Here is a 72,089-nt window from a genome sequence, read left to right as displayed (position 1 = left end):
TTCTCAAGTAGGTGCAATAGGGACAAGGCCTTATCTTCCTTTATCAATGTCTTCATTCTTTGTCCTTTAAGTTTGGTGAATTGCAGAGTGCAATTGAGGTATTGGGGGTTATAACTGAGCACAAGAATGCGAGGAAGGTGCTACACTTATTGTAAAATAGGTTGGATGATGGTGATTTTTCATTTTGGTGTGAGCCACTCGCTCAAATCAGGGGTTTGGTGCCAGTGAGCTTGGATAGAAATAAAGGTCAAGTATGAGCTCTGACTAATGAAATGATGGGGCAAGTTTGAGGCAAGCTAGAGTCTATTTATTAGGTGCAATAAGAAGCTAGAAAGATTGTTTCCTTTAAGAGACAGACAAGGGCAGAGTCAAGCCTTTGCTCTAGTAGGTCTGCATCATGCCTGCTGCAGGATGTGAAGGAATGGACCTCCACAGCAGTGCGCTGTGCCGGGCTGGGCTGCGCTGGGCTGGGCTGGGCCTGCCCTGGAACTGTGAATTAATCACCCACCTCCTTCCTTTGAGGAACGCTCACGAACGCCCTTGTTCTGTATACAGGCTGACAGCAGGCAATTTAGGACCCAGCTAAATGGGGGTGATGTCCCCATGTGCTTCCTTCGAGTGGCAAAATCCTTCGTCTAAGGCAGGTGGGCTTTTTTAAAATTTGGTTGAAGACCATATGTTGGAGGCGGTATCACGGCACAAGCCGCCGACCGTCTCAGAAGAAAGTATGCATGGGAGGATATTATTTGCATAGGACAGCCCTCTTCTCAGTCCCATTCTTATGCTGCAGTTGCCATGAAGTGTTACTAGAGGGCAGAAGTATGAACAAAAGAGCACACTGAGGCTTTTCTTCTGCTTGCTGACATGATTCTTGTTCATGATGGTCTTGCAGGGCCTAAGGAGTGAAGGACTGCTTTGACTGAGGGGATGAGGAATAGCAGGCCTTTATTTGTGGTGAAGGGGGAATATTTGGAAGGTAAACAGCAAGATGAAAACGTCAAAGCATATATGTTTGCTGAGTGATTGAGTCTGTGTGTCACTTGTCTCTTTGAAGGGACATGTGAGAAAGGAACAGCAGCACCATAGACTTCAGATGGGAGAGAGCAAGCAAGGATGAATATTTCCCTCAAATCCAAATACTTACAGTACCTCAAAGATGACAAGTGCGATATGATGTTCTGCAATTGTAAGGATTTGCCATGTGTGGTAGATAGATATGCATAGTTAGTGAGGTTTTTCCCAGAATGTGAGTATCGTTAGGCTGGCAAATGTCAGGCACTCCTTTGGGAGTATGAGGCCAAGAAAAAATTTGGGAAGCTTGCTACAGTCATCTGTAGGATCGAAAGACACTGGGGAATCGTTACAGAGGGAGCCAGGCTGCACAAAATGTGGTAACAGTTGGACAGAAATCTTTAGCAGGGACTTTTGTCTACCCCCAATGTGGGACCAGGACCGCAGTACCTCTGTGTCTCTGAAACATATTTTGACCTCTGGACACCACCATCTCAATACCCCTCAAATGTTCCCCCCTGGTACCCCAGCTTTGGTAGTGCATCAACCAGGTTTCAATCATTTGAGTGACCACAAACACCCTTCCTATGTGCCTTCCATTTACATTCAGTCAGTAACCCAGCTGCTTCGTTCGCTGTTCAATCTCAAGTGACAGTTGGATGCACATTGCAGGGGTATACAGGCATGTACCGTACTGTACAGGCCCTCTCAGTACAGCCAGACTACACTTCTTAAAATCATAAATACATGTTTTGCCAAACAGTAAGGCCAGGCCTTTCCTCTGTAGTTCATGGCCAACGTAAGGAGGAAAACATCAGCTGAAGAGCATGCCAAAATTCTCTACAGACACTGCCAATCCTCACACTTCTGCCTATTTGCATGTCGAGGTTATTCACTATGACCCACCAAACCAATTGCAACAGTAGCCTCTCCCTGCCTCATTCGTATGCTCTGATGCCACCTTTATTTAGCAAGTGTTAGTGCTCTCGGATTTTGTAGCGCGATTCGCTATAGCCTCTGTTTTCAACAGAAATGTCCAGAAGGTACCTATACCAATCTGCAGGGTGGCGAGGAAGGGGGATGCTGCTGCTGCTGGCAGTAACATTTTGGGGCACCCCACCTGCAAAAATACAGCCAAATGCTCCTTGTTTTACCTTTCAATACCATAACTGCAGCAGAATCGTATGGTGACCCCTGTTGTTAATAGAAACTGTCAAACAGCTTCTTGCCCCCCCCGTGGCCCCTAACCATTTGGGGTGCACCCCATGAGGGAGGATCAGAGCAATAAAAACTAATGGTAGCCCCCCAAAACGTACCTGGAAGCCAAGCCATTGTGTGCACCTCATCGCCTTCACGTTGCGCCTAAGCACCTTTTAATACTGCTCCCCCAAATTTTGACTGCCCCCTCCCAACAGAAATCAGAGAGTATAGGGGGGTGCAGTAAAAAAGTATTTGCAGTACCCCACAATAAGTCAGGATCCTCCTCCCCTTCCTCTGCTCTCTGAACCCACCCATTCTGCCCAGGCTCCGCCTATACCCCTCCTCTCTGACCCCAACCACTCTGACTAGGCTCCTCCTGAACCCCTCCTCTCTAACCCCACCCACTCTGACTAGGCTCCTCCTATACCCCTCCCACTCTGACTAGGCTCCACCTACACCCCTCCTCTCTGACCTGGCTCCTCCTATACTCCTCCTCTCTGACCCCTCCCACTCTGACTAGGCTCCTCCTATACCCCTCCTCTCTGACCCAGCTCCTCCTATACTCCTACTCTCTAACCCCACCCACTCTGACTAGGCTCCACCTATACCCCTCCTCTCTGACCTGGCTCCTCCTGAACCCCTCCTCTCTGACCCCACCCACTCTGACTAGGCTCCTCCTCCTCCTGCACACAATACCTGTTACCTTTCTTTCACCTATCTCTGTTCAGGCCACACCTATTTTACTTACCAACCAATCTGCAATCCATCATTCACTAGGCCTGATTCCACTCGTACACAACACACAGACACATTTTACTTACCATTTGGCCATTTAGGCCCACCTCCAACTTACCTCTGCCACCATCAGTCACCTGGTGCTGAACCCGGGATTTGAACCCTGATTACATGCATGGAAGGCAGGCACTTACCCACTGGACCACACTGGTTTCCATGTATGTAGCCTATCAAATTGTCCTTATGTCATGGTCATCCTTTTCATGTGCAATGGAAGCCGCCGGGAAGGACACCAAGGCCTGTATGTTGCTTATAGTTACTACTGCAATCCTCTAGACCACTAAGGAGCTATAGCTCAAAGGTAAGTCTTGTACCTTTGGTGCAGACAGCCCTCACAGGCCAGGGTTCGAATCCTGCCAATGCTGTAGAGGTATCCCAAGGTGGACATTTTCAAAAAGTGAATGTTTCTTTTTTTGCTAAGGTTTTTTTTTACTTGGTAACAGAGGAGAAAAGTGGACACTCTTTTTGGCATGTGTGTCCCAAAATTTCAAATGTTTTCCCTCATGACCTTCTACCAACCTCCCTATTTCTCAAGTAGGTGCAATAGGGACAAGGCCTTGTCTTCCTTTATCAATGTCTTCATTCTTTTTCCTTTAAGTTTGGTGAATTGCAGAGTGCAATTGTGGTATTGGGGGTTATAACTGAGCACAAGAATGCGAGGAAGGTGCTACACTTATTGTAAAATAGGTTGGATGATGGTGATTTTTCATTTTGATGTGAGCAACTCGCTCAAATCAGGGGTTTGGTGCCAGTGAGCTTGGATAGAAATAAAGGTCAAGTATGAGCTCTGGCTAATGAAATGATGGGTCAAGTTTGAGGCAAGATAGAGTCCATTTATCAGGTGCAATAAGAAGCTAGAAAGATTGTTTTCTTTAAGAGACAGACAAGGGCAAAGTCAAGCCTTTGCTCTAGTAGGTCTGCATCATGCCTGCTGCAGGATGTGAAGGAATGGACCTCCACAGCAGTGCGCTGTGCCGGGCGGGGCTGCGCTGGGCTGGGCTGGGCTGGGCCTGCCCTGGCACTGTGAATTAATCACCCACCTCCTTCCTTTGAGGAACGCTCACGAACGCCCTTGTTCTGTATACAGGCTGACAGCAGGCAATTTAGGACCCTGCTAAATGAGGGTGATGTCCCCATGTGCTTCCTTCGAGTGGCAAAATCCTTCGTCTAAGGCAGGTGGGCTTTTTTAAAATTTGGTTGAAGACCAGTTGTTGGAGGCGGTATCACGGCACAAGCCGCCGACCGTCTCAGAAGAAAGTATGCATGGGAGGATATTATTTGCATAGGACAGCCCTCTTCTCAATCCCATTCTTATGCTGCAGTTGCCATGAAGTGTTACTAGAGGGCAGCAGTATGAATAAAAGAGCAAACTGAGGCTTTTCTTCTGCTTGCTGATATGATTCTTGTTCATGGTGGTCTTGCAGGGCCTAAGGAGCGAAGGACTGCTTTGACTGAGGGGATGAGGAATGGCAGGCCTTTATTTGTGGTTCAGGGGGAATATTTGGAAGGTAAACAGCAAGATGAAAACGTCAAAGCATATATGTTTGCTGAGTGATTGAGTCTGTGTGTCACTTGTCTCTTTGAAGGGACATGTGAGAAAGGAACAGCAGCACCATAGACTTCAGATGGGAGAGAGCAAGCAAGGATGAATATTTCCCTCAAATCCAAATACTTACAGTACCTCAAAGATGACAAGTGCGATATGATGTTCTGCAATTGTAAGGATTTGCCATGTGTGGTAGATAAATATGCATAGTTAGTGAGGTTTTTCCCAGAATGTGAGTATCGTTAGGCTGGCAAATGTCAGGCACTCCTTTGGGAGTATGAGGCCAAGAAAAAATTTGGGAAGTTTGCTACAGTCATCTGTAGGATCGAAAGACACTGGGGAATCGTTACAGAGGGAGCCAGGCTGCACAAAATGTGGTAACAGTTGGACAGAAATCTTTAGCAGGGACTTTTGTATACCCCCAATGTGGGACCAGGACCGCAGTACCTCTGTGTCTCTGAAACATATTTTGACCTCTGGACACCACCATCTCAATACCCCTCAAATGTTCCCCCCTGGTACCCCAGCTTTGATAGTGCATCAACCAGGTTTCAATCATTTGAGTGACCACAAACACCCTTCCTATGTGCCTTCCATTTACATTCAGTCAGTAACCCAGCTGCTTCGTTCGCTTTTCAATCTCAAGTGACAGTTGGATGCACATTGCAGGGGTATACAGGCATTTACCGTACTGTACAGGCCCTCTCAGTACATCCAGACTACACTTCTTAAAATCATAAATACATGTTTTGCCCAACAGTAAGGCCAGGCCTTTCCTCTGTAGTTCAAGGAGGAAAACATCAACTGAAGAGCATGCCAAAATTCTCTACAGACACTGCCAATCCTCACACTTCTGCCTATTTGCATGCCGAGGTTATTCACTATGACCCACCAAACCAATTGCAACAGTAGCCTCTCCCTGCCTCATTCGTATGCTCCGATGCCACCTTTATTTAGCAAGTGTTAGTGCTCTCGGATTTTGTAGCGCGATTCGCTATAGCCTCTGTTTTCAACAGAAATGTCCAGAAGGTACCTATACCAATCTGCAGTGTGGCGAGGAAGGGGGCTGCTGCTGCTGCTGGCAGTAACATTTTGGGGCACCCCACCTGCAAAAATACAGCCAAATGCTCCTTGTTTTACCTTTCAATACCATAACTGCAGCAGAATCGTATGGTGACCCCTGTTGTTAATAGAAACTGTCAAACAGCTTCTTGCCCCCCCCGTGGCCCCTAACCATTTGGGGTACACCCCATGAGGGAGGATCAGAGCAATAAAAACTAATGGTAGCCCCCAAAAAGTACCTGGAAGCCAAGCCATTGTGTGCACCTCATCGCCTTCACGTTGCGCCTAAACACCTTTTAATACTGCTCCCCCAAATTTTGACTGCCCCCTCCCAACAGAAATCAGAGAGTATAGGGGGGTGCAGTAAAAAAGTATTTGCAGTACCCCACAATAAGTCAGGATCCTCCTCCCCTTCCTCTGCTCTCTAAACCCACCCATTCTGCCCAGGCTCCGCCTATACCCCTCCTCTCTGACCCCACCCACTCTGACTAGGCTCCTCCTGAACCCTCCTCTCTAACCCCACCCACTCTGACTAGGCTCCTCCTCTACTCCTCCTCTCTGACCCCTCCCACTCTGACTAGGCTCCACCTACACCCCTCCTCTCTGACCTGGCTCCTCCTATACTCCTCCTCTCTGCCCCCTCCCACTAGGCTCCTCCTATACCCGTCCTCTCTGACCCCACCCACTCTGACTAGGCTCCTCCTATACCCCTCCCACTCTGACTAGGCTCCACCTGCACCCCTCCTCTCTGACCTGGATCCTCCTATACTCCTCCTCTCTGACCCCTCCCACTCTGTCTAGGCTCCTCCTATACCCCTCCTCTCTGACCCAGCTCCTCCTATACTCCAACCCCACCCACTCTGACTAGGCTCCACCTATACCCCTCCTCTCTGACCTGGCTCCTCCTGAACCACTCCTCTCTGACCCCACCCACTCTGACTAGGCTCCTCCTCCTCCTGCACACAACACCTGTTACCTTTCTTTCACCTGTCTCTGTTCAGGCCACACCTATTTTACTTACCAACCAATCTGCAATCCATCATTCACTAGGCATGATTCCACTCGTACACAACACACAGACACATTTTACTTACCATTTGGCCATTTAGGCCCACCTCCAACTTACCTCTGCCACCATCAGTCACCTGGTGCTGAACCCAGGATTTGAACCCTGGTTGCCTGCATGGAAGGCAGGCACTTACCCACTGGACCACACTGGTTTCCATGTATGTAGCCTATCAAATTGTCCTTATGTCATGGTCATCCTTTTCATGTGCAATGGAAGCCCCCGGGAAGGACACCAAGGCCTGTATGTTGCTTATAGTTACTACTGCAATCCTCTAGACCACTAAGGAGCTATAGCTCAAAGGTAAGTCTTGTACCTTTGGTGCAGACAGCCCTCACAGGCCAGGGTTCGAATCCTGCCAATGCTATAGAGGTATCCCAAGGTGGAAATTTTCAAAAAGTGAATGTTTTTTTTTTTGCTAAGATTTTTTTTTACTTGGTAACAGAGGAGAAAAGTGGACACTCTTTTTGGCATCTGTGTCCCAAAATGTCAAATGTTTTCCCTCATGACCTTCTACCAACCTCCCTATTTCTCAAGTAGGTGCAATAGGGACAAGGCCTTGTCTTCCTTTATCAATGTCTTCATTCTTTTTCCTTTAAGTTTGGTGAATTGCAGAGTGCAATTGTGGTATTGGGGGTTATAACTGAGCACAAGAATGCGAGGAAGGTGCTACACTTATTGTAAAATAGGTTGGATGATGGTGATTTTTCATTTTGGTGTGAGTAACTCGCTCAAATCAGGGGTTTGGTGCCAGTGAGCTTGGATAGAAATAAAGGTCAAGTATGAGCTCTGGCTAATGAAATGATGGGTCAAGTTTGAGGCAAGCTAGAGTCCATTTATCAGGTGCAATAAGAAGCTAGAAAGATTGTTTTCTTTAAGAGACAGACAAGGGCAGAGTCAAGCCTTTGCTCTAGTAGGTCTGCATCATGCCTGCTGCAGGATGTGAAGGAATGGACCTCCACAGCAGTGCGCTGTGCCGGGCTGGGCTGCGCTGGGCTGGGCTGCGCTGGGCTGGGCCTGCCCTGGCACTGTGAATTAATCACCCACCTCCTTCCTTTGAGGAACGCTCACGAACGCCCACGAACGCCCTTGTTCTGTATACAGGCTGACAGCAGGCAATTTAGGACCCTGCTTAATGAGGGTGATGTCCCCATGTGCTTCCTTCGAGTGGCAAAATCCTTCGTCTAAGGCAGGTGGGCTTTTTTAAAATTTGGTTGAAGACCAGTTGTTGGAGGCGGTATCACGGCACAAGCCGCCGACCGTCTCAGAAGAAAGTATGCATGGGAGGATATTATTTGCATAGGACAGCCCTCTTCTCAGTCCCATTCTTATGCTGCAGTTGCCATGAAGTGTTACTAGAGGGCAGCAGTATGAACAAAAGAGCACACTGAGGCTTTTCTTCTGCTTGCTGACATGATTCTTGTTCATGGTGGTCTTGCAGGGCCTAAGGAGCGAAGGACTGCTTTGACTGAGGGGATGAGGAATGGCAAGCCTTTATTTGTGGTTCAGGGGGAATATTTGGAAGGTAAACAGCAAGATGAAAACGTCAAAGCATATATGTTTGCTGAGTGATTGAGTCTGTGTGTCACTTGTCTCTTTGAAGGGACATGTGAGAAAGGAACAGCAGCACCATAGACTTCAGATGGGAGAGAGCAAGCAAGGATGAATATTTCCCTCAAATCCAAATACTTACAGTACCTCAAAGATGACAAGTGCGATATGATGTTCTGCAATTGTAAGGATTTGCCATGTGTGGTAGATAAATATGCATAGTTAGTGAGGTTTTTCCCAGAATGTGAGTATCGTTAGGCTGGCAAATGTCAGGCACTCCTTTGGGAGTATGAGGCCAAGAAAAAATTTGGGAAGTTTGCTACAGTCATCTGTAGGATCGAAAGACACTGGGGAATCGTTACAGAGGGAGCCAGGCTGCACAAAATGTGGTAACAGTTGGACAGAAATCTTTAGCAGGGACTTTTGTCTTTCCCCAATGTGGGACCAGGACCGCAGTACCTCTGTGTCTCTGAAACATATTTTGACCTCTGGACACCACCATCTCAATACCCCTCAAATGTTCCCCCCTGGTACCCCAGCTTTGGTAGTGCATCAACCAGGTTTCAATCATTTGAGTGACCACAAACACCCTTCCTATGTGCCTTCCATTTACATTCAGTCAGTAACCCAGCTGCTTCGTTCGCTGTTCAATCTCAAGTGACAGTTGGATGCACATTGCAGGGGTATACAGGCATTTACCGTACTGTACAGGCCCTCTCAGTACATCCAGACTACACTTCTTAAAATCATAAATACATGTTTTGCCCAACAGTAAGGCCAGGCCTTTCCTCTGTAGTTCAAGGAGGAAAACATCAACTGAAGAGCATGCCAAAATTCTCTACAGACACTGCCAATCCTCACACTTCTGCCTATTTGCATGCCGAGGTTATTCACTATGACCCACCAAACCAATTGCAACAATAGCCTCTCCCTGCCTCATTCGTATGCTCCGATGCCACCTTTATTTAGCAAGTGTTAGTGCTCTCGGATTTTGTAGCGCGATTCGCTATAGCCTCTGTTTTCAACAGAAATGTCCAGAAGGTACCTATACCAATCTGCAGGGTGGCGAGGAAGGGGGCTGCTGCTGCTGCTGGCAGTAACATTTTGGGGCACCCCACCTGCAAAAATACAGCCAAATGCTCCTTGTTTTACCTTTCAATACCATAACTGCAGCAGAATCGTATGGTGACCCCTGTTGTTAATAGAAACTGTCAAACTGCTTTTTGCCCCCCCGTGGCCCCTAACCATTTGGGGTACACCCCATGAGGGAGGATCAGAGCAATAAAAACTAATGGTAGCCCCCCAAAAAGTACCTGGAAGCCAAGCCATTGTGTGCACCTCATCGCCTTCACGTTGCGCCTAAGCACCTTTTAATACTGCTCCCCCAAATTTTGACTGCCCCCTCCCAACATAAATCAGAGAGTATAGGGGGGTGCAGTAAAAAAGTATTTGCAGTACCCCACAATAAGTCAGGATCCTCCTCCCCTTCCTCTGCTCTCTGAACCCACCCATTCTGCCCAGGCTCCGCCTATACCCCTCCTCTCTGACCCCACCCGTCCTGACTAGGCTCCTCCTATACCCCTCCCACTCTGACTAGGCTCCACCTACACCCCTCCTCTCTGACCTGGCTCCTCCTATACTCCTCCTCTCTGACCCCTCCCACTCTGACTAGGCTCCTTCTATACCCCTCCTCTCTGACCCAGCTCCTCCTATACTCCTACTCTCTAACCCCACCCACTCTGACTAGGCTCCACTTATACTCCTCCTCTCTGACCCCTCCCACTCTGACTAGGCTCCTCCTATACTCCTCCTCTCTGACCCCTCCCACTAGGCTCCTCCTATACCCGTCCTCTCTGACCCAGCTCCTCCTATAATCCTCCTCTCTAACCCCACCCACTCTGACTAGGCTCCACCTATATCCCTCCTCTCTGACCTGGCTCCTCCTGAACCCCTCCTCTCTGACCCCACCCACTCTGACTAGGCTCCTCCTCCTCCTGCACACAACACCTGTTACCTTTCTTTCACCTGTCTCTGTTCAGGCCACACCTATTTTACTTACCAACCAATCTGCAATCCCTCATTCACTAGGCATGATTCCACTCGTACACAACACACAGACACATTTTACTTACCAATTGGCCATTTAGGCCCACCTCCAACTTACCTCTGCTCTGCCACCATCAGTCACCTGGTGCCGAACCCGGGATTTGAACCCTGGTTGCCTGCATGGAAGGCAGGCACTTACCCACTGGACCACACTGGTTTCCATGTATGTAGCCTATCAAATTGTCCTTATGTCATGGTCATCCTTTTCATGTGCAATGGAAGCCGCCGGTAAGGACACCAAGGCCTGTATGTTGCTTATAGTTACTACTGCAATCCTCTAGACCACTAAGGAGCTATAGCTCAAAGGTAAGTCTTGTACCTTTGGTGCAGAGATCCCTCACAGGCCAGGGTTTGAATCCTGCCAATGCTATAGAGGTATCCCAAGGTGGAAATTTTCAAAAAGTGAATGTTTTTTTTTTTGCTAAGATTTTTTTTACTTGGTAACAGAGGAGAAAAGTGGACACTCTTTTTGGCATCTGTGTCCCAAAATTTCAAATGTTTTCCCTCATGACCTTCTACCAACCTCCCTATTTCTCAAGTAGGTGCAACAGGGACAAGGCCTTGTCTTCCTTCATCAATGTCTTCATTCTTTTTCCTTTAGGTTTGGTGAATTGCAGAGTGCAATTGTGGTATTGGGGGTTATAACTGAGCACAAGAATGCGAGGAAGGTGCTACACTTATTGTAAAATAGGTTGGATGATGGTGATTTTTCATTTTGGTGTGAGTAACTCGCTCAAATCAGGGGTTTGGTGCCAGTGAGCTTGGATAGAAATAAAGGTCAAGTATGAGCTCTGGCTAATGAAATGATGGGTCAAGTTTGAGGCAAGCTAGAGTCCATTTATCAGGTGCAATAAGAAGCTAGAAAGATTGTTTTCTTTAAAAGACAGACAAGGGCAGAGTCAAGCCTTTGCTCTAGTAGGTCTGCATCATGCCTGCTGCAGGATGTGAAGGAATGGACCTCCACAGCAGTGCGCTGTGCCGGGCTGTGCCGGGCTGGGCTGCGCTGGGCTGGGCTGGGCCTGCCCTGGCACTGTGAATTAATCACCCACCTCCTTCCTTTGAGGAACGCTCACGAACGCCCACGAACGCCCTTGTTCTGTATACAGGCTGACAGCAGGCAATTTAGGACCCTGCTAAATGAGGGTGATGTCCCCATGTGCTTCCTTCGAGTGGCAAAATCCTTCGTCTAAGGCAGGTGGGCTTTTTTAAAATTTGGTTGAAGACCATTTGTTGGAGGCGGTATCACGGCACAAGCCGCCGACCGTCTCAGAAGAAAGTATGCATGGGAGGATATTATTTGCATAGGACAGCCCTCTTCTCAGTCCCATTCTTATGCTGCAGTTGCCATGAAGTGTTACTAGAGAGCAGCAGTATGAACAAAAGAGCACACTGAGGCTTTTCTTCTGCTTGCTGACATGATTCTTGTTCATGGTGGTCTTGCAGGGCCTAAGGAGCGAAGGACTGCTTTGACTGAGGGGATGAGGAATGGCAGGCCTTTATTTGTGGGTCAGGGGGAATATTTGGAAGGTAAACAGCAAGATGAAAACGTCAAAGCATATATGTTTGCTGAGTGATTGAGTCTGTGTGTCACTTGTCTCTTTGAAGGGACATGTGAGAAAGGAACAGCAGCACCATAGACTTCAGATGGGAGAGAGCAAGCAAGGATGAATATTTCCCTCAAATCCAAATACTTACAGTACCTCAAAGATGACAAGTGCGATATGATGTTCTGCAATTGTAAGGATTTGCCATGTGTGGTAGATAAATATGCATAGTTAGTGAGGTTTTTCCCAGAATGTGAGTATCGTTAGGCTGGCAAATGTCAGGCACTCCTTTGGGAGTATGAGGCCAAGAAAAAATTTGGGAAGTTTGCTACAGTCATCTGTAGGATCGAAAGACACTGGGGAATCGTTACAGAGGGAGCCAGGCTGCACAAAATGTGGTAACAGTTGGACAGAAATCTTTAGCAGGGACTTTTGTCTACCCCCAATGTGGGACCAGGACCGCAGTACCTCTGTGTCTCTGAAACATATTTTGACCTCTGGACACCACCATCTCAATACCCCTCAAATGTTCCCCCCTGGTACCCCAGCTTTGGTACTGCATCAACCAGGTTTCAATCATTTGAGTGACCACAAACACCCTTCCTATGTGCCTTCCATTTACATTCAGTCAGTAACCCAGCTGCTTCGTTCGCTGTTCAATCTCAAGTGACAGTTGGATGCACATTGCAGGGGTATACAGGCATGTACCGTACTGTACAGGCCCTCTCAGTACATCCAGACTACACTTCTTAAAATCATAAATACATGTTTTGCCCAACAGTAAGGCCAGGCCTTTCCTCTGTAGTTCAAGGAGGAAAACATCAACTGAAGAGCATGCCAAAATTCTCTACAGACACTGCCAATCCTCACACTTCTGCCTATTTGCATGCCGAGGTTATTCACTATGACCCACCAAACCAATTGCAACAGTAGCCTCTCCCTGCCTCATTCGTATGCTCCGATGCCACCTTTATTTAGCAAGTGTTAGTGCTCTCGGATTTTGTAGCGCGATTCGCTATAGCCTCTGTTTTCAACAGAAATGTCCTAAAGGTACCTATACCAATCTGCAGGGTGGCGAGGAAGGGGGCTGCTGCTGCTGCTGGCAGTAACATTTTGGGGCACCCCACCTGCAAAAATACAGCCAAATGCTCCTTGTTTTACCTTTCAATACCATAACTGCAGCAGAATCGTATGGTGACCCCTGTTGGTAATAGAAACTGTCAAACAGCTTCTTGCCCCCCCCCCGTGGCCCCTAACCATTTGGGGTACACCCCATGAGGGAGGATCAGAGCAATAAAAACTAATGGTAGCCCCCCAAAAAGTACCTGGAAGCCAAGCCATTGTGTGCACCTCATCGCCTTCACGTTGCGCCTAAGCACCTTTTAATACTGCTCCCCCAAATTTTGACTGCCCCCTCCCAACAGAAATCAGAGAGTATAGGGGGGTGCAGTAAAAAAGTATTTGCAGTACCCCACAATAAGTCAGGATCCTCCTCCCCTTCCTCTGAACCCACCCATTTTGCCCAGGCTCCGCCTATTCCACTCCTCTCTGACCCCACCCACTCTGACTAGGCTCCACTTATACTCCTCCTCTCTGACCCCTCCCACTCTGACTAGGCTCCTCCTATACTCCTCCTCTCTGACCCCTCCCACTAGGCTCCTCCTATACCCGTCCTCTCTGACCCAGCTCCTCCTATACTCCTCCTCTCTAACCCCACCCACTCTGACTAGGCTCCACCTATATCCCTCCTCTCTGACCTGGCTCCTCCTATACTCCTCCTCTCTAACCCCACCCACTCTGACTAGGCTCCTCCTCCTCCTGCACACAACACCTGTTACCTTTCTTTCACCTGTCTCTGTTCAGGCCACACCTATTTTACTTACCAACCAATCTGCAATCCCTCATTCACTAGGCATGATTCCACTCGTACACAACACACAGACACATTTTACTTACCAATTGGCCATTTAGGCCCACCTCCAACTTACCTCTGCTCTGCCACCATCAGTCACCTGGTGCCGAACCCAGGATTTGAACCCTGGTTGCCTGCATGGAAGGCAGGCACTTACCCACTGGACCACACTGGTTTCCATGTATGTAGCCTATCAAATTGTCCTTATGTCATGGTCATCCTTTTCATGTGCAATGGAAGCCGCCGGTAAGGACACCAAGGCCTGTATGTTGCTTATAGTTACTACTGCAATCCACTAGACCACTAAGGAGCTATAGCTCAAAGGTAAGTCTTGTACCTTTGGTGCAGACAGCCCTCACAGGCCAGGGTTCGAATCCTGCCAATGCTATAGAGGTATCCCAAGGTGGAAATTTTCAAAAAGTGAATGTTTTTTTTTTTGCTAAGATTTTTTTTTACTTGGTAACAGAGGAGAAAAGTGGACACTCTTTTTGGCATCTGTGTCCCAAAATTTCAAATGTTTTCCCTCATGACCTTCTACCAACCTCCCTATTTCTCAAGTAGGTGCAACAGGGACAAGGCCTTGTCTTCCTTTATCAATGTCTTCATTCTTTTTCCTTTAAGTTTGGTGAATTGCAGAGTGCAATTGTGGTATTGGGGGTTATAACTGAGCACAAGAATGCGAGGAAGGTGCTACACTTATTGTAAAATAGGTTGGATGATGGTGATTTTTCATTTTGGTGTGAGTAACTCGCTCAAATCAGGGGTTTGGTGCCAGTGAGCTTGGATAGAAATAAAGGTCAAGTATGAGCTCTGGCTAATGAAATGATGGGTCAAGTTTGAGGCAAGCTAGAGTCCATTTATCAGGTGCAATAAGAAGCTAGAAAGATTGTTTTCTTTAAGAGACAGACAAGGGCAGAGTCAAGCCTTTGCTCTAGTAGGTCTGCATCATGCCTGCTGCAGGATGTGAAGGAATGGACCTCCACAGCAGTGCGCTGTGCCGGGCTGGGCTGGGCTGCGCTGGGCTGGGCTGGGCTGGGCCTGCCCTGGCACTGTGAATTAATCACCCACCTCCTTCCTTTGAGGAACGCTCACGAACGCCCACGAACGCCCTTGTTCTGTATACAGGCTGACAGCAGGCAATTTAGGACCCTGCTAAATGAGGGTGATGTCCCCATGTGCTTCCTTCGAGTGGCAAAATCCTTCGTCTAAGGCAGGTGGGCTTTTTTAAAATTTGGTTGAAGACCATTTGTTGGAGGCGGTATCACGGCACAAGCCGCCGACCGTCTCAGAAGAAAGTATGCATGGGAGGATATTATTTGCATAGGACAGCCCTCTTCTCAGTCCCATTCTTATGCTGCAGTTGCCATGAAGTGTTACTAGAGGGCAGCAGTATGAACAAAAGAGCACACTGAGGCTTTTCTTCTGCTTGCTGACATGATTCTTGTTCATGGTGGTCTTGCAGGGCCTAAGGAGCGAAGGACTGCTTTGACTGAGGGGATGAGGAATGGCAGGCCTTTATTTGTGGTTCAGGGGGAATATTTGGAAGGTAAACAGCAAGATGAAAACGTCAAAGCATATATGTTTGCTGAGTGATTGAGTCTGTGTGTCACTTGTCTCTTTGAAGGGACATGTGAGAAAGGAACAGCAGCACCATAGACTTCAGATGGGAGAGAGCAAGCAAGGATGAATATTTCCCTCAAATCCAAATACTTACAGTACCTCAAAGATGACAAGTGTGATATGATGTTCTGCAATTGTAAGGATTTGCCATGTGTGGTAGATAAATATGCATAGTTAGTGAGGTTTTTCCCAGAATGTGAGTATCGTTAGGCTGGCAAATGTCAGGCACTCCTTTGGGAGTATGAGGCCAAGAAAAAATTTGGGAAGTTTGCTACAGTCATCTGTAGGATCGAAAGACACTGGGGAATCGTTACAGAGGGAGCCAGGCTGCACAAAATGTGGTAACAGTTGGACAGAAATCTTTAGCAGGGACTTTTGTCTACCCCCAATGTGGGACCAGGACCGCAGTACCTCTGTTTCTCTGAAACATATTTTGACCTCTGGACACCACCATCTCAATACCCCTCAAATGTTCCCCCCTGGTACCCCAGCTTTGGTACTGCATCAACCAGGTTTCAATCATTTGAGTGACCACAAACACCCTTCCTATGTGCCTTCCATTTACATTCAGTCAGTAACCCAGCTGCTTCGTTCGCTGTTCAATCTCAAGTGACAGTTGGATGCACATTGCAGGGGTATACAGGCATTTACCGTACTGTACAGGCCCTCTCAGTACATCCAGACTACACTTCTTAAAATCATAAATACATGTTTTGCCCAACAGTAAGGCCAGGCCTTTCCTCTGTAGTTCAAGGAGGAAAACATCAACTGAAGAGCATGCCAAAATTCTCTACAGACACTGCCAATCCTCACACTTCTGCCTATTTGCATGCCGAGGTTATTCACTATGACCCGCCAAACCAATTGCAACAGTAGCCTCTCCCTGCCTCATTCGTATGCTCCGATGCCACCTTTATTTAGCAAGTGTTAGTGCTCTCGGATTTTGTAGCGCGATTCGCTATAGCCTCTGTTTTCAACAGAAATGTCCTAAAGGTACCTATACCAATCTGCAGGGTGGCGAGGAAGGGGGCTGCTGCTGCTGCTGGCAGTAACATTTTGGGGCACCCCACCTGCAAAAATACAGCCAAATGCTCCTTGTTTTACCTTTCAATACCATAACTGCAGCAGAATCGTATGGTGACCCCTGTTGGTAATATAAACTGTCAAACAGCTTCTTGCCCCCACCGTGGCCCCTAACCATTTGGGGTACACCCCATGAGGGAGGATCAGAGCAATAAAAACTAATGGTAGCCCCCCAAAAAGTACCTGGAAGCCAAGCCATTGTGTGCACCTCATCGCCTTCACGTTGCGCCTAAGCACCTTTTAATACTGCTCCCCCAAATTTTGACTGCCCCCTCCCAACAGAAATCAGAGAGTATAGGGGGGTGCAGTAAAAAAGTATTTGCAGTACCCCACAATAAGTCAGGATCCTCCTCCCCTTCCTCTGAACCCACCCATTTTGCCCAGGCTCCGCCTATTCCACTCCTCTCTGACCCCACCCACTCTGACTAGGCTCCACTTATACTCCTCCTCTCTGACCCCTCCCACTCTGACTAGGCTCCTCCTATACTCCTCCTCTCTGACCCCTCCCACTAGGCTCCTCCTATACCCGTCCTCTCTGACCCAGCTCCTCCTATACTCCTCCTCTCTAACCCCACCCACTCTGACTAGGCTCCACCTATATCCCTCCTCTCTGACCTGGCTCCTCCTATACTCCTCCTCTCTAACCCCACCCACTCTGACTAGGCTCCTCCTCCTCCTGCACACAACACCTGTTACCTTTCTTTCACCTGTCTCTGTTCAGGCCACACCTATTTTACTTACCAACCAATCTGCAATCCCTCATTCACTAGGCATGATTCCACTCGTACACAACACACAGACACATTTTACTTACCAATTGGCCATTTAGGCCCACCTCCAACTTACCTCTGCTCTGCCACCATCAGTCACCTGGTGCCGAACCCAGGATTTGAACCCTGGTTGCCTGCATGGAAGGCAGGCACTTACCCACTGGACCACACTGGTTTCCATGTATGTAGCCTATCAAATTGTCCTTATGTCATGGTCATCCTTTTCATGTGCAATGGAAGCCGCCGGTAAGGACACCAAGGCCTGTATGTTGCTTATAGTTACTACTGCAATCCACTAGACCACTAAGGAGCTATAGCTCAAAGGTAAGTCTTGTACCTTTGGTGCAGACAGCCCTCACAGGCCAGGGTTCGAATCCTGCCAATGCTATAGAGGTATCCCAAGGTGGAAATTTTCAAAAAGTGAATGTTTTTTTTTTTTGCTAAGATTTTTTTTTACTTGGTAACAGAGGAGAAAAGTGGACACTCTTTTTGGCATCTGTGTCCCAAAATTTCAAATGTTTTCCCTCATGACCTTCTACCAACCTCCCTATTTCTCAAGTAGGTGCAACAGGGACAAGGCCTTGTCTTCCTTTATCAATGTCTTCATTCTTTTTCCTTTAAGTTTGGTGAATTGCAGAGTGCAATTGTGGTATTGGGGGTTATAACTGAGCACAAGAATGCGAGGAAGGTGCTACACTTATTGTAAAATAGGTTGGATGATGGTGATTTTTCATTTTGGTGTGAGTAACTCGCTCAAATCAGGGGTTTGGTGCCAGTGAGCTTGGATAGAAATAAAGGTCAAGTATGAGCTCTGGCTAATGAAATGATGGGTCAAGTTTGAGGCAAGCTAGAGTCCATTTATCAGGTGCAATAAGAAGCTAGAAAGATTGTTTTCTTTAAGAGACAGACAAGGGCAGAGTCAAGCCTTTGCTCTAGTAGGTCTGCATCATGCCTGCTGCAGGATGTGAAGGAATGGACCTCCACAGCAGTGCGCTGTGCCGGGCTGGGCTGGGCTGCGCTGGGCTGGGCTGGGCTGGGCCTGCCCTGGCACTGTGAATTAATCACCCACCTCCTTCCTTTGAGGAACGCTCACGAACGCCCACGAACGCCCTTGTTCTGTATACAGGCTGACAGCAGGCAATTTAGGACCCTGCTAAATGAGGGTGATGTCCCCATGTGCTTCCTTCGAGTGGCAAAATCCTTCGTCTAAGGCAGGTGGGCTTTTTTAAAATTTGGTTGAAGACCATTTGTTGGAGGCGGTATCACGGCACAAGCCGCCGACCGTCTCAGAAGAAAGTATGCATGGGAGGATATTATTTGCATAGGACAGCCCTCTTCTCAGTCCCATTCTTATGCTGCAGTTGCCATGAAGTGTTACTAGAGGGCAGCAGTATGAACAAAAGAGCACACTGAGGCTTTTCTTCTGCTTGCTGACATGATTCTTGTTCATGGTGGTCTTGCAGGGCCTAAGGAGCGAAGGACTGCTTTGACTGAGGGGATGAGGAATGGCAGGCCTTTATTTGTGGTTCAGGGGGAATATTTGGAAGGTAAACAGCAAGATGAAAACGTCAAAGCATATATGTTTGCTGAGTGATTGAGTCTGTGTGTCACTTGTCTCTTTGAAGGGACATGTGAGAAAGGAACAGCAGCACCATAGACTTCAGATGGGAGAGAGCAAGCAAGGATGAATATTTCCCTCAAATCCAAATACTTACAGTACCTCAAAGATGACAAGTGTGATATGATGTTCTGCAATTGTAAGGATTTGCCATGTGTGGTAGATAAATATGCATAGTTAGTGAGGTTTTTCCCAGAATGTGAGTATCGTTAGGCTGGCAAATGTCAGGCACTCCTTTGGGAGTATGAGGCCAAGAAAAAATTTGGGAAGTTTGCTACAGTCATCTGTAGGATCGAAAGACACTGGGGAATCGTTACAGAGGGAGCCAGGCTGCACAAAATGTGGTAACAGTTGGACAGAAATCTTTAGCAGGGACTTTTGTCTACCCCCAATGTGGGACCAGGACTGCAGTACCTCTGTTTCTCTGAAACATATTTTGACCTCTGGACACCACCATCTCAATACCCCTCAAATGTTCCCCCCTGGTACCCCAGCTTTGGTACTGCATCAACCAGGTTTCAATCATTTGAGTGACCACAAACACCCTTCCTATGTGCCTTCCATTTACATTCAGTCAGTAACCCAGCTGCTTCGTTCGCTGTTCAATCTCAAGTGACAGTTGGATGCACATTGCAGGGGTATACAGGCATTTACCGTACTGTACAGGCCCTCTCAGTACATCCAGACTACACTTCTTAAAATCATAAATACATGTTTTGCCCAACAGTAAGGCCAGGCCTTTCCTATGTAGTTCAAGGAGGAAAACATCAACTGAAGAGCATGCCAAAATTCTCTACAGACACTGCCAATCCTCACACTTCTGCCTATTTGCATGCCGAGGTTATTCACTATGACCCGCCAAACCAATTGCAACAGTAGCCTCTCCCTGCCTCATTCGTATGCTCCGATGCCACCTTTATTTAGCAAGTGTTAGTGCTCTCGGATTTTGTAGCGCGATTCGCTATAGCCTCTGTTTTCAACAGAAATGTCCTAAAGGTACCTATACCAATCTGCAGGGTGGCGAGGAAGGGGGCTGCTGCTGCTGCTGGCAGTAACATTTTGGGGCACCCCACCTGCAAAAATACAGCCAAATGCTCCTTGTTTTACCTTTCAATACCATAACTGCAGCAGAATCGTATGGTGACCCCTGTTGGTAATAGAAACTGTCAAACAGCTTCTTGCCCCCCCGTGGCCCCTAACCATTTGGGGTACACCCCATGAGGGAGGATCAGAGCAATAAAAACTAATGGTAGCCCCCCAAAAAGTACCTGGAAGCCAAGCCATTGTGTGCACCTCATCGCCTTCACGTTGCGCCTAAGCACCTTTTAATACTGCTCCCCCAAATTTTGACTGCCCCCTCCCAACAGAAATCAGAGAGTATAGGGGGGTGCAGTAAAAAAGTATTTGCAGTACCCCACAATAAGTCAGGATCCTCCTCCCCTTCCTCTGCTCTCTGAACCCACCCATTCTGCCCAGGCTCCGCCTATTCCACTTCTCTCTGACCCCACCCACTCTGACTAGGCTCCTCCTGAACCCCTCCTCTCTAACCCCACCCACTCTGACTAGGCTCCACTTATACTCCTCCTCTCTGACCCCTCCCACTCTGACTAGGCTCCTCCTATACTCCTCCTCTCTGACCCCTCCCACTAGGCTCCTCCTATTGAGGAAATATACATTTTATGGTCAAGTTGTGTTCCCTAGCGTGTACCCCACCGTCTCCATGTACCAGCTTAAAGTGCATGTAACTTCCCTCCTGTGCCAGCTATGAAGACGCAAATACATTTGCGTCCAACGTTAACATGTCCTCTTTCAGACCCACCCTGAATGGGTTGAATAGTCCGTTCCTAAGTATGCTATGCCAACGTCTTTTTGTAGTGTACTTTACACGTTTTTCAGCTCTGGCAAAGTAGGCCCTGAATTTCTGCCATCGAGCCTTTTTCTGGCTTCTGACTCTGAAAGCCTCAGCCCAGGCTGTCTCTGCACTCGTGAACTCTGACTTACTCCCAGCGCGGCCCACCGCGCTTAACTCAGCCTGCTGCCTGCCAAGACTGACTACAACCTTCGAATTATCTTTTCCGCTCCTCGAAAATACATTCCTGCCTACTAGTTTAAGTAAACATCCCTCCAGCTGCAGAGCAGAAGGGCCGGCCTCACTGTCTCCGTGCAAGTAATTCATAGCTTCTGTTACCATGCTCCCATGGAAGGCCCATGCCCCCACGCTTCTCATGCAGACACTTAGGCGCTTATACACGCACTCTCAGTCAGTATAGAATAGCTTCTGCCCCAGAGACCTTTCCGCCCAAATAGCTTAGTTCCTAAAACATCAGATATCAGATATGATAGAAGTACGAGTTGATCTGACATGCCAGACTTCTGTCTCTTTCCGCCAGTGTAAATGTCAAGTCCCCTGCACATTCCAGTTTCACGTCAATCACACGTCATGCAGCTGCGCGCGCATCCAAGCCTCCGATTTCTGCTGACATTGCAACATTTCTGTTTTGTGCCACCCACTTATGACACCTACCTGTGACGTTTTCTAGCACACACCTCTAGTTCACGCCTAGTTCACGCCTTCTGATTACGTACTACTAACACGTGGATGCTGTTATCTTGTCCTCTCTCAGCTGTTACGCCTACTATATCGGTTTCTATGATGTGATATAAGTATATAAGCTATGTATTGTCAATAAAATATTGCTCTATCCCTTCCTGAACCCCTTGTGGTTGCAGGAACATGATATCCAGTTCCGGAACGATTCCTTTTTAAGGAATAAAACCCCTAAGAACTCTAACACCACGGACTCTGTTTTTTTCTGTCCGATTGAGTTATTATTGATTAAGTACTTACCTGCATAGAAATTAAGACGGTAAATTAAATATTTACGACATTTTGGCGCCCGAACAGGGACCCCTCCCCCACCCCACGCGCCGGTTGGTGCGTTGCAAGCTCTGTCCCCTGCCATCAGTTAGACGGAACCTACGCGTACCGGCAGGATTTCCTGTATCTCCCTCTGGCCCACGGAGGTGACGAAGACTGCAATCAGTACCCAGACGAGGCGGTGAGGAGTGCGGAGGATCCCGACCAGAGCCTAGCCGAAAGAAGCAAGGTCCGAGGTGTCAAGAGGCCCACCAGTTTTCCGAAGTATCCACGTGTCGAGTCGAGTCGAGTCCGGTCCAGTCCAGTCGAGTTTTCCGAGGCCTTCTGTTTTCCGTGCTTCCCGGTGAGTACCATTGCTGGGACGTATCTAGACGGGTTTGGGTACACAAGTCCGGTCTGCACTGTTTTAGACAGTGTATCTGTACTGTTTAGCAGTACATCAGTTATTTCAAGTTCTTGCACTGTTCTTAGCAGTGTATCTGTGCTGTTTAGCAGTACATCCGGTATAGGGGGTAGTCATATATGTCTCAAATGTCTTTTCATGTGATTAATGTCGTGGTATGAGTGTGACTGTTTTTAATGTGCATTATTGTGTTCTTGTATAACTAGCTGTATTCAGTATTAAGTAGCAAGGATTGAGCATTCAGTACTCAGTAAACAAGATGCCGTTTTTCAACAAGCTAAAGCAGATAGGAACTAGGAAAGGGATACTAGAGGAAGAAATTCCTATCCCCCCTAGGGACACTCCTGGAAATTTTATGTACCATAAGCATGGCTTAGATGCCATATTATATCTAGATTTATGGGCCGATTATACTAAGCATCTAGACGAGAGACACAGATGGCCTGTTACCGGAACATGGGATGCCGAGTGCATCATGAAGGTAGAGGAAGCACTATGGAAAAAGAAAGCCAGACAATCTCAGAAAGACGCCATAGAGTTTTGGCGTAAGGAATCACACAAGCGTGCTGAAAAAGCACTACGTAGAGAAGACAGACTTAAAGAATCAGATCAAGCCCAAGAAAATGAATTAGTTACTGAAGGGATCCGAGTAAAATCAGAACAAATAGACCGCGCCCGAAACAATCTCGTAAATGGCATGTATCTCGCGGCCGAGGGTTCGCCCGAGGCCACTTCAGAAATACCGAAAAATCTGCCGCCACCATTGATTCCAACTAAAGTAACTCACAGGACTACTAAAGACATATTCCTGAATTCCTATCTAGAGGATGTAGCACCCGCTTACACCAATCTGCCTGTTCGCGTCCCGCCTACTGACGGTGACGGGGGTGTCAACCCGCCTCCAGACCAAAATCCGCCACAACTGCAACCAGGTTTCCCCGTTCGACCGCCCACCATTCCTCCACCTCCACCACTTCCCGCACCTAAAGTAGATCTACCGAAACCGCTTCTACCTGACCCTACTAAAAGACAAATTCAAGTACAGATACAGACTCCACAGAGAGATAATGTCCAAGCTTCCGCCTCAGGAGGTGCGATGGGGGGTCTTCGGACCCCGCCATTAACACACAGAGTACACCTTAGGGATATGCAGAGTCCTTTCACGTTCAAATCACCCCGTCTTGACCTACTCAAAGAGCCACTTGCAGTTTGCAGATATGATCCAGTACCCGGCAAAGACGATAGAATGATGATGGCATCACTACGGTTACGATATGCTACCGATTACCTGCTGTTATTTGCAGGAATGAAAGAGCGCCTAGATAGAATATATCACTTTGTTCAGACTGGGAAAGACCCTGAAAGTATTAAGGATGCCATGGAGCATCAGAAAGTTGACACTCAAGCATATATACTACGTTTTTTTATAAATTGCCTAATAAGAGAACGAGACAGGCCTGAAACAGAACAGGATGAATTAGATGCACTCAACAAGTGGGGCCAAAATATATCTGAAGGAAAACATGATAAGGGGACTTGCATAGCCAGTATGTACAAGAGAATCAGTAAAGCAGTGATAGACATACATGAAAAAGAGAAAGAAAAGGCTTCCTCCGAGGAGGAAGAAGAACTTGAAGAACCAGAAAAGACTACAGATACGATAGCGTATGTAGGTAAGGGAACTTACCTTAGGAAAGGCATTCGTCCAGAAAGCAAGAGAGTTTTTCTCTCTGGCTTAACCAATCCGAATTCTCCTGAACATCAGTTCCAAGAGACTGATAAAAGGCTTCGAGACCGAATAGGGTACCACGTGCTCAATTCTATGGATGAACAAGAACTAGCTCGGTCAGCAGTATTATGGGCTGACAATCCGGATATATACAATGATGACACCGTAGCGCAGACATTCCTGAACCTTTCCCCAGACGAGCAGAAATTAGCAGGTGTATACATGATCCAGCACCTCCTCACGTTATACAGAAACCAACATTCTGATCCAGGTCCCTTACACGATACATTAGAAGCGCTACTCATGGATAGATGGAAAGGTCTAAGTACAAAGTTAATACAAATAATTCTAGAACAACGACATAGATATAACACTTTCGTAAGCTCCGAATATGTTCCCGCCCCGCCCCCAGAAAGAAAAATGTATCATATGGAACGTCTGCACGGCATTGAAAGTCAGAACCCCTTACGAGAAGTGCATCCAGTTATGGGTGCCGATCATAACTTGAAACGTGTGTATGTACACACGCCTCTGACCAAGTTAGAACTGTTAGAAATGAAGAAACTAGTACCGTGTCATGATAAAGACCCTGCAGGTTTTCACAGAGAACTTAAAGACATGTTACTGATGGGGGACTACACATATGAAGATATCATGAAAATGTTAAAGGTACTGCTGCCCACGGGCATCTACGAGAAGCTCAAGGAAAAAGAATGGGAGGTGGGAGAGAAAAAGATTGTATGGGCAGAAATAGAAGACGAAGAGAACAAACGTGTCCCAGGGGTAGGCCTTGGGGAGAAAACTAAAGCATTACTAGGTTTGATAGTACAGGTTCTGCCAAGATTATTGGCAACTAGAAAGGAAGACTGGGACGCAATCTCAGCATGTAAACAGAAACCAGATGAAGATACTAGTGACTTCTATTCAAGATTCGAGAAATGTTTCATTATTAATAGTGGTCTTAAACCAAGTAGCGAGTCGTACCCGCATCTTTTTGTATCAAAGTTAGTCGAGAATTCCCTGTTAGCAGTTAAAAATCGTGTATACAAGGTTGAGAGTACATGGCAAGCAAATACGCCATCACAGATGTTGCAGATGTTACAATACCATCAGAACCGAATTAGAGAAGAACAGGATCAGGAACAGAAACGTATGAAAGACACGAAAATGAAAATGTTAGTAGCCCAGTCGGTTCCAACTGACGGCCACAGAAAGGGTACGACCCAGACAAGTCACACCGCAGCTCCCGTTAAAGGGACAGGCAACTATTGCAAGCAGCCAGGTCACTACGTACATGAATGTCCAGTTCTGAAACATAACATAGCAACAGGTAAAACTAAAGAAAGACCGCATCCACCAAGACAAGATCAGGCCCAGCATCAGACCTCACAGAACGTACAGCCCATGCAGAATACGCAGCCTATGCATGCTTCATCTCATACAGCACAGACAGTAGCGGTACCACAGCCACAGCCTATTGCCGCGACTCAGCAAGTTTCACAACAAATGTACCAGTATGCCCAATCTGCTTACCCTGATTACCAACGATACGCATGAAACAGCCTAGAGAGGGAGTTGGCCTTGCCTCTTATTGAAATTCCTGTAGATCAAGAAGGTCCTTATGTACACAGTCAAGTATTGGGAAAAGACAGAAAGTTTTTAATTGACACAGGGGCAAGCCGCACCACAATAAGCCATGACGAAGTCCCAGGGGCACCCCTCTCAGGCTCACAGAATGTTTCCCTTGGTTTTTCAGGACAGCCCATTGTAAATGAGGTATCAGAACCAGTCCCCCTGGCTGTGGGTCCGTTATCACGTGTTACAGACTTGTTACTTACGAAATCATGTCCAGAAAATCTGTTAGGAATAAAGAAATTGAAGGCTCTAGGAGCCATAATATGCTGTTCCCCGGAGGGAGTTAGACTCTTTCTGCGGGATTTCAAGGGTCATTATGTATTACGAGAGTTTGATGTCAGATTGAAAAATGTACCAGATCACTTGTGGGCAAAAGGCCCAACTGATGTAGGTTGTATGCATATCACACCATACCGTGTTACACTCAAGACAGGAGTTGTTTTACCCCGAATCAGACAATGCAAGTTACCACCCGATGCTGTAGTGGCTTTACTGGAAATCATTGAAGAGCTCATTGCCCAAGGAGTGGTCGTAGAGACCGACTCCAATATCTGTAATTCACCCATCATTCCAATTCTTAAACGTACTGATCCCAATGCACCGCCAGTATATCGGCTGGTGATTGATCTGCGAGAACTGAATAAATGCATTGTACCACAGTACCCTGTGGTCCCCGATATCTCTTCCCTATTGACTGCTATTGATTCTGAAGCAACGTTCTTTACTGTAATTGACCTCAAGAACGCTTTCTTTAGTGTACCCATTGATCCAGAGAGCCAATACCTCTTCGGATTCAGTTTAAATGGACGAAGTTTCAAATTTTCCCGCGCACCTCAAGGATTCACAGAAAGCCCCAGCATCTATAGTCAAGCACTGAAAAGACAACTAGATTGTATTCAAATGCCAGTTAACACCGCTTTACTGCAATACGTCGATGATCTGCTGATCACCGCACGAAGTGAGCCCGAATGTGAACAAGCATCACTGACAGTATTACATTTTCTGGCCGACAAGGGACACAAGGTGTCTCCTTCGAAGCTACAATTCTGTGTTCAGCAAGTTGTGTACTTGGGTCACTTGCTGTCCAAAGTGGGGAGACAGCTCACTCCCGATCGCATTCAGTTAATTGTAAATATGCCACAACCCCAGACACAAAAGGAAGTGCGGGCCTTCATAGGCCTCACCTCGTACTGCAGACAATGGATCCCCCAGTATGCATTTCTAGCTAAACCACTCATTCAGTTAACGACACAGGAGGCAGCGACTTCGACTGTCCTCCCTTGGACTCAGGAACACACACAAGCCTTTGAAGAATTAAAGAAAGCCTTATGCCAAGCACCAGTTTTAGCGACACCATGTTACAGCAAACCGTTTACACTTTTTGTTACAGAACGTGATGGTACAGCATTGTCTGTCCTCACTCAAGATCAAGCAGGTTCACATAAGCCTTGTGCTTATTTTTCAAGTACATTGGATTCAGTAGCCCAGGCACTCCCTGCGTGCTTAAAGTCAGTAGCAGCAACAGCATAAGCAATCAGACAGAGTGACTCAATTGTTTTAGGCCATCAATTAACAGTACAAGTTCCACATTTTGTAGAGGTTCTTTTAAACAGAACCCAGACTCAGCACTTGACTATAGCACGACTGACAGGCTACGAATTGACGCTATTCCAGCCACACATAGAAATCAGACGCTGCAGCATTCTGAACCCCGCAACACTGTTACCTACAGTTATGACAGATCCAGCCCCGCATGATTGTATAGAGATCATTAATGCAGTAACAAAACCTCGACGAGACTTAACAGATGTCCCATTGACAAATCCAGACCTGACACTTTATGTGGATGGTTCATGTATGAGAACAAGTACAGGAGAATTAGTGGCCGCGTATGCAGTGACCACTGAAACCGAAGTTAAAGAAACACATCGTATTGACACACTGTCCGCTCAAGCGGCCGAGCTTATTGCTCTGACCCGAGCCTGTATACTAGCCAAGAACAGAAATGTTAACATATACACAGATTCCCGTTATGCCTTCGGAGTTGTACACGACTTTGGCATGTTATGGCAAGAACCAGGTTTTTTGACCTCTCATGGTGCCAAGATCCAACACGGTTCCCTCATTCAAGCACTGTTAGAAGCAATACATCTGCCTTCAGGCATATCCGTCATGAAGTGTAAAGCACATACTAAAGTTACAGATTCTGTTTCCCAGGGTAACGACCTGGCAGACCAGACAGCAAAGCATACAGCACTGACTCACATCCAGATGACTGACGTGACAAAGACAATAGTACAGACAAATTGTATGACAGTCAGGGATCCCACACTAGATGTAATCGATATTCAGACACATGCCACCCCAGATGAAATAAAGAAATGGACTGAACTAGGAGGGATCCAGACAGATCAAGGTTGGATGACGAAGGGAAAATCTACATGGTTTCTCCCTGATTCTGTGGTTCAAATCATGATCAATACAGCACATAGTCCAGCACATCTAGGAGAGAAAGCGATGTTAGACAGTTTACAAAATCTTTGGAGCAATAAACACTTACGAGCAGCAGCAAAACAGAAAGTGCGTACTTGCATGATCTGTTGTCAGTTCAATCCAGGTAAAAGGGTCCCTGTAGAGCAAGGTGGATTTCATCCTCCCGATCACCCTTTTGAAGTCCTCCAGATGGATTATATCCAGATGGACCGTTGTCGAGGATTCAAATATGTCCTCGTAATTGTTTGTGCACTTTCCCGTTGGACCGAAGCATATCCAGTCCCAGATTACACTGCTCCGACCACTGCCAAGCAGCTGGTTCGAGAATTCTTCCCACGGTACGGCTTGCCTCGTGTCGTGTACTCAGATAACGGACAGCCATTCTCATCCGAGTTAATGAAACAAGTTTCCTTGCTGCTAGGATATCAGTGGAAATTCCATTGTGTCCGACATCCCGAAGCCGCAGGCCTTGTAGAGAGGCATAATCAGACACTAAAGACACGCCTTGCTAAAATATGTCAAGAGAAAGGGGTCGACTGGATAGTCGCCCTGCCAGTTGCACTGTTCTACATGAGAATGGTTGCCCACTCGAGATCAGGACTATCCCCGTACGAAGTGGTCTTTGGCAGACCACCGAATATGTGGGGGACGCCCATTCCTAAGAAAATTACTGATGTTGATTGTAACATGTTGACAGATTACCTTGCCTCCTTGATGTCTGCACTCCAATCATGTCGTTCGCAGGTTGCCGCAGCCTTCCCTGACAACACTGATGTAAAGCCACATGATGTCCGTCCTGGGGACCTGGTCTTAATTAGGAACTTCGACAGGAAAAGTCCGCTGGAGCCCCGCTGGAAAGCGCCGAAGACCGTCCTTCTTACTACGAGGACCGCAGTAAAGGTGGAGGGCAGAAAGGGGTGGATCCACACGAGTCATATTAAACAATGCAACGAACTGAAACCAGACCCAGACTCGTCCACCCCCTCCAAAGACTGTATTGAGCCTAGTGACTTTAAAGTTTCCGAACGAGAGAAAACTCCCCAAGAGGAGTATAAATTAAAACTCCGATCTAGCAAGTCAGACAGTTTAATTGTTTAAGTCCTCCCCTAGGTGAATCGGTTAAATAGTTTCTGACATGTATCCCCTAGATCGAGATAGAGAGAGAGAGAGACAACTCAAGAAACGTACATATTGCAAATCACTGCGTAGTCACTGTATAGTGACATTATTAATTATGTTTTTTCTAAGTCTTCTGATTATTGTTGCAAGTATACTGCTTCCTATCTATTACCCTATTTTCAAGCGTGAACAATCTGCTTACAATGTTTCTGCTGAACATTCTTTTAGTGAGTTACCTCCACATGAACTTTCTTACAGACTCGCGCTGCGCAACAACACATTCATTAGTATGTTCCATCATTCCCATCAGACTAATAATGCTACAAACTGCTGGATATGTGGCCGACTCCCTCCCTACCAGAAATACAAAGGAGCTCTGCCCCTCTTTCCGTACCCGTTCACTCACAATGGCTCCTGTGGTGCATGGTTTAAACTAATTAATTCCTTAGATCCTGACATTGCTGTTTTCAAAGGGAGCTGGGTTTGGGGAAACTTGAACTTAGTTCTGCTCGATGTCTGTTACCCTGATAAGAAGGGACTCCCCACTAGAATAGGAACTGATCTAGAAAATGAAGTATATGGATTAGGTAATTACACAATTAACCTTATGATTCTTACTGTTGAATCCGAAGCTGCACCAGTTCTGCCCGCTATGTCAGTATTACCAGTCACTGGTGAATTATGTGTCAGTAAGAAAGGTTCAGTACACTTAGGTCATAGTAAATGTACTACTGTGGTCGAATTCAGTGATCAAGGTAAATCGTCCTTTAGAGCTACCCGTCATTCCTATTTTGTTTGTGGTCATACCGCATACATACGTTTACCTCCAGATTGGGATGGTACCTGTTATATTGCATTCCTTCTGCCACCTGTTTTTCTAGCCCCTCCTGATTATCACAGAAATACAAATCTGGTAAAGAATAGATTCCGAAGAGATCTCCCGCTTGTCGACTACACAGAAACGGCATGGGAACAATACACAGATTTTAATAAAGGATTCTTTTTCTTCTTAGGCCCCGTCCAAAATAGTAAACTCATACGCAGATTAACTAGAACACTTGAAGCAGTAGTGAAAGAAACTGCCTCCGCCTTAGGTAACTTAACCGAAGAGCAGTCCGCCATGCGGGTTGTTGTCCTTCAGAATCGTCTTGTTATTGACGTCATCTTGGCAGATAGAGGTGGAGCCTGTAAGGTCATCGGGTCAAGTTGCTGTGTTTTCATTCCAGAAAACGCGCCATCCGTATACAAAGCTATTACACGTCTTCATAAAATTGCCAATCTGATACATCAGAATCCAGGCACCTGGACTTGGTCCGGTTGGTTCTGGACAACGTTAACTGCTTGGGGATGGAAGATCCTATCCTTCCTAGGTATTGGCCTAGTCATAGTATTCAGTTGTTGCCTGTGCCTACAGTGTGGGCCAGCGATTTGTGGACTGTGCGCCACATCATGCATTGAACATTCCAGTTTTCTCTCACGACGTCAAAGAAAGAAAGATGAACAAATGATGTTACAAGAACAAACTGATCGATTCATGAGGATCGATATATCATGAAGGGTCCATAGGGAACAAGGAGGGAATGAGGAAATATAAATTTTATGGTCAAGTTGTGTTCCCTAGCGTGTACCCCACCGTCTCCATGTACCAGCTTAAAGTGCATGTAACTTCCCTCCTGTGCCAGCTATGAAGACGCAAATACATTTGCGTCCAACGTTAACATGTCCTCTTTCAGACCCACCCTGAATGGGTTGAATAGTCCGTTCCTAAGTATGCTATGCCAACGTCTTTTTGTAGTGTACTTTACACGTTTTTCAGCTCTGGCAAAGTAGGCCCTGAATTTCTGCCATCGAGCCTTTTTCTGGCTTCTGACTCTGAAAGCCTCAGCCCAGGCTGTCTCTGCACCCGTGAACTCTGACTTACTTCCAGCGCGGCCCACCGCGCTTAGCTCAGCCTGCTGCCTGCCAAGACTGACTACAACCTTCGAATTATCTGTTCCGCTCCTCGAAAATACATTCCTGCCTACTAGTTTAAGTAAACATCCCTCCAGCTGCAGAGCAGAAGGGCCGGCCTCACTGTCTCCGTGCAAGTAATTCATAGCTTCTGTTACCATGCTCCCATGGAAGGCCCATGCCCCCACGCTTCTCATGCAGACACTTAGGCGCTTATACACGCACTCTCAGTCAGTATAGAATAGCTTCTGCCCCAGAGACCTTTCCGCCCAGATAGCTTAGTTCCTAAAACATCAGATATCAGATATGATAGAAGTACGAGTTGATCTGACATGCCAGACTTCTGTCTCTTTCCGCCAGTGTAAATGTCAAGTCCCCTGCACCCTCCAGTTTCACGTCAATCACACGTCATGCAGCTGCGCGCGCATCCAAGCCTCCGATTTCTGCTGACATTGCAACATTTCTGTTTTGTGCCACCCACTTATGACACCTACCTGTGACGTTTTCTAGCACACACCTCTAGTTCACGCCTAGTTCACGCCTTCTGATTACGTACTACTAACACGTGGATGCTGTTATCTTGTCTTCTCTCAGCTGTTACGCCTACTATATCGGTTTCTATGATGTGATATAAGTATATAAGCTATGTATTGTCAATAAAATATTGCTCTATCCCTTCCTGAACCCCTTGTGGTTGCAGGAACATGATATCCAGTTCCGGAACGATTCCTTTTTAAGGAATAAAACCCCTAAGAACTCTAACACCACGGACTCTGTTTTTTTCTTTCCGATTGAGTTATTATTGATTAAGTACTTACCTGCATAGAAATTAAGACGGTAAATTAAATATTTACGACACTATACCCGTCCTCTCTGACCCAGCTCCTCCTATACTCCTCCTCTCTGACCCCACCCACTCTGACTAGGCTCCTCCTCCTCCTGCACACAACACCTGTTACCTTTCTTTCACCTGTCTCTGTTCAGGCCACACCTATTTTACTTACCAACCAATCTGCAATCCCTCATTCACTAGGCATGATTCCACTCGTACACAACACACAGACACATTTTACTTACCAATTGGCCATTTAGGCCCACCTCCAACTTACCTCTGCTCTGCCACCATCAGTCACCTGGTGCCGAACCCAGGATTTGAACCCTGGTTGCCTGCATGGAAGGCAGGCACTTACCCACTGGACCACACTGGTTTCCATGTATGTAGCCTATCAAATTGTCCTTATGTCATGGTCATCCTTTTCATGTGCAATGGAAGCCGCCGGTAAGGACACCAAGGCCTGTATGTTGCTTATAGTTACTACTGCAATCCTCTAGACCACTAAGGAGCTATAGCTCAAAGGTAAGTCTTGTACCTTTGGTGCAGACAGCCCTCACAGGCCAGGGTTCGAATCCTGCCAATGCTATAGAGGTATCCCAAGGTGGAAATTTTCAAAAAGTGAATGTTTTTTTTTTTGCTAAGATTTTTTTTTACTTGGTAACAGAGGAGAAAAGTGGACAGTCTTTTTGGCATCTGTGTCCCAAAATTTCAAATGTTTTCCCTCATGACCTTCTACCAACCTCCCTATTTCTCAAGTAGGTGCAACAGGGACAAGGCCTTGTCTTCCTTTATCAATGTCTTCATTCTTTTTCCTTTAAGTTTGGTGAATTGCAGAGTGCAATTGTGGTATTGGGGGTTATAACTGAGCACAAGAATGCGAGGAAGGTGTTACACTTATTGTAAAATAGGTTGGATGATGGTGATTTTTCATTTTGGTGTGAGTAACTCGCTCAAATCAGGGGTTTGGTGCCAGTGAGCTTGGATAGAAATAAAGGTCAAGTATGAGCTCTGGCTAATGAAATGATGGGTCAAGTTTGAGGCAAGCTAGAGTCCATTTATCAGGTGCAATAAGAAGCTAGAAAGATTGTTTTCTTTAAGAGACAGACAAGGGCAGAGTCAAGCCTTTGCTCTAGTAGGTCTGCATCATGCCTGCTGCAGGATGTGAAGGAATGGACCTCCACAGCAGTGCGCTGTGCCGGGCTGGGCTGCGCTGGGCTGGGCTGGGCTGGGCTGGGCCTGCCCTGGCACTGTGAATTAATCACCCACCTCCTTCCTTTGAGGAACGCTCACGAACGCCCACGAACGCCCTTGTTCTGTATACAGGCTGACAGCAGGCAATTTAGGACCCTGCTAAATGAGGGTGATGTCCCCATGTGCTTCCTTCGAGTGGCAAAATCCTTCGTCTAAGGCAGGTGGGCTTTTTTAAAATTTGGTTGAAGACCATTTGTTGGAGGCGGTATCACGGCACAAGCCGCCGACCGTCTCAGAAGAAAGTATGCATGGGAGGATATTATTTGCATAGGACAGCCCTCTTCTCAGTCCCATTCTTATGCTGCAGTTGCCATGAAGTGTTACTAGAGGGCAGCAGTATGAACAAAAGAGCACACTGAGGCTTTTCTTCTGCTTGCTGACATGATTCTTGTTCATGGTGGTCTTGCAGGGCCTAAGGAGCGAAGGACTGCTTTGACTGAGGGGATGAGGAATGCCAGGCCTTTATTTGTGGTTCAGGGGGAATATTTGGAAGGTAAACAGCAAGATGAAAACGTCAAAGCATATATGTTTGCTGAGTGATTGAGTCTGTGTGTCACTTGTCTCTTTGAAGGGACATGTGAGAAAGGAACAGCAGCACCATAGACTTCAGATGGGAGATAGCAAGCAAGGATGAATATTTCCCTCAAATCCAAATACTTACAGTACCTCAAAGATGACAAGTGCGATATGATGTTCTGCAATTGTAAGGATTTGCCATGTGTGGTAGATAAATATGCATAGTTAGTGAGGTTTTTCCCAGAATGTGAGTATCGTTAGGCTGGCAAATGTCAGGCACTCCTTTGGGAGTATGAGGCCAAGAAAAAATTTGGGAAGTTTGCTACAGTCATCTGTAGGATCGAAAGACACTGGGGAATCGTTACAGAGGGAGCCAGGCTGCACAAAATGTGGTAACAGTTGGACAGAAATCTTTAGCATGGACTTTTGTCTACCCCCAATGTGGGACCAGGACCGCAGTACCTCTGTGTCTCTGAAACATATTTTGACCTCTGGACACCACCATCTCAATACCCCTCAAATGTTCCCCCCTGGTACCCCAGCTTTGGTACTGCATCAACCAGGTTTCAATCATTTGAGTGACCACAAACACCCTTCCTATGTGCCTTCCATTTACATTCAGTCAGTAACCCAGCTGCTTCGTTCGCTGTTCAATCTCAAGTGACAGTTGGATGCACATTGCAGGGGTATACAGGCATTTACCGTACTGTACAGGCCCTCTCAGTACATCCAGACTACACTTCTTAAAATCATAAATACATGTTTTGCCCAACAGTAAGGCCAGGCCTTTCCTCTGTAGTTCAAGGAGGAAAACATCAACTGAAGAGCATGCCAAAATTCTCTACAGACACTGCCAATCCTCACACTTCTGCCTATTTGCATGCCGAGGTTATTCACTATGACCCACCAAACCAATTGCAACAGTAGCCTCTCCCTGCCTCATTCGTATGCTCCGACGCCACCTTTATTTAGCAAGTGTTAGTGCTCTCGGATTTTGTAGCGCGATTCGCTATAGCCTCTGTTTTCAACAGAAATGTCCTAAAGGTACCTATACCAATCTGCAGGGTGGCGAGGAAGGGGGCTGCTGCTGCTGCTGACAGTAACATTTTGGGGCACCCCACCTGCAAAAATACAGCCAAATGCTCCTTGTTTTACCTTTCAATACCATAACTGCAGCAGAATCGTATGGTGACCCCTGTTGGTAATAGAAACTGTCAAACAGCTTCTTGCCCCCCCGTGGCCCCTAACCATTTGGGGTACACCCCATGAGGGAGGATCAGAGCAATAAAAACTAATGGTAGCCCCCCAAAAAGTACCTGGAAGCCAAGCCATTGTGTGCACCTCATCGCCTTCACGTTGCGCCTAAGCACCTTTTAATACTGCTCCCCCAAATTTTGACTGCCCCCTCCCAACAGAAATCAGAGAGTATAGGGGGGTGCAGTAAAAAAGTATTTGCAGTACCCCACAATAAGTCAGGATCCTCCTCCCCTTCCTCTGCTCTCTGAACCCACCCATTCTGCCCAGGCTCCGCCTATTCCACTCCTCTCTGACCCCACCCACTCTGACTAGGCTCCACTTATACTCCTCCTCTCTGACCCCTCCCACTCTGACTAGGCTCCTCCTATACTCCTCCTCTCTGACCCCTCCCACTAGGCTCCTCCTATACCCGTCCTCTCTGACCCAGCTCCTCCTATACTCCTCCTCTCTAACCCCACCCACTCTGACTAGGCTCCACCTATATCCCTCCTCTCTGACCTGGCTCCTCCTGAACCCCTCCTCTCTGACCCCACCCACTCTGACTAGGCTCCTCCTCCTCCTGCACACAACACCTGTTACCTTTCTTTCACCTGTCTCTGTTCAGGCCACACCTATTTTACTTACCAACCAATCTGCAATCCCTCATTCACTAGGCATGATTCCACTCATACACAACACACAGACACATTTTACTTACCAATTGGCCATTTAGGCCCACCTCCAACTTACCTCTGCCACCATCAGTCACCTGGTGCCGAACCCGGGATTTGAACCCTGGTTGCCTGCATGGAAGGCAGGCACTTACCCACTGGACCACACTGGTTTCCATGTATGTAGCCTATCAAATTGTCCTTATGTCATGGTCATCCTTTTCATGTGCAATGGAAGCCGCCGGTAAGGACACCAAGGCCTGTATGTTGCTTATAGTTACTACTGCAATCCTCTAGACCACTAAGGAGCTATAGCTCAAAGGTAAGTCTTGTACCTTTGGTGCAGACAGCCCTCACAGGCCAGGGTTCGAATCCTGCCAATGCTATAGAGGTATCCCAAGGTGGAAATTTTCAAAAAGTGAATGTTTTTTTTTTTGCTAAGATTTTTTTTTACTTGGTAACAGAGGAGAAAAGTGGACACTCTTTTTGGCATCTGTGTCCCAAAATTTCAAATGTTTTCCCTCATGACCTTCTACCAACCTCCCTATTTCTCAAGTAGGTGCAATAGGGACAAGGCCTTGTCTTCCTTTATCAATGTCTTCATTCTTTTTCCTTTAAGTTTGGTGAATTGCAGAGTGCAATTGTGGTATTGGGGGTTATAACTGAGCACAAGAATGCGAGGAAGGTGCTACACTTATTGTAAAATAGGTTGGATGATGGTGATTTTTCATTTTGGTGTGAGTAACTCGCTCAAATCAGGGGTTTGGTGCCAGTGAGCTTGGATAGAAATAAAGGTCAAGTATGAGCTCTGGCTAATGAAATGATGGGTCAAGTTTGAGGCAAGCTAGACTCCATTTATCAGGTGCAATAAGAAGCTAGAAAGATTGTTTTCTTTAAGAGACAGACAAGGGCAGAGTCAAGCCTTTGCTCTAGTAGGTCTGCATCATGCCTGCTGCAGGATGTGAAGGAATGGACCTCCACAGCAGTGCGCTGTGCCGGGCTGGGCTGCGCTGGGCTGGGCTGGGCTGGGCTGGGCCTGCCCTGGCACTGTGAATTAGTCACCCACCTCCTTCCTTTGAGGAACGCTCACGAACGCCCACGAACGCCCTTGTTCTGTATACAGGCTGACAGCAGGCAATTTAGGACCCTGCTAAATGAGGGTGATGTCCCCATGTGCTTCCTTCGAGTGGCAAAATCCTTCGTCTAAGGCAGGTGGGCTTTTTTAAAATTTGGTTGAAGACCATTTGTTGGAGGCGGTATCACGGCACAAGCCGCCGACCGTCTCAGAAGAAAGTATGCATGGGAGGATATTATTTGCATAGGACAGCCCTCTTCTCAGTCCCATTCTTATGCTGCAGTTGCCATGAAGTGTTACTAGAGGGCAGCAGTATGAACAAAAGAGCACACTGAGGCTTTTCTTCTGCTTGCTGACATGATTCTTGTTCATGGTGGTCTTGCAGGGCCTAAGGAGCGAAGGACTGCTTTGACTGAGGGGATGAGGAATGGCAGGCCTTTATTTGTGGTTCAGGGGGAATATTTGGAAGGTAAACAGCAAGATGAAAACGTCAAAGCATATATGTTTGCTGAGTGATTGAGTCTGTGTGTCACTTGTCTCTTTGAAGGGACATGTGAGAAAGGAACAGCAGCACCATAGACTTCAGATGGGAGAGAGCAAGCAAGGATGAATATTTCCCTCAAATCCAAATACTTACAGTACCTCAAAGATGACAAGTGCGATATGATGTTCTGCAATTGTAAGGATTTGCCATGTGTGGTAGATAAATATGCATAGTTAGTGAGGTTTTTCCCAGAATGTGAGTATCGTTAGGCTGGCAAATGTCAGGCACTCCTTTGGGAGTATGAGGCCAAGATAAAATTTGGGAAGTTTGCTACAGTCATCTGTAGGATCGAAAGACACTGGGGAATCGTTACAGAGGGAGCCAGGCTGCACAAAATGTGGTAACAGTTGGACAGAAATCTTTAGCAGGGACTTTTGTCTACCCCCAATGTGGGACCAGGACCACAGTACCTCTGTGTCTCTGAAACATATTTTGACCTCTGGACACCACCATCTCAATACCCCTCAAATGTTCCCCCCTGGTACCCCAGCTTTGGTACTGCATCAACCAGGTTTCAATCATTTGAGTGACCACAAACACCCTTCCTATGTGCCTTCCATTTACATTCAGTCAGTAACCCAGCTGCTTCGTTCGCTGTTCAATCTCAAGTGACAGTTGGATGCACATTGCAGGGGTATACAGGCATTTACCGTACTGTACAGGCCCTCTCAGTACATCCAGACTACACTTCTTAAAATCATAAATACATGTTTTGCCCAACAGTAAGGCCAGGCCTTTCCTCTGTAGTTCAAGGAGGAAAACATCAACTGAAGAGCATGCCAAAATTCTCTACAGACACTGCCAATCCTCACACTTCTGCCTATTTGCATGCCGAGGTTATTCACTATGACCCACCAAACCAATTGCAACAGTAGCCTCTCCCTGCCTCATTCGTATGCTCCGATGCCACCTTTATTTAGCAAGTGTTAGTGCTCTCGGATTTTGTAGCGCGATTCGCTATAGCCTCTGTTTTCAACAGAAATGTCCTAAAGGTACCTATACCAATCTGCAGGGTGGCGAGGAAGGGGGCTGCTGCTGGCAGTAACATTTTGGGGCACCCCACCTGCAAAAATACAGCCAAATGCTCCTTGTTTTACCTTTCAATACCATAACTGCAGCAGAATCGTATGGTGACCCCTGTTGGTAATAGAAACTGTCAAACAGCTTCTTGCCCCCCCGTGGCCCCTAGCCATTTGGGGTACACCCCATGAGGGAGGATCAGAGCAATAAAAACTAATGGTAGCCCCCCAAAAAGTACCTGGAAGCCAAGCCATTGTGTGCACCTCATCGCCTTCACGTTGCGCCTAAGCACCTTTTAATACTGCTCCCCCAAATTTTGACTGCCCCCTCCCAACAGAAATCAGAGAGTATAGGGGGGTGCAGTAAAAAAGTATTTGCAGTACCCCACAATAAGTCAGGATCCTCCTCCCCTTCCTCTGCTCTCTGAACCCACCCATTCTGCCCAGGCTCCGCCTATTCCACTCCTCTCTGACCCCACCCACTCTGACTAGGCTCCTCCTGAACCCCTCCTCTCTAACCCCACCCACTCTGACTAGGCTCCACTTATACTCCTCCTCTCTGACCCCTCCCACTCTGACTAGGCTCCTCCTATACTCCTCCTCTCTGACCCCTCCCACTAGGCTCCTCCTATACCCGTCCTCTCTGACCCAGCTCCTCCTATACTCCTCCTCTCTAACCCCACCCACTCTGACAAGGCTCCACCTATATCCCTCCTCTCTGACCCAGCTCCTCCTATACTCCTCCTCTCTGACCCCACCCACTCTGACTAGGCTCCTCCTCCTCCTGCACACAACACCTGTTACCTTTCTTTCACCTGTCTCTGTTCAGGCCACACCTATTTTACTTACCAACCAATCTGCAATCCCTCATTCACTAGGCATGATTCCACTCGTACACAACACACAGACACATTTTACTTACCAATTGGCCATTTAGGCCCACCTCCAACTTACCTCTGCTCTGCCACCATCAGTCACCTGGTGCCGAACCCGGGATTTGAACCCTGGTTGCCTGCATGGAAGGCAGGCACTTACCCACTGGACCACACTGGTTTCCATGTATGTAGCCTATCAAATTGTCCTTATGTCATGGTCATCCTTTTCATGTGCAATGGAAGCCGCCGGTAAGGACACCAAGGCCTGTATGTTGCTTATAGTTACTACTGCAATCCTCTAGACCACTAAGGAGCTATAGCTCAAAGGTAAGTCTTGTACCTTTGGTGCAGACAGCCCTCACAGGCTAGGGTTCGAATCCTGCCAATGCTATAGAGGTATCCCAAGGTGGAAATTTTCAAAAAGTGAATGTTTTTTTTTTTGCTAAGATTTTTTTTTACTTGGTAACAGAGGAGAAAAGTGGACACTCTTTTTGGCATCTGTGTCCCAAAATTTCAAATGTTTTCCCTCATGACCTTCTACCAACCTCCCTATTTCTCAAGTAGGTGCAACAGGGACAAGGCCTTGTCTTCCTTTATCAATGTCTTCATTCTTTTTCCTTTAAGTTTGGTGAATTGCAGAGTGCAATTGTGGTATTGGGGGTTATAACTGAGCACAAGAATGCGAGGAAGGTGCTACACTTATTGTAAAATAGGTTGGATGATGGTGATTTTTCATTTTGGTGTGAGTAACTCGCTCAAATCAGGGGTTTGGTGCCAGTGAGCTTGGATAGAAATAAAGGTCAAGTATGAGCTCTGGCTAATGAAATGATGGGTCAAGTTTGAGGCAAGCTAGAGTCCATTTATCAGGTGCAATAAGAAGCTAGAAAGATTGTTTTCTTTAAGAGACAGACAAGGGAAGAGTCAAGCCTTTGCTCTAGTAGGTCTGCATCATGCCTGCTGCAGGATGTGAAGGAATGGACCTCCACAGCAGTGCGCTGTGCTGGGCTGCGCTGGGCTGGGCTGGGCTGGGCCTGCCCTGGCACTGTGAATTAATCACCCACCTCCTTCCTTTGAGGAACGCTCACGAACGCCCACGAACGCCCTTGTTCTGTATACAGGCTGACAGCAGGCAATTTAGGACCCTGCTAAATGAGGGTGATGTCCCCATGTGCTTCCTTCGAGTGGCAAAATCCTTCGTCTAAGGCAGGTGGGCTTTTTTAAAATTTGGTTGAAGACCATTTGTTGGAGGCGGTATCACGGCACAAGCCGCCGACCGTCTCAGAAGAAAGTATGCATGGGAGGATATTATTTGCATAGGACAGCCCTCTTCTCAGTCCCATTCTTATGCTGCAGTTGCCATGAAGTGTTACTAGAGGGCAGCAGTATGAACAAAAGAGCACACTGAGGCTTTTCTTCTGCTTGCTGACATGATTCTTGTTCATGGTGGTCTTGCAGGGCCTAAGGAGCGAAGGACTGCTTTGACTGAGGGGATGAGGAATGGCAGGCCTTTATTTGTGGTTCAGGGGGAATATTTGGAAGGTAAACAGCAAGATGAAAACGTCAAAGCATATATGTTTGCTGAGTGATTGAGTCTGTGTGTCACTTGTCTCTTTGAAGGGACATGTGAGAAAGGAACAGCAGCACCATAGACTTCAGATGGGAGAGAGCAAGCAAGGATGAATATTTCCCTCAAATCCAAATACTTACAGTACCTCAAAGATGACAAGTGTGATATGATGTTCTGCAATTGTAAGGATTTGCCATGTGTGGTAGATAAATATGCATAGTTAGTGAGGTTTTTCCCAGAATGTGAGTATCGTTAGGCTGGCAAATGTCAGGCACTCCTTTGGGAGTATGAGGCCAAGAAAAAATTTGGGAAGTTTGCTACAGTCATCTGTAGGATCGAAAGACACTGGGGAATCGTTACAGAGGGAGCCAGGCTGCACAAAATGTGGTAACAGTTGGACAGAAATCTTTAGCAGGGACTTTTGTCTACCCCCAATGTGGGACCAGGACCGCAGTACCTCTGTGTCTCTGAAACATATTTTGACCTCTGGACACCACCATCTCAATACCCCTCAAATGTTCCCCCCTGGTACCCCAGCTTTGGTACTGCATCAACCAGGTTTCAATCATTTGAGTGACCACAAACACCCTTCCTATGTGCCTTCCATTTACATTCAGTCAGTAACCCAGCTGCTTCGTTCGCTGTTCAATCTCAAGTGACAGTTGGATGCACATTGCAGGGGTATACAGGCATTTACCGTACTGTACAGGCCCTCTCAGTACATCCAGACTACACTTCTTAAAATCATAAATACATGTTTTGCCCAACAGTAAGGCCAGGCCTTTCCTCTGTAGTTCAAGGAGGAAAACATCAACTGAAGAGCATGCCAAAATTCTCTACAGACACTGCCAATCCTCACACTTCTGCCTATTTGCATGCCGAGGTTATTCACTATGACCCGCCAAACCAATTGCAACAGTAGCCTCTCCCTGCCTCATTCGTATGCTCCGATGCCACCTTTATTTAGCAAGTGTTAGTGCTCTCGGATTTTGTAGCGCGATTCGCTATAGCCTCTGTTTTCAACAGAAATGTCCTAAAGGTACCTATACCAATCTGCAGGGTGGCGAGGAAGGGGGCTGCTGCTGCTGCTGGCAGTAACATTTTGGGGCACCCCACCTGCAAAAATACAGCCAAATGCTCCTTGTTTTACCTTTCAATACCATAACTGCAGCAGAATCGTATGGTGACCCCTGTTGGTAATAGAAACTGTCAAACAGCTTCTTGCCCCCCCCCCGTGGCCCCTAACCATTTGGGGTACACCCCATGAGGGAGGATCAGAGCAATAAAAACTAATGGTAGCCCCCCAAAAAGTACCTGGAAGCCAAGCCATTGTGTGCACCTCATCGCCTTCACGTTGCGCCTAAGCACCTTTTAATACTGCTCCTCCAAATTTTGACTGCCCCCTCCCAACAGAAATCAGAGAGTATAGGGGGGTGCAGTAAAAAAGTATTTGCAGTACCCCACAATAAGTCAGGATCCTCCTCCCCTTCCTCTGCTCTCTGAACCCACCCATTCTGCCCAGGCTCCGCCTATTCCACTCCTCTCTGACCCCACCCACTCTGACTAGGCTCCACTTATACTCCTCCTCTCTGACCCCTCCCACTCTGACTAGGCTCCTCCTATACTCCTCCTCTCTGACCCCTCCCACTAGGCTCCTCCTATACCCGTCCTCTCTGACCCAGCTCCTCCTATACTCCTCCTCTCTGACCCCACCCACTCTGACTAGGCTCCTCCTCCTCCTGCACACAACACCTGTTACCTTTCTTTCACCTGTCTCTGTTCAGGCCACACCTATTTTACTTACCAACCAATCTGCAATCCCTCATTCACTAGGCATGATTCCACTCGTACACAACACACAGACACATTTTACTTACCAATTGGCCATTTAGGCCCACCTCCAACTTACCTCTGCTCTGCCACCATCAGTCACCTGGTGCCGAACCCGGGATTTGAACCCTGGTTGCCTGCATGGAAGGCAGGCACTTACCCACTGGACCACACTGGTTTCCATGTATGTAGCCTATCAAATTGTCCTTATGTCATGGTCATCCTTTTCATGTGCAATGGAAGCCGCCGGTAAGGACACCAAGGCCTGTATGTTGCTTATAGTTACTACTGCAATCCTCTAGACCACTAAGGAGCTATAGCTCAAAGGTAAGTCTTGTACCTTTGGTGCAGACAGCCCTCACAGGCCAGGGTTCGAATCCTGCCAATGCTATAGAGGTATCCCAAGGTGGAAATTTTCAAAAAGTGAATGTTTTTTTTTTTGCTAAGATTTTTTTTTACTTGGTAACAGAGGAGAAAAGTGGACACTCTTTTTGGCATCTGTGTCCCAAAATTTCAAATGTTTTCCCTCATGACCTTCTACCAACCTCCCTATTTCTCAAGTAGGTGCAACAGGGACAAGGCCTTGTCTTCCTTTATCAATGTCTTCATTCTTTTTCCTTTAAGTTTGGTGAATTGCAGAGTGCAATTGTGGTATTGGGGGTTATAACTGAGCACAAGAATGCGAGGAAGGTGCTACACTTATTGTAAAATAGGTTGGATGATGGTGATTTTTCATTTTGGTGTGAGTAACTCGCTCAAATCAGGGGTTTGGTGCCAGTGAGCTTGGATAGAAATAAAGGTCAAGTATGAGCTCTGGCTAATGAAATGATGGGTCAAGTTTGAGGCAAGCTAGAGTCCATTTATCAGGTGCAATAAGAAGCTAGAAAGATTGTTTTCTTTAAGAGACAGACAAGGGCAGAGTCAAGCCTTTGCTCTAGTAGGTCTGCATCATGCCTGCTGCAGGATGTGAAGGAATGGACCTCCACAGCAGTGCGCTGTGCCGGGCTGGGCTGGGCTGCGCTGGGCTGGGCTGGGCTGGGCCTGCCCTGGCACTGTGAATTAATCACCCACCTCCTTCCTTTGAGGAACGCTCACGAACGCCCACGAACGCCCTTGTTCTGTATACAGGCTGACAGCAGGCAATTTAGGACCCTGCTAAATGAGGGTGATGTCCCCATGTGCTTCCTTCGAGTGGCAAAATCCTTCGTCTAAGGCAGGTGGGCTTTTTTAAAATTTGGTTGAAGACCATTTGTTGGAGGCGGTATCACGGCACAAGCCGCCGACCGTCTCAGAAGAAAGTATGCATGGGAGGATATTATTTGCATAGGACAGCCCTCTTCTCAGTCCCATTCTTATGCTGCAGTTGCCATGAAGTGTTACTAGAGGGCAGCAGTATGAACAAAAGAGCACACTGAGGCTTTTCTTCTGCTTGCTGACATGATTCTTGTTCATGGTGGTCTTGCAGGGCCTAAGGAGCGAAGGACTGCTTTGACTGAGGGGATGAGGAATGGCAGGCCTTTATTTGTGGTTCAGGGGGAATATTTGGAAGGTAAACAGCAAGATGAAAACGTCAAAGCATATATGTTTGCTGAGTGATTGAGTCTGTGTGTCACTTGTCTCTTTGAAGGGACATGTGAGAAAGGAACAGCAGCACCATAGACTTCAGATGGGAGAGAGCAAGCAAGGATGAATATTTCCCTCAAATCCAAATACTTACAGTACCTCAAAGATGACAAGTGCGATATGATGTTCTGCAATTGTAAGGATTTGCCATGTGTGGTAGATAAATATGCATAGTTAGTGAGGTTTTTCCCAGAATGTGAGTATCGTTAGGCTGGCAAATGTCAGGCACTCCTTTGGGAGTATGAGGCCAAGATAAAATTTGGGAAGTTTGCTACAGTCATCTGTAGGATCGAAAGACACTGGGGAATCGTTACAGAGGGAGCCAGGCTGCACAAAATGTGGTAACAGTTGGACAGAAATCTTTAGCAGGGACTTTTGTCTACCCCCAATGTGGGACCAGGACCGCAGTACCTCTGTGTCTCTGAAACATATTTTGACCTCTGGACACCACCATCTCAATACCCCTCAAATGTTCCCCCCTGGTACCCCAGCTTTGGTACTGCATCAACCAGGTTTCAATCATTTGAGTGACCACAAACACCCTTCCTATGTGCCTTCCATTTACATTCAGTCAGTAACCCAGCTGCTTCGTTCGCTGTTCAATCTCAAGTGACAGTTGGATGCACATTGCAGGGGTATACAGGCATTTACCGTACTGTACAGGCCCTCTCAGTACATCCAGACTACACTTCTTAAAATCATAAATACATGTTTTGCCCAACAGTAAGGCCAGGCCTTTCCTCTGTAGTTCAAGGAGGAAAACATCAACTGAAGAGCATGCCAAAATTCTCTACAGACACTGCCAATCCTCACACTTCTGCCTATTTGCATGCCGAGGTTATTCACTATGACCCACCAAACCAATTGCAACAGTAGCCTCTCCCTGCCTCATTCGTATGCTCCGATGCCACCTTTATTTAGCAAGTGTTAGTGCTCTCGGATTTTGTAGCGCGATTCGCTATAGCCTCTGTTTTCAACAGAAATGTCCTAAAGGTACCTATACCAATCTGCAGGGTGGCGAGGAGGGGGGCTGCTGCTGGCAGTAACATTTTGGGGCACCCCACCTGCAAAAATACAGCCAAATGCTCCTTGTTTTACCTTTCAATACCATAACTGCAGCAGAATCGTATGGTGACCCCTGTTGGTAATAGAAACTGTCAAACAGCTTCTTGCCCCCCCCGTGGCCCCTAACCATTTGGGGTACACCCCATGAGGGAGGATCAGAGCAATAAAAACTAATGGTAGCCCCCCAAAAAGTACCTGGAAGCCAAGCCATTGTGTGCACCTCATCGCCTTCACGTTGCGCCTAAGCACCTTTTAATACTGCTCCCCCAAATTTTGACTGCCCCCTCCCAACAGAAATCAGAGAGTATAGGGGGGTGCAGTAAAAAAGTATTTGCAGTACCCCACAATAAGTCAGGATCCTCCTCCCCTTCCTCTGCTCTCTGAACCCACCCATTCTGCCCAGGCTCCGCCTATTCCACTCCTCTCTGACCCCACCCACTCTGACTAGGCTCCTCCTGAACCCCTCCTCTCTAACCCCACCCACTCTGACTAGGCTCCACTTATACTCCTCCTCTCTGACCCCTCCCACTCTGACTAGGCTCCTCCTATACTCCTCCTCTCTGACCCCTCCCACTAGGCTCCTCCTATACCCGTCCTCTCTGACCCAGCTCCTCCTATACTCCTCCTCTCTAACCCCACCCACTCTGACAAGGCTCCACCTATATCCCTCCTCTCTGACCCAGCTCCTCCTATACTCCTCCTCTCTGACCCCACCCACTCTGACTAGGCTCCTCCTCCTCCTGCACACAACACCTGTTACCTTTCTTTCACCTGTCTCTGTTCAGGCCACACCTATTTTACTTACCAACCAATCTGCAATCCCTCATTCACTAGGCATGATTCCACTCGTACACAACACACAGACACATTTTACTTACCAATTGGCCATTTAGGCCCACCTCCAACTTACCTCTGCTCTGCCACCATCAGTCACCTGGTGCCGAACCCGGGATTTGAACCCTGGTTGCCTGCATGGAAGGCAGGCACTTACCCACTGGACCACACTGGTTTCCATGTATGTAGCCTATCAAATTGTCCTTATGTCATGGTCATCCTTTTCATGTGCAATGGAAGCCGCCGGTAAGGACACCAAGGCCTGTATGTTGCTTATAGTTACTACTGCAATCCTCTAGACCACTAAGGAGCTATAGCTCAAAGGTAAGTCTTGTACCTTTGGTGCAGACAGCCCTCACAGGCTAGGGTTCGAATCCTGCCAATGCTATAGAGGTATCCCAAGGTGGAAATTTTCAAAAAGTGAATGTTTTTTTTTTTGCTAAGATTTTTTTTTACTTGGTAACAGAGGAGAAAAGTGGACACTCTTTTTGGCATCTGTGTCCCAAAATTTCAAATGTTTTCCCTCATGACCTTCTACCAACCTCCCTATTTCTCAAGTAGGTGCAACAGGGACAAGGCCTTGTCTTCCTTTATCAATGTCTTCATTCTTTTTCCTTTAAGTTTGGTGAATTGCAGAGTGCAATTGTGGTATTGGGGGTTATAACTGAGCACAAGAATGCGAGGAAGGTGCTACACTTATTGTAAAATAGGTTGGATGATGGTGATTTTTCATTTTGGTGTGAGTAACTCGCTCAAATCAGGGGTTTGGTGCCAGTGAGCTTGGATAGAAATAAAGGTCAAGTATGAGCTCTGGCTAATGAAATGATGGGTCAAGTTTGAGGCAAGCTAGAGTCCATTTATCAGGTGCAATAAGAAGCTAGAAAGATTGTTTTCTTTAAGAGACAGACAAGGGCAGAGTCAAGCCTTTGCTCTAGTAGGTCTGCATCATGCCTGCTGCAGGATGTGAAGGAATGGACCTCCACAGCAGTGCGCTGTGCTGGGCTGCGCTGGGCTGGGCTGGGCCTGCCCTGGCACTGTGAATTAATCACCCACCTCCTTCCTTTGAGGAACGCTCACGAACGCCCACGAACGCCCTTGTTCTGTATACAGGCTGACAGCAGGCAATTTAGGACCCTGCTAAATGAGGGTGATGTCCCCATGTGCTTCCTTCGAGTGGCAAAATCCTTCGTCTAAGGCAGGTGGGCTTTTTTAAAATTTGGTTGAAGACCATTTGTTGGAGGCGGTATCACGGCACAAGCCGCCGACCGTCTCAGAAGAAAGTATGCATGGGAGGATATTATTTGCATAGGACAGCCCTCTTCTCAGTCCCATTCTTATGCTGCAGTTGCCATGAAGTGTTACTAGAGGGCAGCAGTATGAACAAAAGAGCACACTGAGGCTTTTCTTCTGCTTGCTGACATGATTCTTGTTCATGGTGGTCTTGCAGGGCCTAAGGAGCGAAGGACTGCTTTGACTGAGGGGATGAGGAATGGCAGGCCTTTATTTGTGGTTCAGGGGGAATATTTGGAAGGTAAACAGCAAGATGAAAACGTCAAAGCATATATGTTTGCTGAGTGATTGAGTCTGTGTGTCACTTGTCTCTTTGAAGGGACATGTGAGAAAGGAACAGCAGCACCATAGACTTCAGATGGGAGAGAGCAAGCAAGGATGAATATTTCCCTCAAATCCAAATACTTACAGTACCTCAAAGATGACAAGTGTGATATGATGTTCTGCAATTGTAAGGATTTGCCATGTGTGGTAGATAAATATGCATAGTTAGTGAGGTTTTTCCCAGAATGTGAGTATCGTTAGGCTGGCAAATGTCAGGCACTCCTTTGGGAGTATGAGGCCAAGAAAAAATTTGGGAAGTTTGCTACAGTCATCTGTAGGATCGAAAGACACTGGGGAATCGTTACAGAGGGAGCCAGGCTGCACAAAATGTGGTAACAGTTGGACAGAAATCTTTAGCAGGGACTTTTGTCTACCCCCAATGTGGGACCAGGACCGCAGTACCTCTGTGTCTCTGAAACATATTTTGACCTCTGGACACCACCATCTCAATACCCCTCAAATGTTCCCCCCTGGTACCCCAGCTTTGGTACTGCATCAACCAGGTTTCAATCATTTGAGTGACCACAAACACCCTTCCTATGTGCCTTCCATTTACATTCAGTCAGTAACCCAGCTGCTTCGTTCGCTGTTCAATCTCAAGTGACAGTTGGATGCACATTGCAGGGGTATACAGGCATTTACCGTACTGTACAGGCCCTCTCAGTACATCCAGACTACACTTCTTAAAATCATAAATACATGTTTTGCCCAACAGTAAGGCCAGGCCTTTCCTCTGTAGTTCAAGGAGGAAAACATCAACTGAAGAGCATGCCAAAATTCTCTACAGACACTGCCAATCCTCACACTTCTGCCTATTTGCATGCCGAGGTTATTCACTATGACCCGCCAAACCAATTGCAACAGTAGCCTCTCCCTGCCTCATTCGTATGCTCCGATGCCACCTTTATTTAGCAAGTGTTAGTGCTCTCGGATTTTGTAGCGCGATTCGCTATAGCCTCTGTTTTCAACAGAAATGTCCTAAAGGTACCTATACCAATCTGCAGGGTGGCGAGGAAGGGGGCTGCTGCTGCTGCTGGCAGTAACATTTTGGGGCACCCCACCTGCAAAAATACAGCCAAATGCTCCTTGTTTTACCTTTCAATACCATAACTGCAGCAGAATCGTATGGTGACCCCTGTTGGTAATAGAAACTGTCAAACAGCTTCTTGCCCCCCCCCGTGGCCCCTAACCATTTGGGGTACACCCCATGAGGGAGGATCAGAGCAATAAAAACTAATGGTAGCCCCCCAAAAAGTACCTGGAAGCCAAGCCATTGTGTGCACCTCATCGCCTTCACGTTGCGCCTAAGCACCTTTTAATACTGCTTCTCCAAATTTTGACTGCCCCCTCCCAACAGAAATCAGAGAGTATAGGGGGGTGCAGTAAAAAAGTATTTGCAGTACCCCACAATAAGTCAGGATCCTCCTCCCCTTCCTCTGCTCTCTGAACCCACCCATTCTGCCCAGGCTCCGCCTATTCCACTCCTCTCTGACCCCACCCACTCTGACTAGGCTCCACTTATACTCCTCCTCTCTGACCCCTCCCACTCTGACTAGGCTCCTCCTATACTCCTCCTCTCTGACCCCTCCCACTAGGCTCCTCCTATACCCGTCCTCTCTGACCCAGCTCCTCCTATACTCCTCCTCTCTGACCCCACCCACTCTGACTAGGCTCCTCCTCCTCCTGCACACAACACCTGTTACCTTTCTTTCACCTGTCTCTGTTCAGGCCACACCTATTTTACTTACCAACCAATCTGCAATCCCTCATTCACTAGGCATGATTCCACTCGTACACAACACACAGACACATTTTACTTACCAATTGGCCATTTAGGCCCACCTCCAACTTACCTCTGCTCTGCCACCATCAGTCACCTGGTGCCGAACCCGGGATTTGAACCCTGGTTGCCTGCATGGAAGGCAGGCACTTACCCACTGGACCACACTGGTTTCCATGTATGTAGCCTATCAAATTGTCCTTATGTCATGGTCATCCTTTTCATGTGCAATGGAAGCCGCCGGTAAGGACACCAAGGCCTGTATGTTGCTTATAGTTACTACTGCAATCCTCTAGACCACTAAGGAGCTATAGCTCAAAGGTAAGTCTTGTACCTTTGGTGCAGACAGCCCTCACAGGCCAGGGTTCGAATCCTGCCAATGCTATAGAGGTATCCCAAGGTGGAAATTTTCAAAAAGTGAATGTTTTTTTTTTTGCTAAGATTTTTTTTTACTTGGTAACAGAGGAGAAAAGTGGACACTCTTTTTGGCATCTGTGTCCCAAAATTTCAAATGTTTTCCCTCATGACCTTCTACCAACCTCCCTATTTCTCAAGTAGGTGCAACAGGGACAAGGCCTTGTCTTCCTTTATCAATGTCTTCATTCTTTTTCCTTTAAGTTTGGTGAATTGCAGAGTGCAATTGTGGTATTGGGGGTTATAACTGAGCACAAGAATGCGAGGAAGGTGCTACACTTATTGTAAAATAGGTTGGATGATGGTGATTTTTCATTTTGGTGTGAGTAACTCGCTCAAATCAGGGGTTTGGTGCCAGTGAGCTTGGATAGAAATAAAGGTCAAGTATGAGCTCTGGCTAATGAAATGATGGGTCAAGTTTGAGGCAAGCTAGAGTCCATTTATCAGGTGCAATAAGAAGCTAGAAAGATTGTTTTCTTTAAGAGACAGACAAGGGCAGAGTCAAGCCTTTGCTCTAGTAGGTCTGCATCATGCCTGCTGCAGGATGTGAAGGAATGGACCTCCACAGCAGTGCGCTGTGCCGGGCTGGGCTGGGCTGCGCTGGGCTGGGCTGGGCTGGGCTGGGCCTGCCCTGGCACTGTGAATTAATCACCCACCTCCTTCCTTTGAGGAATGCTCACGAACGCCCACGAACGCCCTTGTTCTGTATACAGGCTGACAGCAGGCAATTTAGGACCCTGCTAAATGAGGGTGATGTCCCCATGTGCTTCCTTCGAGTGGCAAAATCCTTCGTCTAAGGCAGGTGGGCTTTTTTAAAATTTGGTTGAAGACCATTTGTTGGAGGCGGTATCACGGCACAAGCCGCCGACCGTCTCAGAAGAAAGTATGCATGGGAGGATATTATTTGCATAGGACAGCCCTCTTCTCAGTCCCATTCTTATGCTGCAGTTGCCATGAAGTGTTACTAGAGGGCAGCAGTATGAACAAAAGAGCACACTGAGGCTTTTCTTCTGCTTGCTGACATGATTCTTGTTCATGGTGGTCTTGCAGGGCCTAAGGAGCGAAGGACTGCTTTGACTGAGGGGATGAGGAATGGCAGGCCTTTATTTGTGGTTCAGGGGGAATATTTGGAAGGTAAACAGCAAGATGAAAACGTCAAAGCATATATGTTTGCTGAGTGATTGAGTCTGTGTGTCACTTGTCTCTTTGAAGGGACATGTGAGAAAGGAACAGCAGCACCATAGACTTCAGATGGGAGAGAGCAAGCAAGGATGAATATTTCCCTCAAATCCAAATACTTACAGTACCTCAAAGATGACAAGTGCGATATGATGTTCTGCAATTGTAAGGATTTGCCATGTGTGGTAGATAAATATGCATAGTTAGTGAGGTTTTTCCCAGAATGTGAGTATCGTTAGGCTGGCAAATGTCAGGCACTCCTTTGGGAGTATGAGGCCAAGATAAAATTTGGGAAGTTTGCTACAGTCATCTGTAGGATCGAAAGACACTGGGGAATCGTTACAGAGGGAGCCAGGCTGCACAAAATGTGGTAACAGTTGGACAGAAATCTTTAGCAGGGACTTTTGTCTACCCCCAATGTGGGACCAGGACCGCAGTACCTCTGTGTCTCTGAAACATATTTTGACCTCTGGACACCACCATCTCAATACCCCTCAAATGTTCCCCCCTGGTACCCCAGCTTTGGTACTGCATCAACCAGGTTTCAATCATTTGAGTGACCACAAACACCCTTCCTATGTGCCTTCCATTTACATTCAGTCAGTAACCCAGCTGCTTCGTTCGCTGTTCAATCTCAAGTGACAGTTGGATGCACATTGCAGGGGTATACAGGCATTTACCGTACTGTACAGGCCCTCTCAGTACATCCAGACTACACTTCTTAAAATCATAAATACATGTTTTGCCCAACAGTAAGGCCAGGCCTTTCCTCTGTAGTTCAAGGAGGAAAACATCAACTGAAGAGCATGCCAAAATTCTCTACAGACACTGCCAATCCTCACACTTCTGCCTATTTGCATGCCGAGGTTATTCACTATGACCCACCAAACCAATTGCAACAGTAGCCTCTCCCTGCCTCATTCGTATGCTCCGATGCCACCTTTATTTAGCAAGTGTTAGTGCTCTCGGATTTTGTAGCGCGATTCGCTATAGCCTCTGTTTTCAACAGAAATGTCCTAAAGGTACCTATACCAATCTGCAGGGTGGCGAGGAGGGGGGCTGCTGCTGGCAGTAACATTTTGGGGCACCCCACCTGCAAAAATACAGCCAAATGCTCCTTGTTTTACCTTTCAATACCATAACTGCAGCAGAATCGTATGGTGACCCCTGTTGGTAATAGAAACTGTCAAACAGCTTCTTGCCCCCCCCGTGGCCCCTAACCATTTGGGGTACACCCCATGAGGGAGGATCAGAGCAATAAAAACTAATGGTAGCCCCCCAAAAAGTACCTGGAAGCCAAGCCATTGTGTGCACCTCATCGCCTTCACTTTGCGCCTAAGCACCTTTTAATACTGCTCCCCCAAATTTTGACTGCCCCCTCCCAACAGAAATCAGAGAGTATAGGGGGGTGCAGTAAAAAAGTATTTGCAGTACCCCACAATAAGTCAGGATCCTCCTCCCCTTCCTCTGCTCTCTGAACCCACCCATTTTGCCCAGGCTCCGCCTATTCCACTCCTCTCTGACCCCACCCACTCTGACTAGGCTCCTCCTGAACCCCTCCTCTCTAACCCCACCCACTCTGACTAGGCTCCACTTATACTCCTCCTCTCTGACCCCTCCCACTCTGACTAGGCTCCTCCTATACTCCTCCTCTCTGACCCCTCCCACTAGGCTCCTCCTATACCCGTCCTCTCTGACCCAGCTCCTCCTATACTCCTACTCTCTAACCCCACCCACTCTGACAAGGCTCCACCTATATCCCTCCTCTCTGACCCAGCTCCTCCTATACTCCTCCTCTCTGACCCCACCCACTCTGACTAGGCTCCTCCTCCTCCTGCACACAACACCTGTTACCTTTCTTTCACCTGTCTCTGTTCAGGCCACACCTATTTTACTTACCAACCAATCTGCAATCCCTCATTCACTAGGCATGATTCCACTCGTACACAACACACAGACACATTTTACTTACCAATTGGCCATTTAGGCCCACCTCCAACTTACCTCTGCTCTGCCACCATCAGTCACCTGGTGCCGAACCCGGGATTTGAACCCTGGTTGCCTGCATGGAAGGCAGGCACTTACCCACTGGACCACACTGGTTTCCATGTATGTAGCCTATCAAATTGTCCTTATGTCATGGTCATCCTTTTCATGTGCAATGGAAGCCGCCGGTAAGGACACCAAGGCCTGTATGTTGCTTATAGTTACTACTGCAATCCTCTAGACCACTAAGGAGCTATAGCTCAAAGGTAAGTCTTGTACCTTTGGTGCAGACAGCCCTCACAGGCTAGGGTTCGAATCCTGCCAATGCTATAGAGGTATCCCAAGGTGGAAATTTTCAAAAAGTGAATGTTTTTTTTTTTGCTAAGATTTTTTTTTACTTGGTAACAGAGGAGAAAAGTGGACACTCTTTTTGGCATCTGTGTCCCAAAATTTCAAATGTTTTCCCTCATGACCTTCTACCAACCTCCCTATTTCTCAAGTAGGTGCAACAGGGACAAGGCCTTGTCTTCCTTTATCAATGTCTTCATTCTTTTTCCTTTAAGTTTGGTGAATTGCAGAGTGCAATTGTGGTATTGGGGGTTATAACTGAGCACAAGAATGCGAGGAAGGTGCTACACTTATTGTAAAATAGGTTGGATGATGGTGATTTTTCATTTTGGTGTGAGTAACTCGCTCAAATCAGGGGTTTGGTGCCAGTGAGCTTGGATAGAAATAAAGGTCAAGTATGAGCTCTGGCTAATGAAATGATGGGTCAAGTTTGAGGCAAGCTAGAGTCCATTTATCAGGTGCAATAAGAAGCTAGAAAGATTGTTTTCTTTAAGAGACAGACAAGGGCAGAGTCAAGCCTTTGCTCTAGTAGGTCTGCATCATGCCTGCTGCAGGATGTGAAGGAATGGACCTCCACAGCAGTGCGCTGTGCTGGGCTGCGCTGGGCTGGGCTGGGCTGGGCTGGGCCTGCCCTGGCACTGTGAATTAATCACCCACCTCCTTCCTTTGAGGAACGCTCACGAACGCCCACGAACGCCCTTGTTCTGTATACAGGCTGACAGCAGGCAATTTAGGACCCTGCTAAATGAGGGTGATGTCCCCATGTGCTTCCTTCGAGTGGCAAAATCCTTCGTCTAAGGCAGGTGGGCTTTTTTAAAATTTGGTTGAAGACCATTTGTTGGAGGCGGTATCACGGCACAAGCCGCCGACCGTCTCAGAAGAAAGTATGCATGGGAGGATATTATTTGCATAGGACAGCCCTCTTCTCAGTCCCATTCTTATGCTGCAGTTGCCATGAAGTGTTACTAGAGGGCAGCAGTATGAACAAAAGAGCACACTGAGGCTTTTCTTCTGCTTGCTGACATGATTCTTGTTCATGGTGGTCTTGCAGGGCCTAAGGAGCGAAGGACTGCTTTGACTGAGGGGATGAGGAATGGCAGGCCTTTATTTGTGGTTCAGGGGGAATATTTGGAAGGTAAACAGCAAGATGAAAACGTCAAAGCATATATGTTTGCTGAGTGATTGAGTCTGTGTGTCACTTGTCTCTTTGAAGGGACATGTGAGAAAGGAACAGCAGCACCATAGACTTCAGATGGGAGAGAGCAAGCAAGGATGAATATTTCCCTCAAATCCAAATACTTACAGTACCTCAAAGATGACAAGTGTGATATGATGTTCTGCAATTGTAAGGATTTGCCATGTGTGGTAGATAAATATGCATAGTTAGTGAGGTTTTTCCCAGAATGTGAGTATCGTTAGGCTGGCAAATGTCAGGCACTCCTTTGGGAGTATGAGGCCAAGAAAAAATTTGGGAAGTTTGCTACAGTCATCTGTAGGATCGAAAGACACTGGGGAATCGTTACAGAGGGAGCCAGGCTGCACAAAATGTGGTAACAGTTGGACAGAAATCTTTAGCAGGGACTTTTGTCTACCCCCAATGTGGGACCAGGACCGCAGTACCTCTGTGTCTCTGAAACATATTTTGACCTCTGGACACCACCATCTCAATACCCCTCAAATGTTCCCCCCTGGTACCCCAGCTTTGGTACTGCATCAACCAGGTTTCAATCATTTGAGTGACCACAAACACCCTTCCTATGTGCCTTCCATTTACATTCAGTCAGTAACCCAGCTGCTTCGTTCGCTGTTCAATCTCAAGTGACAGTTGGATGCACATTGCAGAGGTATACAGGCATTTACCGTACTGTACAGGCCCTCTCAGTACATCCAGACTACACTTCTTAAAATCATAAATACATGTTTTGCCCAACAGTAAGGCCAGGCCTTTCCTCTGTAGTTCAAGGAGGAAAACATCAACTGAAGAGCATGCCAAAATTCTCTACAGACACTGCCAATCCTCACACTTCTGCCTATTTGCATGCCGAGGTTATTCACTATGACCCGCCAAACCAATTGCAACAGTAGCCTCTCCCTGCCTCATTCGTATGCTCCGATGCCACCTTTATTTAGCAAGTGTTAGTGCTCTCGGATTTTGTAGCGCGATTCGCTATAGCCTCTGTTTTCAACAGAAATGTCCTAAAGGTACCTATACCAATCTGCAGGGTGGCGAGGAAGGGGGCTGCTGCTGCTGCTGGCAGTAACATTTTGGGGCACCCCACCTGCAAAAATACAGCCAAATGCTCCTTGTTTTACCTTTCAATACCATAACTGCAGCAGAATCGTATGGTGACCCCTGTTGGTAATAGAAACTGTCAAACAGCTTCTTGCCCCCCCCCCCCGTGGCCCCTAACCATTTGGGGTACACCCCATGAGGGAGGATCAGAGCAATAAAAACTAATGGTAGCCCCCCAAAAAGTACCTGGAAGCCAAGCCATTGTGTGCACCTCATCGCCTTCACGTTGCGCCTAAGCACCTTTTAATACTGCTCCTCCAAATTTTGACTGCCCCCTCCCAACAGAAATCAGAGAGTATAGGGGGGTGCAGTAAAAAAGTATTTGCAGTACGCCACAATAAGTCAGGATCCTCCTCCCCTTCCTCTGCTCTCTGAACCCACCCATTCTGCCCAGGCTCCGCCTATTCCACTCCTCTCTGACCCCACCCACTCTGACTAGGCTCCACTTATACTCCTCCTCTCTGACCACTCCCACTCTGACTAGGCTCCTCCTATACTCCTCCTCTCTGACCCCTCCCACTAGGCTCCTCCTATACCCGTCCTCTCTGACCCAGCTCCTCCTATACTCCTCCTCTCTGACCCCACCCACTCTGACTAGGCTCCTCCTCCTCCTGCACACAACACCTGTTACCTTTCTTTCACCTGTCTCTGTTCAGGCCACACCTATTTTACTTACCAACCAATCTGCAATCCCTCATTCACTAGGCATGATTCCACTCGTACACAACACACAGACACATTTTACTTACCAATTGGCCATTTAGGCCCACCTCCAACTTACCTCTGCTCTGCCACCATCAGTCACCTGGTGCCGAACCCGGGATTTGAACCCTGGTTGCCTGCATGGAAGGCAGGCACTTACCCACTGGACCACACTGGTTTCCATGTATGTAGCCTATCAAATTGTCCTTATGTCATGGTCATCCTTTTCATGTGCAATGGAAGCCGCCGGTAAGGACACCAAGGCCTGTATGTTGCTTATAGTTACTACTGCAATCCTCTAGACCACTAAGGAGCTATAGCTCAAAGGTAAGTCTTGTACCTTTGGTGCAGACAGCCCTCACAGGCCAGGGTTCGAATCCTGCCAATGCTATAGAGGTATCCCAAGGTGGAAATTTTCAAAAAGTGAATGTTTTTTTTTTTGCTAAGATTTTTTTTTACTTGGTAACAGAGGAGAAAAGCGGACACTCTTTTTGGCATCTGTGTCCCAAAATTTCAAATGTTTTCCCTCATGACCTTCTACCAACCTCCCTATTTCTCAAGTAGGTGCAACAGGGACAAGGCCTTGTCTTCCTTTATCAATGTCTTCATTCTTTTTCCTTTAAGTTTGGTGAATTGCAGAGTGCAATTGTGGTATTGGGGGTTATAACTGAGCACAAGAATGCGAGGAAGGTGCTACACTTATTGTAAAATAGGTTGGATGATGGTGATTTTTCATTTTGGTGTGAGTAACTCGCTCAAATCAGGGGTTTGGTGCCAGTGAGCTTGGATAGAAATAAAGGTCAAGTATGAGCTCTGGCTAATGAAATGATGGGTCAAGTTTGAGGCAAGCTAGAGTCCATTTATCAGGTGCAATAAGAAGCTAGAAAGATTGTTTTCTTTAAGAGACAGACAAGGGCAGAGTCAAGCCTTTGCTCTAGTAGGTCTGCATCATGCCTGCTGCAGGATGTGAAGGAATGGACCTCCACAGCAGTGCGCTGTGCCGGGCTGGGCTGGGCTGCGCTGGGCTGGGCTGGGCTGGGCCTGCCCTGGCACTGTGAATTAATCACCCACCTCCTTCCTTTGAGGAACGCTCACGAACGCCCACGAACGCCCTTGTTCTGTATACAGGCTGACAGCAGGCAATTTAGGACCCTGCTAAATGAGGGTGATGTCCCCATGTGCTTCCTTCGAGTGGCAAAATCCTTCGTCTAAGGCAGGTGGGCTTTTTTAAAATTTGGTTGAAGACCATTTGTTGGAGGCGGTATCACGGCACAAGCCGCCGACCGTCTCAGAAGAAAGTATGCATGGGAGGATATTATTTGCATAGGACAGCCCTCTTCTCAGTCCCATTCTTATGCTGCAGTTGCCATGAAGTGTTACTAGAGGGCAGCAGTATGAACAAAAGAGCACACTGAGGCTTTTCTTCTGCTTGCTGACATGATTCTTGTTCATGGTGGTCTTGCAGGGCCTAAGGAGCGAAGGACTGCTTTGACTGAGGGGATGAGGAATGGCAGGCCTTTATTTGTGGTTCAGGGGGAATATTTGGAAGGTAAACAGCAAGATGAAAACGTCAAAGCATATATGTTTGCTGAGTGATTGAGTCTGTGTGTCACTTGTCTCTTTGAATGGACATGTGAGAAAGGAACAGCAGCACCATAGACTTCAGATGGGAGAGAGCAAGCAAGGATGAATATTTCCCTCAAATCCAAATACTTACAGTACCTCAAAGATGACAAGTGCGATATGATGTTCTGCAATTGTAAGGATTTGCCATGTGTGGTAGATAAATATGCATAGTTAGTGAGGTTTTTCCCAGAATGTGAGTATCGTTAGGCTGGCAAATGTCAGGCACTCCTTTGGGAGTATGAGGCCAAGAAAAAATTTGGGAAGTTTGACTACAGTCATCTGTAGGATCGAAAGACACTGGGGAATCGTTACAGAGGGAGCCAGGCTGCACAAAATGTGGTAACAGTTGGACAGAAATCTTTAGCAGGGACTTTTGTCTACCCCCAATGTGGGACCAGGACCGCAGTACCTCTGTGTCTCTGAAACATATTTTGACCTCTGGACACCACCATCTCAATACCCCTCAAATGTTCCCCCCTGGTACCCCAGCTTTGGTACTGCATCAACCAGGTTTCAATCATTTGAGTGACCACAAACACCCTTCCTATGTGCCTTCCATTTACATTCAGTCAGTAACCCAGCTGCTTCGTTCGCTGTTCAATCTCAAGTGACTGTTGGATGCACATTGCAGGGGTATACAGGCATTTACCGTACTGTACAGGCCCTCTCAGTACATCCAGACTACACTTCTTAAAATCATAAATACATGTTTTGCCCAACAGTAAGGCCAGGCCTTTCCTCTGTAGTTCAAGGAGGAAAACATCAACTGAAGAGCATGCCAAAATTCTCTACAGACACTGCCAATCCTCACACTTCTGCCTATTTGCATGCCGAGGTTATTCACTATGACCCACCAAACCAATTGCAAAAGTAGCCTCTCCCTGCCTCATTCGTATGCTCCGATGCCACCTTTATTTAGCAAGTGTTAGTGCTCTCGGATTTTGTAGCGCGATTCGCTATAGCCTCTGTTTTCAACAGAAATGTCCTAAAGGTACCTATACCAATCTGCAGGGTGGCGAGGAAGGGGGCTGCTGCTGCTGCTGGCAGTAACATTTTGGGGCACCCCACCTGCAAAAATACAGCCAAATGCTCCTTGTTTTACCTTTCAATACCATAACTGCAGCAGAATCGTATGGTGACCCCTGTTGGTAATAGAAACTGTCAAACAGCTTCTTGCCCCCCCCCGTGGCCCCTAACCATTTGGGGTACACCCCATGAGGGAGGATCAGAGCAATAAAAACTAATGGTAGCCCCCCAAAAAGTACCTGGAAGCCAAGCCATTGTGTGCACCTCATCGCCTTCACGTTGCGCCTAAGCACCTTTTAATACTGCTCCCCCAAATTTTGACTGCCCCCTCCCAACAGAAATCAGAGAGTATAGGGGGGTGCAGTAAAAAAGTATTTGCAGTACCCCACAATAAGTCAGGATCCTCCTCCCCTTCCTCTGCTCTCTGAACCCACCCATTCTGCCCAGGCTCCGCCTATTCCACTTCTCTCTGACCCCACCCACTCTGACTAGGCTCCTCCTGAACCCCTCCTCTCTAACCCCACCCACTCTGACTAGGCTCCACTTATACTCCTCCTCTCTGACCCCTCCCACTCTGACTAGGCTCCTCCTATACTCCTCCTCTCTGACCCCTCCCACTAGGCTCCTCCTATTGAGGAAATATAAATTTTATGGTCAAGTTGTGTTCCCTAGCGTGTACCCCACCTTCTCCATGTACCAGCTTAAAGTGCATGTAACTTCCCTCCTGTGCCAGCTATGAAGACGCAAATACATTTGCGTCCAACGTTAACATGTCCTCTTTCAGACCCACCCTGAATGGGTTGAATAGTCCGTTCCTAAGTATGCTATGCCAACGTCTTTTTGTAGTGTACTTTACACGTTTTTCAGCTCTGGCAAAGTAGGCCCTGAATTTCTGCCATCGAGCCTTTTTCTGGCTTCTGACTCTGAAAGCCTCAGCCCAGGCTGTCTCTGCACCCGTGAACTCTGACTTACTTCCAGCGCGGCCCACCGCGCTTAACTCAGCCTGCTGCCTGCCAAGACTGACTACAACCTTCGAATTATCCGTTCCGCTCCTCGAAAATACATTCCTGCCTACTAGTTTAAGTAAACATCCCTCCAGCTGCAGAGCAGAAGGGCCGGCCTCACTGTCTCCGTGCAAGTAATTCATAGCTTCTGTTACCATGCTCCCATGGAAGGCCCATGCCCCCACGCTTCTCATGCAGACACTTAGGCGCTTATACACGCACTCTCAGTCAGTATAGAATAGCTTCTGCCCCAGAGACCTTTCCGCCCAGATAGCTTAGTTCCTAAAACATCAGATATCAGATATGATAGAAGTACGAGTTGATCTGACATGCCAGACTTCTGTCTCTTTCCGCCAGTGTAAATGTCAAGTCCCCTGCACATTCCAGTTTCACGTCAATCACACGTCATGCAGCTGCGCGCGCATCCAAGCCTCCGATTTCTGCTGACATTGCAACATTTCTGTTTTGTGCCACCCACTTATGACACCTACCTGTGACGTTTTCTAGCACACACCTCTAGTTCACGCCTAGTTCACGCCTTCTGATTACGTACTACTAACACGTGGATGCTGTTATCTTGTCCTCTCTCAGCTGTTACGCCTACTATATCGGTTTCTATGATGTGATATAAGTATATAAGCTATGTATTGTCAATAAAATATTGCTCTATCCCTTCCTGAACCCCTTGTGGTTGCAGGAACATGATATCCAGTTCCGGAACGATTCCTTTTTAAGGAATAAAACCCCTAAGAACTCTAACACCACGGACTCTGTTTTTTTCTTTCCGATTGAGTTATTATTGATTAAGTACTTACCTGCATAGAAATTAAGACGGTAAATTAAATATTTACGACATTTTGGCGCCCGAACAGGGACCCCTCCCCCACCCCACGCGCCGGTTGGTGCGTTGCAAGCTCTGTCCCCTGCCATCAGTTAGACGGAACCTACGCGTACCGGCAGGATTTCCTGTATCTCCCTCTGGCCCACGGAGGTGACGAAGACTGCAATCAGTACCCAGACGAGGCGGTGAGGAGTGCGGAGGATCCCGACCAGAGCCTAGCCGAAAGAAGCAAGGTCCGAGGTGTCAAGAGGCCCACCAGTTTTCCGAAGTATCCACGTGTCGAGTCGAGTCGAGTCCGGTCCAGTCCAGTCGAGTTTTCCGAGGCCTTCTGTTTTCCGTGCTTCCCAGTGAGTACCATTGCTGGGACGTATCTAGACGGGTTTGGGTACACAAGTCCGGTCTGCACTGTTTTAGACAGTGTATCTGTACTGTTTAGCAGTACATCAGTTATTTCAAGTTCTTGCACTGTTCTTAGCAGTGTATCTGTGCTGTTTAGCAGTACATCCGGTATAGGGGGTAGTCATATATGTCTCAAATGTCTTTTCATGTGATTAATGTCGTGGTATGAGTGTGACTGTTTTTAATGTGCATTATTGTGTTCTTGTATAACTAGCTGTATTCAGTATTAAGTAGCAAGGATTGAGCATTCAGTACTCAGTAAACAAGATGCCGTTTTTCAACAAGCTAAAGCAGATAGGAACTAGGAAAGGGATACTAGAGGAAGAAATTCCTATCCCCCCTAGGGACACTCCTGGAAATTTTATGTACCATAAGCATGGCTTAGATGCCATATTATATCTAGATTTATGGGCCGATTATACTAAGCATCTAGACGAGAGACACAGATGGCCTGTTACCGGAACATGGGATGCCGAGTGCATCATGAAGGTAGAGGAAGCACTATGGAAAAAGAAAGCCAGACAATCTCAGAAAGACGCCATAGAGTTTTGGCGTAAGGAATCACACAAGCGTGCTGAAAAAGCACTACGTAGAGAAGACAGACTTAAAGAATCAGATCAAGCCCAAGAAAATGAATTAGTTACTGAAGGGATCCGAGTAAAATCAGAACAAATAGACCGCGCCCGAAACAATCTCGTAAATGGCATGTATCTCGCGGCCGAGGGTTCGCCCGAGGCCACTTCAGAAATACCGAAAAATCTGCCGCCACCATTGATTCCAACTAAAGTAACTCACAGGACTACTAAAGACATATTCCTGAATTCCTATCTAGAGGATGTAGCACCCGCTTACACCAATCTGCCTGTTCGCGTCCCGCCTACTGACGGTGACGGGGGTGTCAACCCGCCTCCAGACCAAAATCCGCCACAACTGCAACCAGGTTTCCCCGTTCGACCGCCCACCATTCCTCCACCTCCACCACTTCCCGCACCTAAAGTAGATCTACCGAAACCGCTTCTACCTGACCCTACTAAAAGACAAATTCAAGTACAGATACAGACTCCACAGAGAGATAATGTCCAAGCTTCCGCCTCAGGAGGTGCGATGGGGGGTCTTCGGACCCCGCCATTAACACACAGAGTACACCTTAGGGATATGCAGAGTCCTTTCACGTTCAAATCACCCCGTCTTGACCTACTCAAAGAGCCACTTGCAGTTTGCAGATATGATCCAGTACCCGGCAAAGACGATAGAATGATGATGGCATCACTACGGTTACGATATGCTACCGATTACCTGCTGTTATTTGCAGGAATGAAAGAGCGCCTAGATAGAATATATCACTTTGTTCAGACTGGGAAAGACCCTGAAAGTATTAAGGATGCCATGGAGCATCAGAAAGTTGACACTCAAGCATATATACTACGTTTTTTTATAAATTGCCTAATAAGAGAACGAGACAGGCCTGAAACAGAACAGGATGAATTAGATGCACTCAACAAGTGGGGCCAAAATATATCTGAAGGAAAACATGATAAGGGGACTTGCATAGCCAGTATGTACAAGAGAATCAGTAAAGCAGTGATAGACATACATGAAAAAGAGAAAGAAAAGGCTTCCTCCGAGGAGGAAGAAGAACTTGAAGAACCAGAAAAGACTACAGATACGATAGCGTATGTAGGTAAGGAAACTTACCTTAGGAAAGGCATTCGTCCAGAAAGCAAGAGAGTTTTTCTCTCTGGCTTAACCAATCCGAATTCTCCTGAACATCAGTTCCAAGAGACTGATAAAAGGCTTCGAGACCGAATAGGGTACAACGTGCTCAATTCTATGGATGAACAAGAACTAGCTCGGTCAGCAGTATTATGGGCTGACAATCCGGATATATACAATGATGACACCGTAGCGCAGACATTCCTGAACCTTTCCCCAGACGAGCAGAAATTAGCAGGTGTATACATGATCCAGCACCTCCTCACGTTATACAGAAACCAACATTCTGATCCAGGTCCCTTACACGATACATTAGAAGCGCTACTCATGGATAGATGGAAAGGTCTAAGTACAAAGTTAATACAAATAATTCTAGAACAACGACATAGATATAACACTTTCGTAAGCTCCGAATATGTTCCCGCCCCGCCCCCAGAAAGAAAAATGTATCATATGGAACGTCTGCACGGCATTGAAAGTCAGAACCCCTTACGAGAAGTGCATCCAGTTATGGGTGCCGATCATAACTTGAAACGTGTGTATGTACACACGCCTCTGACCAAGTTAGAACTGTTAGAAATGAAGAAACTAGTACCGTGTCATGATAAAGACCCTGCAGGTTTTCACAGAGAACTTAAAGACATGTTACTGATGGGGGACTACACATATGAAGATATCATGAAAATGTTAAAGGTACTGCTGCCCACGGGCATCTACGAGAAGCTCAAGGAAAAAGAATGGGAGGTGGGAGAGAAAAAGATTGTATGGGCAGAAATAGAAGACGAAGAGAACAAACGTGTCCCAGGGGTAGGCCTTGGGGAGAAAACTAAAGCATTACTAGGTTTGATAGTACAGGTTCTGCCAAGATTATTGGCAACTAGAAAGGAAGACTGGGACGCAATCTCAGCATGTAAACAGAAACCAGATGAAGATACTAGTGACTTCTATTCAAGATTCGAGAAATGTTTCATTATTAATAGTGGTCTTAAACCAAGTAGCGAGTCGTACCCGCATCTTTTTGTATCAAAGTTAGTCGAGAATTCCCTGTTAGCAGTTAAAAATCGTGTATACAAGGTTGAGAGTACATGGCAAGCAAATACGCCATCACAGATGTTGCAGATGTTACAATACCATCAGAACCGAATTAGAGAAGAACAGGATCAGGAACAGAAACGTATGAAAGACACGAAAATGAAAATGTTAGTAGCCCAGTCGGTTCCAACTGACGGCCACAGAAAGGGTACGACCCAGACAAGTCACACCGCAGCTCCCGTTAAAGGGACAGGCAACTATTGCAAGCAGCCAGGTCACTACGTACATGAATGTCCAGTTCTGAAACATAACATAGCAACAGGTAAAACTAAAGAAAGACCGCATCCACCAAGACAAGATCAGGCCCAGCATCAGACCTCACAGAACGTACAGCCCATGCAGAATACGCAGCCTATGCATGCTTCATCTCATACAGCACAGACAGTAGCGGTACCACAGCCACAGCCTATTGCCGCGACTCAGCAAGTTTCACAACAAATGTACCAGTATGCCCAATCTGCTTACCCTGATTACCAACGATACGCATGAAACAGCCTAGAGAGGGAGTTGGCCTTGCCTCTTATTGAAATTCCTGTAGATCAAGAAGGTCCTTATGTACACAGTCAAGTATTGGGAAAAGACAGAAAGTTTTTAATTGACACAGGGGCAAGCCGCACCACAATAAGCCATGACAAAGTCCCAGGGGCACCCCTCTCAGGCTCACAGAATGTTTCCCTTGGTTTTTCAGGACAGCCCATTGTAAATGAGGTATCAGAACCAGTCCCCCTGGCTGTGGGTCCGTTATCACGTGTTACAGACTTGTTACTTACGAAATCATGTCCAGAAAATCTGTTAGGAATAAAGACATTGAAGGCTCTAGGAGCCATAATATGCTGTTCCCCGGAGGGAGTTAGACTCTTTCTGCGGGATTTCAAGGGTCATTATGTATTACGAGAGTTTGATGTCAGATTGAAAAATGTACCAGATCACTTGTGGGCAAAAGGCCCAACTGATGTAGGTTGTATGCATATCACACCATACCGTGTTACACTCAAGACAGGAGTTGTTTTACCCCGAATCAGACAATGCAAGTTACCACCCGATGCTGTAGTGGCTTTACTGGAAATCATTGAAGAGCTCATTGCCCAAGGAGTGGTCGTAGAGACCGACTCCAATATCTGTAATTCACCCATCATTCCAATTCTTAAACGTACTGATCCCAATGCACCGCCAGTATATCGGCTGGTGATTGATCTGCGAGAACTGAATAAATGCATTGTACCACAGTACCCTGTGGTCCCCGATATCTCTTCCCTATTGACTGCTATTGATTCTGAAGCAACGTTCTTTACTGTAATTGACCTCAAGAACGCTTTCTTTAGTGTACCCATTGATCCAGAGAGCCAATACCTCTTCGGATTCAGTTTAAATGGACGAAGTTTCAAATTTTCCCGCGCACCTCAAGGATTCACAGAAAGCCCCAGCATCTATAGTCAAGCACTGAAAAGACAACTAGATTGTATTCAAATGCCAGTTAACACCGCTTTACTGCAATACGTCGATGATCTGCTGATCACCGCACGAAGTGAGCCCGAATGTGAACAAGCATCACTGACAGTATTACATTTTCTGGCCGACAAGGGACACAAGGTGTCTCCTTCGAAGCTACAATTCTGTGTTCAGCAAGTTGTGTACTTGGGTCACTTGCTGTCCAAAGTGGGGAGACAGCTCACTCCCGATCGCATTCAGTTAATTGTAAATATGCCACAACCCCAGACACAAAAGGAAGTGCGGGCCTTCATAGGCCTCACCTCGTACTGCAGACAATGGATCCCCCAGTATGCATTTCTAGCTAAACCACTCATTCAGTTAACGACACAGGAGGCAGCGACTTCGACTGTCCTCCCTTGGACTCAGGAACACACACAAGCCTTTGAAGAATTAAAGAAAGCCTTATGCCAAGCACCAGTTTTAGCGACACCATGTTACAGCAAACCGTTTACACTTTTTGTTACAGAACGTGATGGTACAGCATTGTCTGTCCTCACTCAAGATCAAGCAGGTTCACATAAGCCTTGTGCTTATTTTTCAAGTACATTGGATTCAGTAGCCCAGGCACTCCCTGCGTGCTTAAAGTCAGTAGCAGCAACAGCATAAGCAATCAGACAGAGTGACTCAATTGTTTTAGGCCATCAATTAACAGTACAAGTTCCACATTTTGTAGAGGTTCTTTTAAACAGAACCCAGACTCAGCACTTGACTATAGCACGACTGACAGGCTACGAATTGACGCTATTCCAGCCACACATAGAAATCAGACGCTGCAGCATTCTGAACCCCGCAACACTGTTACCTACAGTTATGACAGATCCAGCCCCGCATGATTGTATAGAGATCATTAATGCAGTAACAAAACCTCGACGAGACTTAACAGATGTCCCATTGACAAATCCAGACCTGACACTTTATGTGGATGGTTCATGTATGAGAACAAGTACAGGAGAATTAGTGGCCGCGTATGCAGTGACCACTGAAACCGAAGTTAAAGAAACACATCGTATTGACACACTGTCCGCTCAAGCGGCCGAGCTTATTGCTCTGACCCGAGCCTGTATACTAGCCAAGAACAGAAATGTTAACATATACACAGATTCCCGTTATGCCTTCGGAGTTGTACACGACTTTGGCATGTTATGGCAAGAACCAGGTTTTTTGACCTCTCATGGTGCCAAGATCCAACACGGTTCCCTCATTCAAGCACTGTTAGAAGCAATACATCTGCCTTCAGGCATATCCGTCATGAAGTGTAAAGCACATACTAAAGTTACAGATTCTGTTTCCCAGGGTAACGACCTGGCAGACCAGACAGCAAAGCATACAGCACTGACTCACATCCAGATGACTGACGTGACAAAGACAATAGTACCGACAAATTGTATGACAGTCAGGGATCCCACACTAGATGTAATCGATATTCAGACACATGCCACCCCAGATGAAATAAAGAAATGGACTGAACTAGGAGGGATCCAGACAGATCAAGGTTGGATGACGAAGGGAAAATCTACATGGTTTCTCCCTGATTCTATGGTTCAAATCATGATCAATACAGCACATAGTCCAGCACATCTAGGAGAGAAAGCGATGTTAGACAGTTTACAAAATCTTTGGAGCAATAAACACTTACGAGCAGCAGCAAAACAGAAAGTGCGTACTTGCATGATCTGTTGTCAGTTCAATCCAGGTAAAAGGGTCCCTGTAGAGCAAGGTGGATTTCATCCTCCCGATCACCCTTTTGAAGTCCTCCAGATGGATTATATCCAGATGGACCGTTGTCGAGGATTCAAATATGTCCTCGTAATTGTTTGTGCACTTTCCCGTTGGACCGAAGCATATCCAGTCCCAGATTACACTGCTCCGACCACTGCCAAGCAGCTGGTTCGAGAATTCTTCCCACGGTACGGCTTGCCTCGTGTCGTGTACTCAGATAACGGACAGCCATTCTCATCCGAGTTAATGAAACAAGTTTCCTTGCTGCTAGGATATCAGTGGAAATTCCATTGTGTCCGACATCCCGAAGCCGCAGGCCTTGTAGAGAGGCATAATCAGACACTAAAGACACGCCTTGCTAAAATATGTCAAGAGAAAGGGGTCGACTGGATAGTCGCCCTGCCAGTTGCACTGTTCTACATGAGAATGGTTGCCCACTCGAGATCAGGACTATCCCCGTACGAAGTGGTCTTTGGCAGACCACCGAATATGTGGGGGACGCCCATTCCTAAGAAAATTACTGATGTTGATTGTAACATGTTGACAGATTACCTTGCCTCCTTGATGTCTGCACTCCAATCATGTCGTTCGCAGGTTGCCGCAGCCTTCCCTGACAACACTGATGTAAAGCCACATGATGTCCGTCCTGGGGACCTGGTCTTAATTAGGAACTTCGACAGGAAAAGTCCGCTGGAGCCCCGCTGGAAAGCGCCGAAGACCGTCCTTCTTACTACGAGGACCGCAGTAAAGGTGGAGGGCAGAAAGGGGTGGATCCACACGAGTCATATTAAACAATGCAACGAACTGAAACCAGACCCAGACTCGTCCACCCCCTCCAAAGACTGTATTGAGCCTAGTGACTTTAAAGTTTCCGAACGAGAGAAAACTCCCCAAGAGGAGTATAAATTAAAACTCCGATCTAGCAAGTCAGACAGTTTAATTGTTTAAGTCCTCCCCTAGGTGAATCGGTTAAATAGTTTCTGACATGTATCCCCTAGATCGAGATAGAGAGAGAGAGAGACAACTCAAGAAACGTACATATTGCAAATCACTGCGTAGTCACTGTATAGTGACATTATTAATTATGTTTTTTCTAAGTCTTCTGATTATTGTTGCAAGTATACTGCTTCCTATCTATTACCCTATTTTCAAGCGTGAACAATCTGCTTACAATGTTTCTGCTGAACATTCTTTTAGTGAGTTACCTCCACATGAACTTTCTTACAGACTCGCGCTGCGCAACAACACATTCATTAGTATGTTACATCATTCCCATCAGACTAATAATGCTACAAACTGCTGGATATGTGGCCGACTCCCTCCCTACCAGAAATACAAAGGAGCTCTGCCCCTCTTTCCGTACCCGTTCACTCACAATGGCTCCTGTGGTGCATGGTTTAAACTAATTAATTCCTTAGATCCTGACATTGCTGTTTTCAAAGGGAGCTGGGTTTGGGGAAACTTGAACTTAGTTCTGCTCGATGTCTGTTACCCTGATAAGAAGGGACTCCCCACTAGAATAGGAACTGATCTAGAAAATGAAGTATATGGATTAGGTAATTACACAATTAACCTTATGATTCTTACTGTTGAATCCGAAGCTGCACCAGTTCTGCCCTCTATGTCAGTATTACCAGTCACTGGTGAATTATGTGTCAGTAAGAAAGGTTCAGTACACTTAGGTCATAGTAAATGTACTACTGTGGTCGAATTCAGTGATCAAGGTAAATCGTCCTTTAGAGCTACCCGTCATTCCTATTTTGTTTGTGGTCATACCGCATACATACGTTTACCTCCAGATTGGGATGGTACCTGTTATATTGCATTCCTTCTGCCACCTGTTTTTCTAGCCCCTCCTGATTATCACAGAAATACAAATCTGGTAAAGAATAGATTCCGAAGAGATCTCCCGCTTGTCGACTACACAGAAACGGCATGGGAACAATACACAGATTTTAATAAAGGATTCTTTTTCTTCTTAGGCCCCGTCCAAAATAGTAAACTCATACGCAGATTAACTAGAACACTTGAAGCAGTAGTGAATGAAACTGCCTCCGCCTTAGGTAACTTAACCGAAGAGGAGTCCGCCATGCGGGTTGTTGTCCTTCAGAATCGTCTTGTTATTGACGTCATCTTGGCAGATAGAGGTGGAGCCTGTAAGGTCATCGGGTCAAGTTGCTGTGTTTTCATTCCAGAAAACGCGCCATCCGTATACAAAGCTATTACACGTCTTCATAAAATTGCCAATCTGATACATCAGAATCCAGGCACCTGGACTTGGTCCGGTTGGTTCTGGACAACGTTAACTGCTTGGGGATGGAAGATCCTATCCTTCCTAGGTATTGGCCTAGTCATAGTATTCAGTTGTTGCCTGTGCCTACAGTGTGGGCCAGCGATTTGTGGACTGTGCGCCACATCATGCATTGAACATTCCAGTTTTCTCTCACGACGTCAAAGAAAGAAAGATGAACAAATGATGTTACAAGAACAAACTGATCGATTCATGAGGATCGATATATCATGAAGGGTCCGTAGGGAACAAGGAGGGAATGAGGAAATATAAATTTTATGGTCAAGTTGTGTTCCCTAGCGTGTACCCCACCGTCTCCATGTACCAGCTTAAAGTGCATGTAACTTCCCTCCTGTGCCAGCTATGAAGACGCAAATACATTTGCGTCCAACGTTAACATGTCCTCTTTCAGACCCACCCTGAATGGGTTGAATAGTCCGTTCCTAAGTATGCTATGCCAACGTCTTTTTGTAGTGTACTTTACACGTTTTTCAGCTCTGGCAAAGTAGGCCCTGAATTTCTGCCATCGAGCCTTTTTCTGGCTTCTGACTCTGAAAGCCTCAGCCCAGGCTGTCTCTGCACCCGTGAACTCTGACTTACTTCCAGCGCGGCCCACCGCGCTTAGCTCAGCCTGCTGCCTGCCAAGACTGACTACAACCTTCGAATTATCTGTTCCGCTCCTCGAAAATACATTCCTGCCTACTAGTTTAAGTAAACATCCCTCCAGCTGCAGAGCAGAAGGGCCGGCCTCACTGTCTCCGTGCAAGTAATTCATAGCTTCTGTTACCATGCTCCCATGGAAGGCCCATGCCCCCACGCTTCTCATGCAGACACTTAGGCGCTTATACACGCACTCTCAGTCAGTATAGAATAGCTTCTGCCCCAGAGACCTTTCCGCCCAGATAGCTTAGTTCCTAAAACATCAGATATCAGATATGATAGAAGTACGAGTTGATCTGACATGCCAGACTTCTGTCTCTTTCCGCCAGTGTAAATGTCAAGTCCCCTGCACCCTCCAGTTTCACGTCAATCACACGTCATGCAGCTGCGCGCGCATCCAAGCCTCCGATTTCTGCTGACATTGCAACATTTCTGTTTTGTGCCACCCACTTATGACACCTACCTGTGACGTTTTCTAGCACACACCTCTAGTTCACGCCTAGTTCACGCCTTCTGATTACGTACTACTAACACGTGGATGCTGTTATCTTGTCTTCTCTCAGCTGTTACGCCTACTATATCGGTTTCTATGATGTGATATAAGTATATAAGCTATGTATTGTCAATAAAATATTGCTCTATCCCTTCCTGAACCCCTTGTGGTTGCAGGAACATGATATCCAGTTCCGGAACGATTCCTTTTTAAGGAATAAAACCCCTAAGAACTCTAACACCACGGACTCTGTTTTTTTCTTTCCGATTGAGTTATTATTGATTAAGTACTTACCTGCATAGAAATTAAGACGGTAAATTAAATATTTACGACACTATACCCGTCCTCTCTGACCCAGCTCCTCCTATACTCCTCCTCTCTGACCCCACCCACTCTGACTAGGCTCCTCCTCCTCCTGCACACAACACCTGTTACCTTTCTTTCACCTGTCTCTGTTCAGGCCACACCTATTTTACTTACCAACCAATCTGCAATCCCTCATTCACTAGGCATGATTCCACTCGTACACAACACACAGACACATTTTACTTACCAATTGGCCATTTAGGCCCACCTCCAACTTACCTCTGCTCTGCCACCATCAGTCACCTGGTGCCGAACCCAGGATTTGAACCCTGGTTGCCTGCATGGAAGGCAGGCACTTACCCACTGGACCACACTGGTTTCCATGTATGTAGCCTATCAAATTGTCCTTATGTCATGGTCATCCTTTTCATGTGCAATGGAAGCCGCCGGTAAGGACACCAAGGCCTGTATGTTGCTTATAGTTACTACTGCAATCCTCTAGACCACTAAGGAGCTATAGCTCAAAGGTAAGTCTTGTACCTTTGGTGCAGACAGCCCTCACAGGCCAGGGTTCGAATCCTGCCAATGCTATAGAGGTATCCCAAGGTGGAAATTTTCAAAAAGTGAATGTTTTATTTTTTGCTAAGATTTTTTTTTACTTGGTAACAGAGGAGAAAAGTGGACAGTCTTTTTGGCATCTGTGTCCCAAAATTTCAAATGTTTTCCCTCATGACCTTCTACCAACCTCCCTATTTCTCAAGTAGGTGCAACAGGGACAAGGCCTTGTCTTCCTTTATCAATGTCTTCATTCTTTTTCCTTTAAGTTTGGTGAATTGCAGAGTGCAATTGTGGTATTGGGGGTTATAACTGAGCACAAGAATGCGAGGAAGGTGCTACACTTATTGTAAAATAGGTTGGATGATGGTGATTTTTCATTTTGGTGTGAGTAACTCGCTCAAATCAGGGGTTTGGTGCCAGTGAGCTTGGATAGAAATAAAGGTCAAGTATGAGCTCTGGCTAATGAAATGATGGGTCAAGTTTGAGGCAAGCTAGAGTCCATTTATCAGGTGCAATAAGAAGC

The sequence above is a fragment of the Lissotriton vulgaris genome, chromosome 2_1 (genome assembly GCF_964263255.1).
Source record: "Lissotriton vulgaris chromosome 2_1, aLisVul1.2, whole genome shotgun sequence".
Taxonomy (NCBI): Eukaryota; Metazoa; Chordata; class Amphibia; order Caudata; family Salamandridae; genus Lissotriton; species Lissotriton vulgaris.
This window is presented reverse-complemented; position numbering follows the sequence as displayed.